Consider the following 72,089-nt stretch of genomic DNA (forward strand, 5'->3'; position numbering starts at 1 on the left):
CACTCACGTCTCTATTCTTCTGCCCCTTCCTCATCACGGCCCCCTCCCCCATTCCACCAAACAAGGGCCCAGCTTGTAACCATGGCAACCACCCCAGCGCAGTTCACTGTCTGTTTTCCCAGTGTGCACTTTAATTCAGAATCTCAGCATAACGTTTTGTTTAGCCTTGCACTGACAAGGAAAAGTAAAGTATATGTACTTTTAATAGAGAAATATTCAAGGTCCTGTCGATGCCTGGCAATATCTTACTTCCCTAACTACACACAATTCTGTGTCGTCTCATCAGTCATAGAGAGTGTGACTTCTACCCTTGGAAATTTCATGCATACCCTCATGCAGTGCTTAAGATGTCGGTGGTTGCTTTCTCTACAAGACAGTGATGAAGCAGTTTAAAAGTCCCCATTCATGGATTTCAGGTCAGGCCTTCCCATTGAGTCACTCTGAGACTCTATGGGAGCCTGTATGGAGGGCACAGCTAAGCCAGTCTGATCTCCACAGGATCACTACCACTGGAAGTAATTAACTAGGACATCCATAAATAGATAACCACCAAAAACCTCATCACCCCTAAACTCCCAGTATATACAAGGGGGGGGATTTCAGAAAGACACCTTGTTTTAATGAAGTCCATGTAGGGACATCCTCTTAAAGGGATAGATCACTCAAACGTCTAAATTCTGTCATCATTTACTCCCCCCCTCATGTAGTTCCAAACTCATATGGCTTTCTTTCTGCTGCAGAACATAAAATAAGATATTTTGAACGTTTCGGATTCTTCCGTTCATAATATGAAAATCAATCTCCACAACTTTCAAGATCCAAAAAGGATATAGTGTAAAGGTAGCAGCATGAAATGAATCCATATGCCTCGACTGGTATATTCATTGGTATATTTCATTATAGGAACTAATGGTAATGTTACTGTCACACCAGGGGTGTCCAATCTTGATCCTGAAGGGACACTGTCACTATCCTGCAGAGTTAAGCTTCAATCTAGGCTTGCTGCGATAGTTGGTGTTGCCGGTGTTACCGGTGTTTAGCCGCAACACCGGTTATATCACTTGCCCCCACTGCCGTTTTGATTGTACATTGTAATAAAAATCATTTAGTTCAGTTAGAGAACAGACACTACTAGGGATGCATCGATATCACTTTTTCCATAACGAGTCCAATACCGATACTTTCATTTCTGGTTCATTGCTTTTCGATACTGATAACTATTTTCAGTGCATTTGTAATTTTTTCATAATATATAGGGTAGAGAAACCATAAGAATATGAATCATATTAGTTTGCTTAAATTGCTTAGCAAATATATATTTACTTCAGTTATTTTCATGCTTAATTAAGACTGCTAAAATGTATTGTATGACTTTCTGTTACTTCAGTTCATTCTATTGCTCTATCATATTTTATCTTTCATTTACTAGCATAGCGCATATTTACAGCTGCTCTAAGGACTAAGGATTGGGTTAGCGGTTCAAATGTTTAGATACCAGTGATATATTACAATTCTCTATTCCAATTTTGATACTATAAAAACTACTAGCCTAGTTAATGTAAATTTAAAACATTATAAAAGACAAGTAAGCAGTCAGTAATAAAATAAACTGTGTTTTTAGGTTTTGCAGGTAGGTATAACAGATGTTTTTAGGTACAGAATTTGAATAAAGTAATCAAATGTGAAATAAGACTGCATATTCATCACTCTATAAATTAAATATAAATGGATCTTTATAAAGAGAAGTGAGTGAGTACTTTGTCCTTTGTTTGATTAACCTTAAAACAAAGCAGCAGGTTTATTAGACTTCATTTTTCTGCGTTTCTCTCCATCTTTCTCTCCGTTTCTCTGCATCCACTACACAGTGAATTTTTTTTTAGCAATTTGCACATGCCCTGTTGTCGGTGCGCACACAAAAATCTGTGCTGATGACGTAATTTAGGTCACATGAACTGTCCATGAGCCGTAGCGGAAAGCGGACAAGACAAGTATACTTTTGGCTTAAGCCACAGTTTTGTCCCTTTCACTATATTTGCCACATGCCTGTCAGACTTACCTTCTGTGTGTGAATATCCTTCAGCCGTGACCTTCCACTGAATAAGAACACCCAGCAGCGCCAGCACAGGCCAGACTCCCATGACCACCCACGTGAACCAACACACGGGGCGAGGTGGATCCACCTTCACCCTCTCATAGATGTACCGTGTCAAAGCGAAGAGCTCGACAAAATAATCCACAGTCACAGTCACCACAGCTGATCCGAAGACGGCGGTGGAGATGGTGGTGAAACAGCGCTGCCACTGCAAAGTGAGCACAGCAAACAGCATGCCCGAACCCAGCAGCACACCCAGGGGAAGCCACACTGTCCTCGGGTGGTAAAACTCCTCCAGAACCACCAGAGAGGCGAGGGCGACCAGTAAACCCAGGAGAAGTCCAACCATGAAAAGCCCCACGCTGCGGACCAGCATAGTGACCAAACCGCATAACGTGCCAATGCCCAGGCCGATGCCCACACTGGCCTCCACACTTAGTTGAGTATCCATGACCCTCTCCTTATAGCAGAGCATGAAGATGACGATGGAACCAAACATTAGACCCGTGAGGAACATTACGGCCTTGAAGCAGCGGTACCCTACGGGTGGAGAGGGGAGGATAGGGGAGGAGCAGGTGGGAAAGAAAGAGATAGTTTTGGAAGAGAACATAATATTATTATCAGATAATCAATAAGAATAGTAGTATATATTAGGGCTTGGAAATAAAACAATCTCAAAAGAAAACAGCATCGCAATAAAATATATGTTGATAACAATGATAATCTGTGGGCATTTTTCCTCAATATGGATAATTCAAACAGCCCATCACACAGCAGAAATCAATTTTCGGCTTGCACTTCCATTTCCTACCATAAAGTCTATGCTACAGGTTAAGAAAGCTCTGGAAAGCTAATTTGAGAAAGGCTGTAATCAAATGCACACTGGAACTGGGAAAGTCTTCACAACAAAATGATGATTATATCATATATAATATATATGCAATTAGTATATTACTATTGTATATTAAAAAGTGCTTTATGTAATTTACTGTAATATTAGTATTATTATCATTACATTTTTTAAGAAGTCATTTTTCATCCATGTTTTCAGTCATTTTGTGCAGAATCTTACTTTAATGCAATGCTTTGTTGAAAATTAATTGTTATACTTTCATTTGAATAGATTTTAAAAGATTAATTAAATTGTTCAAGTTTAACGAATTAATTTAATTATAAATAATTGTTGATGATACATTTGTATTAAATAATAAAACAAAACAAAAAAAGAACGCATTTCAAAGATTACATTAAAAGATAGCTTATTCTGTTGAGTTTGTACTTTCCTTCGCCCTTATTGGTATAAAATGAATATTGAGATGAATGATATGGGGGAAAAATTATGTTGAGAAATGTTTTTGGCCATATCGCCTATTTATTAAACGAGATACGAAACGAGACCGTTGTCTCTATTTTTAGAGATACAGTCAATTATTCCAGAAACAGGTCTACTTGAAATCCCAGGCATAAACATTTTATTCTGAAACATTTAAGAGGGATCACCAGAATTGCATTGAGTAAAGGTGTTTGATGCTCTGTGCTATTAATGTCCATCTCGTTGCTACAGTTACTGTAAAAAAAAGTAGCTTTTAAATCGACAGGAGCCTTTCAAAAAGCATTGTGCTTTTCACTGAGAGGTTATCTGCTTTCAAATGATGCAATTAAAAACTGGTGATAATGGCCCAAATTGGCAGCAGAAGGGCAAGAAGAATACATAAAATGTTTTAACATTTTAAGTCACATTGGGTCTGAATGCCACAGAGAGAAGAGAGTCTATATGCGGCTGTTCGTCACAGCTAAGATGTCCTCTCTCTCTCTCTCTCTCTCTCTCTCTCTCTCTCTCTCTCTCTCTCTCTCTCTCTCTCTCTCTCTCTCTCTCTCTCTCTCTCTCTCTCTCTCTCTCTCTCTCTCTCTCTCTCTCTCTCTCTCTCTCTCTCTCTGCAAGTAATGGGCAGTGAAAGCAAATTTCACAGTCAAGTGAAAGTGATAAAGCTTATCTAATAGAGAGGGACATAGATTTGTCACCCTTGTCTGGTTGTCACATTCAGATGGTTATTATGTGAATTAAATTTGGCTATAACAACCACAGCTGAAACGATGTTTGTGATAACGAGACAAAGACATACCCATGCATTCAGGTCATGCCAGAATCTGGGCTCGTTCTGAGTAATACTTCTTATGTAAATCTGCGTTTCTCCAAACCAGTCTGATCTACTGTCTGCAATCTTCTAAATATAATCAGTTAATTCATCCTTTGCAACCTACCGAAGAAGCAGTAGATGATGCCAAAGAGGCAACACATGGAGCAGACGACAGACGGGACCACCTCATAGCGCCGTTCAATGTCCTCATCACAGTTGAACAGACGGTCTGGACTCCCATCTTGAGAGGGTGGGGAGAACTTAAAGGCCAGGATCTGGGCAGTGGACGTCATGCTGTCAGTGTGTGTTAGAGAGTGTAACGTATCTTTACGGGAGCCGAGGAAACAGGGAAAGTGGGGTCATGTGGAAGGTAGAGGGTGCAGAGAAGGTTCCCATCCACAGCAATTTGCCTGTTCAAAGAGATAAGATATTAACTCATGAGAGTCAGAGACAGTTTGACTTTACCTGTCAAAATAAACAGGGCATAGCCAGATTAAATTTAAAAATTCTCTTTGTGACAACAACATCAGACAGTCCAATGCCAGACAGCTGTCTGAATCCATTCAACTCTTGCGTCAAGTCATATTTTCACTTCATTTAATCGTATATAGACTCTTTTCACTCATTAAAGGAGAACTCCGGCGCAAAATGAACCTTTGGTCTAATTACACATTGTTTCCTAGTCAACCGTTATCTGAGATTTGTTTTCATGATTATCGAATGTAAATAGTTTTATCTCTAAAAACAGTTTAGCCTATAAAGCTAGTATAACGCTAGTATATTGGGCATAGTGTAATGACAAATAAAAATCGCTTGTTAATACCACTAACAAGGCTGAAAATAGACCCACACTAACACGGTAGCATAATGAGGGTCCCTACCTTCAAACCGAAGCATTGAGAACTTTGTAAGTGTACAGACAGTTTAATAAGAAGATATTTTAAACATACAGTCAACTTCGCGTATACAGGCAGAATCCATCTTTGAAATACAGCCTTTACCAGTCGATCTACGAACGCCGATCCAAGTGCGCTGGTGAGATGTGAACGAGCTATAAGTTGTGATAAGGTGAGCGCGAACAGCAGGCTTGGATCGGCGTTCGTAGATCGACTGGTAAAGGCTGTATTTCAAAGATGGATTCTGCCTGTATACGCGAAGTTGACTGTATGTTTAAAATATCTTCTTATTAAACTGTCTGGACACTGACAAAGTTCTCAATGCTTCGGTTTGAAGGTAGGGACCCTCATTATGCTACCGTGCTAGTGTGGGGCTATTTTGAGCCTTGTTAGTGGTATTAACAAGCGATTTTTATTTGTCATTACACTATGCCCAATATACTAGCGTTATACTAGCTTTATAGGCTAAACTGTTTGTAGAGATAAAACTATTTACATTCGATAATCATGAAAACAAATCTCAGATAACGGTTGACTAGGTAACAATGTGTAATTAGACCAAAGGTTCATTTTGCGCCTGAGTTCTCCTTTAAAATATATAGTGGCATTGCCTGACATTTTAAAAACTGAAATTTGCTATGGATAAATAACATCTAGCGTCAACACACTGGGACCAAAGAGCCCTCAAAAGCTTATTCAAACTGCCTCAGTACACCTAATCAGCGAGAGAGAAAAAAAGTATTATAATTCTAATCTAAAACTAAAGAGTGCTTTATATTATTATCTCAGTGAATGTATGAGCTGCTTTAGTTGACAGCAATTTCATTTGCTAGTGTGTACTTCAAAGAAGTATGGTGAGTACTTGTTAATGCACAAGCCCAAAGGACAGAACAAAATATTCATGTTTTACAAAATATTAATTTAAGATTTTCCACAGAACTCCTTCTTCATTTTACATTAAACATCCTAACACAAAAGACTACATCTCTTTGTCAATGAGAGAGTTTGCTTGCTTTAAAAAAAAATTAAAAAGTCCATTACACCATTCATGGTCCATTGCTACAATATGGTTGAAGGGGGAAAACTGCCTCATTTAATTTAATGTAATGTAGGTTCCCTCTACGATTCAGAAGTTAGGCAATATACTATATCAATTTATTTTTCATAGGGTTTAGTGCCTTTTGGCATGGTAATTTAATTGCTGAAGTCTGAATCACAAAGCTAAATTTATATATGTTGGTTCCCTCTGCATTTCAGGCAACCTTTTTGATTCAGTCGTGCAAATATATTGCAATGCCAAACTGCAACAAACCCTACTGGAATGCAATGAATAAAAGTATACATTTTGAATGAATTTAATATTGTTACAGGAAAGCCTTCAAATAACCTCTCCAAAAAAACTCTCTCTCTCGTCGTGCTTTGACGGTGGCTTGAAATTACTTTTTCCAACTTAAAAATCTGTTGAATGCAGGAAAGACAAAAATTATTATGCCGCTACACATATCTTTGACTTAGGGGTATTCATTAGTCAAATTCAAACTAAAATCTCTCAGATATTTGACATACACTTAAACTTGCCCTTTGGCATTTACTTTAGATCTGTCAGAAACAAATATGCTTCATTAATGAACGTTGACATTATTTTCATCAGTGACTAAAAAGCTGAACTGAAAAGTCAGGCAGTGCTTTTTTAATACATTAATGTAAATGTAAAAGCACCATTTCCAGCAACAGTCCTGTTTATTTACATCCTGATGCATATTTCAGAACAGTATAGTTCTTCAACTGTGTGACAGAATGCTAGAGGTAACCTCATATCGGCAGATTTGGCAATGAAGCTAGAGATTATTATTGCAAGTCGTTTACTACACGCAAGATAACTTTTGAGTTATGAGAGATTCTCCAGTGAAAATGAATGTCGTTTAGTGCAAGAAATGCTATAGAAAACAAAGCCTTTATATAACTGGGATAACAATACCTCACTTCCTGTTTGTTGTCATAACAACAGAGTAATTCTGGGATGCTACAAGTTATACTTGGCTGAGATGAGGGAGAGCGACCTGCCACCATGGCAACAGCCTGAGAACCAATCAATGTTTAAGCCTGCCTTACAGTTTTCCCAGTGCTGGTGCTTAAGGAAACCCCTTCCCTTCTGCACCCAAGACGTGCAAATAACAACTTGGCCAACTTAGGAAGATATAGGAAGAAAAAGAGAGAAATCAAGATAAAGTGATCAGAAGACCAAAAACATAACCAGCTTAAGCTCTGTGATTGGGAACCAGCTGGTTTCTGCTGATCCAAACTGGTACTGTATGTGTGATGGCAATGTCACTTGATCTAACTCTGTTCTTTTGCTTTCGCAGAGTAAAAGAATTGTGGACAGAAGATTGGATGATTTTATTTGTTTTACCCATGTTGTTAATACATTTACAATTCAAATATTGAATTTTTTTTTTAATGTAAAATGATGTCTGTCAATATTATTGGCTTATGTTCAGATATTTTTATTTAACACAATACCGATAATGCTTCACAAATGAATTGTAGTCATGTTAAAAAAAAAATAGGCTACTTAAAAAGTAAACATTACTCAGTATTTTAAATGAGATAATATTAGCATTGAAATTATAGTGTTTTTATAAGCTTCACTTAAGAAAATTTTACAAAGTTTGAGCATAATTTACTTGAAACAAAGTAAACTTTACTTCCAAATTTCTAATTAAATTCACAAAGAATTGTGTGTAGCCTTTGCTTGAAAACACACTGTTTAATTTAATGGCTGGGTCAACCAGCCATTCACTAGCTTTGACCAACTAATGGCTAACCTGGACCAGTAACTTAATATCCAGCTTGGATCACCTAGAAACCAGCTACCAGTTCAAAACTATCAGCTTAAACTTTATTTTTCAGCAGGGAAAAAGAGAAACGGGGGGGGGGGGGGGGGGGATAGATATAGAAGATGAAAGAGAGCGAGAGAGAGAGAGAGATCATTTTATTAAGCCATGTTTGCCTTCATCCATGCATGGGTAAACTTGCAGCACAGTTCAGAAAGGCTTGTGTTACAACAAGGAAAAATAAATCGATCTGGACCAACACTCCACAACAACTCTCAGCACTCAGGCGAAAAATTCATCACTTGGATGGAGAGACAGAAAAGGATAACTTTACGTGAAATTTCACCACTGGAACAGCCTGAGAAAACCACTTTCAGGTATTACTCCATCTTCATGCAAAGAGCATTATTCAACACACACAGTCTCTGAAGAAAAGAAGCTGTCTTCAACCTCTTTCCAATCACTAAAAAAACTCAAATCTCTGTTGTTCTCTGTCTACTTTATGATGGTACCTTCGGTACGTCCCATTGCACTTCAGATCATGGGGAACGAGTCGTTGTCTGCCTCAGGTGTAGATGTCAGTCATGATGTAGAACAAAAGGCTCTATTGAGCTTGCGACTTCACATGAATATTTTACCAAAAGGCCCGCAGAGAGAATGTCAGCTCGACCTGTGTATATATTATGCACGCGGTATGTACTGTATGTGGCCTGCTCATTAGATGGAAAATGGCAGATCAATGTAAACAGCTGCACTGAACAATAACAGACAATATGATGGGCTTGAGTACAGCCTATAGAGACTGTCTCTGAAACTAGCTGCCTTGCTTGAGAGCACAAATAACGACTTGGGATAAAAACCAGAATGTGAAAAGCCCAGATCTATGCTACAAAAAGCAAATGTGTCAGCATCTAGGTTAACTGTAACAGCAGCCACTATGTAACTGGTAATCCTGAAAATGCATCATGCCACTATGCACATCGGGCAAGAATCAAAGATGACAGGATAAGGTAAATACCAATCCAGCTGGAAACAAAACCAATTGGTTATTACATGAGCTGAAAACAAAATGAGCTAAATCATAAGAACAATCCTTTATTTAAAACAGCTACTCTCTCACTAAAAGGGATAGTTCACCCAACAAAAAAAATGGCAATTCTGTAATTTACTCACCTTCATGTCACTCCAAAACTGTATGACTTTCTTTTTTCTGTGGAACATATGAGAAGATATTTTGGGAAATGTCTTGGAAGTCAATGGTCACCCAAACATTCTACAAAATATCTTGCGTTCCACAGAAGTAAGTAAGTCAAACCGGTCAAAAAAATTAATTTTGATTTAACTATGTGTCAATGAAAAAAAAGATGGCTCTTGGTGACATTATAAATATATATATATATATATAACATTGATCAGGGAACATAAACAGAAGCTCAACTGAACCTGCTTGATGCACGAGAACAAACCTCTTGAGGAAGCTCAAAAGCTAGCTACATAACATAAGAATGAACCTCATTGGATCTAGCAAAAGCTCAAACGTGCTGCGTAACACGAGAATGAACCTCATTGGTTCTTACAGAAGCTCAAACGTGCTGCGTAACACGAGAATGAACCTCATTGGTTCTTACAGAAGCTCAAACGTGCTGCATAACACGAGAATGAACCTCATTGGTTCTTACAGAAGCTCAAACGTGCTGCGTACCACAAGAATTAATCTCATTGGTTCTCGCACGTCAAGCGAACATGAACATCCGTTTCCCACAACTGATGTGTGAGTTGATGAATGTTTATATGTGAATAAAAGCTGTTTATCATACAAAGCGATTGTGTTTCTTCAGAAATTTTTAGACTAAGCCGCTCAATTCATATGGATTTGTTTTACAATCTCTTTATGAACTTTTTTGAAACGTCAAAGTGTCAGTTGCGTAGCTGTCAATGAAGGGACAGAAAGCTCTCAGAAGTCGAATGGGTTTGGAACGACATGAGGGCGAGTAATTAATGACAGAATTTAAATTTTTGGGTGAACCCAAGTGTATATCCCTTTAGTTTAAATATACACTTTTCTCAAACTTTGAAAATTCTGTTATCATTTACTCACCCCTCTTGTCTTTCCAAACTTTTATGAATTAATTTCCTCAGTGAAACACCAAATAATATATTTTTTAAGAATGTTTCAGCTGTTTTTGTCCATAATTATGAAAGTGAAAACTGAAAAAAGTATAATTAATCCATATCAATTGACTTGCATATTCCAAGTCTTCTGAAGCAAAATGACCACTTTGTAATGTATAATACCTTTTTGTTCCTTTTCTTTTTTTCTTCAGCAAAACAACATAAAGGCAAATGAATGATTTTCATTTTCAGGTAAACCTGTAGGACTCATATTTGCATGTGAAATGAATGCAGCGAAGAGCATTGTGGGTTTGCGGTCAGATTCAGTATACGTAGTTGACCCCTTCTGACTCTATAACAGCCTCTTTACAAAACATTAAGCTGTGACAGGATCACAAAATAATCTGTGCTAAAATGAGTTGGACTGAAATCACCAAGAATCTCGATAAAAATAAACATCAGACACTATTTCTTTAGACTGGAATCCATTGGAAGGATACTTTTATCATTAGATACTTTATGGTCTAACTGGAACAATAAAATCTTATAGACATAACTGGATCTATCCTTCTTCCTCCTTATTACTTCAAGATTACAAGTGGCCAAGTTGCTGAACGAGAAGCAGACATTGTTGATGTATTCAAGTGATACTGAATTAGTAATATCTGAAAGTTGTGTTGATTTTTGCATTATATGACCTCTTTTAAGTAATTTTAAGGTCACATATTCTGTACTGATTTTAGGGGAAAATCTACAGAATGAAAACAAAGAAATTAGCCAAAATATTTCATAAATCAAGGGGTGAGAAATGAGTAGAACTTCACGAATGAAGGTTGTTTAAACTTGTTCTGTGAGAGCACATTCTAGATATCGCTCACATACACATTTATTTCAATCCCACCATGACTGAAACACGTCCAAGAGCTGTAGAAAGAAGCCTCAATAATCCTTCCACACACACTAAAATCTGAATAAAACCACCCCATTCATTTGCTCCCTGCAGAGCACTTGCAGGTGTGGAAGGTGGCATCTGACAGGTAAAATGTACAGCTCCTGCTCCCTGAACAACCACTTACGTCTGGAACAGCAAGAGAGCAGATGCCAGCTGAGAGCTTTGGGCAATGGAGATAAAGTAGCATCCTACTAAAGTGTCCATTTCTTATCCCGCTGCAGTCACCATTGTGGAGGTCTCCCTAGCAATGGTTGCCAGGTTAAAGGGACAGACAGTTGTGTAGAGAAATGTGAGAGGCTGAATGGAGGGGTGGGTTGAGCGTGCAAGAGAATGAAAGAGAGGAAGGGTGACGGCGTGTGTCAGTGTGAGATAAAGAGAACGGACACGTATATTTGAGAGAGAAGGGTATGTGCGTTTGTGTGTGTGAAAGAGAGAGAAAAGGGAGTAAGAGTCTATGTGTGTGCGGTTGGACTGAGTGATTTAGCGGACAAGGCGATGGCCTGCTAAACCTCGTTAATCTTGTTGAGAGCTTCTGCTCTAAATTCCATTAGCACTGGACCGGCTTTCTCCTTCTGCTGACCTGAATGATGTTAGCAATGTGATGGGTGTTTGTATGCAATGTGTACATGGTCATGTGCAAACCAATGTGTGTGTCTTTCAGTCTGGCATTCTTCATTTTTGTCTACTGGCGGTAGGCTGACTCGGCTCTAAACAATGACTAACCCTACAGCGGCCCCACTGTGTGTTACCATTATGAGTCAGAGATGGATTCAAACACAGCAGCTAGTCAACTCTATGAACATCATGACTACCATATACATGCATTAAACAGACTGCACATATTCTGTGACATTGCTTAAAGGATCATTTACTCACCCTTATTTGTTCCAAACTCAAAAGACTTTCGTTCATTTTCGAAACACAAATACGATTTTTTTAATTAAACCTAAAAGAATTTGGTCCCTCCAATGAAAGTCCATTGCACCAAAACTGTGATGCCTCAAAAAGTTCATAAAGAGATCGAAGAAGAAATCCACTTGTATTGAGCTCCAAGTTTTCTGAAGAGAAAAGATTGCTTTATATGATAAGCAGCTTAGGCTTTAATTCACAATACAAACATTGATCAACACATACATAGAGCACAACAAATATGGTAAACAGAACCTCAATCGTGCTTTCTTGACGCCACGAACCAATGAGGTTTGTAACTCTGTTAACAATATTTGATGTTCTCAATAGGGTGATCAATGTTAATAATATGAATAAAAACCTAAATGAAATCTGGGTTTCACTTCATTTTGATGGTCCCTTTAACACATTCTGTTGGCAATAAGTAACGTTGCACATACATGTAACTCTCATTAAAGTGTCAGTAGACTATTTGTATTTGTATTTTGTATTTATTTGAACATGTAAATAAGAATAAATTAAAATCAATAAAAAAAACTAATAATAGAAAAACAAAACAAATGAACAACAAAGTAAAGAACTCCATACTTTCAAAAACTTAAAGACTTCTATTTACATGCACAAAAGGAGGTAGGAAGAAGTAAAACTTATATACTCCTACCCCTATATCATTACTACCATATTTAACGAGATAACTACAAAATAATAAATCTGCAGAGGTAATAAATCTATAATCAATGAGAAAATATATTCAAAAAGTTCTAATTACATACTAATAGTAGTACACAAACACGACAATATTTATACATACTACCAATATAGGCCTAGCACAGATTATTATTAGCACTGAGTTTCTCTATACCTCTGGAATATGGTTTCTTTGAACATCTTTTTAAAATGGAATAAGTTTGGACATTGCTTTAATTCATTATTTAGTTTGTTCCATAATTTAACACCACTAACAGATAAACAAAAGCTTTTCCTAGTAGTTCGAAAAGTACTATTAGTAGACTGGTAAGGTTAGGGTTAGAATGAGTTGACGTACTTGCAAAGTTACTTATTGTCAGGAGGAGCATCACGATAAAGAGTTAGCAAATATTAAGATTTAGGATTTACCGAAATCTGTTCATCGTATAAATTAATCATGTTTCTCCTTAAGACTTGGATAAAAAAAAAAACGCTTGTTTCACATGGATTTCTTTCTCATGTCTTTATGAAGTTTGAAGCATCAAAGTTTTGGTGAAATGGACTTTGAATGGAGGGAGAGAAATCTCTCAGATGTCACTAAACATATTTTCATTTGTGGTTTGGAATGACATGAGTGTAATGGGTGGTATAATTTTCATTTTTGTGTGAACTATCCCTTTAATGTTGCTTTTCTCTTTGTTTTTGGGGGGCACATGGTCACTATGAACTCTAAAGGCAAATTTACAGTACACTGCATCAACAGACACTTCGTCTGGTTTTTCGCCGCCTGCCTTCTGCCGATTGAACATGTTAGATCAGCGTTTGCCAGGTCATGGAATGTCTTAGCAGCGACGTACTGTAATCTGGTGATTATTTGCGTTGGTCTGCGTCTGTCGGTTCGTGAACTGGTTTGGAACACTAACGTGTGAATAATTATCAAAGTTAATTTTTTGGGTGAATTATTCCTTTAAGACTGCATTGCCTGTGTGTGTATGTGTGTGTGTGTGTGTGTGTGTCAAACTGATTATGAGCGTGTGATTATGAGTGCAATCATCATTAGCAACAATCACCACCTTAGAGCCAATGCAACTGACTTCAGATTATAACTGGCCTACTCAATTACACAAGTACACACCACCAGCCTTGCGCTGTTCGAAATGCTAGAGTGGAAGAGTGGAACACACCAATCCAAAATTTTCAACAACTTTTTTTTTTATATATATATATTATATATATATATATATACACACACACACATACTGTAGCTTTAACATGGGGCTTAATAGAGCACTCTATGCTCTTGGCACACAGTCAAGCTGGGAGGCCCCTTTTACTGACAGGACAGTTTTTTAGGTTTGTGATAAAAGCTAGGGACTTCAAAGAATACATTGCAAGAAAAGTCAAAAGAAAAAAAGACAAAAAGAAGCAGTGGTATTTCACACTTCTGCTCTGACAATTCATCATCATCTGTGGTTCATTATTTCCATTGTTTCATTAGGGGTCCCTTTTCCTCTGATTGCTCTTGATTGTGCTGTGGGTGGATCTGTAATCAATGGGCCTCGGGCACAATCGGTCGTTAGCATGTAAATCTGAGCAAACAAATGAAGTGAGTACATAACGTAATTATGCCGGAGCCGTGGCTTCACATTACATTTGTCTTAATACACATGTGGGGCAAGCATATTCTTATGCGCACACATATACAAACAAAACGAGCTTTCAAAGGGGCTGGGTGACCTCTGCCACTGACTTTGTGTCCAAATCAAATGCTTTGGTGATTTTCCCAGGCTGCTCTTCGGGATGATACAGAGCATCTATTGAGCTATTCTTGGCTTGGCTCTGAACAGAGTCTCTGACAGTCCACTGAAGCAGAAGTGGATAGAGTAAAGACAGGCCTGAGGGAAGAGAGTGTGCTATCCGCCATGTAAAAAATCTAGAAAATAGGAATAAATAGAAAAGAAAGCAGGAACTTTAGAAAAAAAAAAGAACAATATTTATTGAGAGATATGGAGGAAATACATCAAGTGCATCATTCTCCCTTGCAGCCCCCCAAAAAACCTTCAAAAAAATTATACTAAGCAGAAATAAAAAGGAAATCGCATGATAAGAACAGCCCTGTTTGTGTGTTAAAATCACGTTCTTTTTGCCAAATCCTGCTTATAAAAACCTCTGAGCTTCTGGGGCTTGTCACAGATGGGTATAATAAAAGAAATTAGAATTAGAAGAAATTAATGCGGGAAATGAAATTTAGAAATTAAAATTGCAGTGTTTGTTATAAATTATTTATCTGTGCACATCATTATTTTTCCAACACCATAAAGCCTACTATTTGATCCGCAAATTTGTAAGGCCTCTACATTATATCAACATGATCAAAACTTCCTTATCTTATATACTTTTTTAGCAAGTAAAAGGCCTTTTAGGATAATTCGAAAAAAACATCTCCCTTCAGGTCGTGGTCTTTACTGACTTTCATTGAACAACTATCGTAATATTTTGATGAACACTAACTGGACTGATGCGACTTAGGTTTCCATAATTATCCATAAATGTTTTACTGTTAAAAACAATTAATTGATTTACATTGCAAGCTATCCTCTTACTTTTTGGCCATATACTGTAAGTATCAGCAATTAGCTTAAAAAATCTGAATAAAAATTAAGTGTTTTTTCCTCTTTGAGCAAATCTCAAATCAATTTTCAAATTTCAAAAATATGTATATTATAAAGAAAAACATAACAGATAAACAAGTGTAATCACAATAATTTATTCATTGCAAAAATGTCAAAAGCGGCACCAAAAGAATTATATAATATCATTTATATTGCGTTTTTGGTGTATTTTATGTTTCTATTGTCAGTCACAGCCTTATAATGTGAAAACGCCCTTTCACCCAAAAATGAAAATTCTGTCATAATTTTCTCACCCTCATGTTGTTCCAACCCTGTATGAGTTTCTGTCTTCTGCTGAACACAAAAGAAGATATTTTGAAGAGTGTTGGTAACCAGATAGTTGATGGTAGTGGACCATTTTTTTTTTTTTTTCAAAATTTTTATTTTGGGGTGAACTATCGCTTTAATGCCACGATTTTAATATTCATAAATAAGGATTTGTACATGTACACCTGTACAGTTCACACGTAAATAATTTACGTTTTAGTGCTATCAATACATCAGTATTGTGCGTTTCAGTGTCTATGGGAACGTAAGTAAATGTACGCGTGGTAGAACCACACTTTACGTTAAAAAAATACATGCGAATACTCATGAAATCACGTTGGTCTAAAGGTTCAATAAACTTTTCCATTTAAAAAAAATTGCATTCTGAGATTATTTCATATGCCAGGTTTAACAGGGTTAAATTAATGTGCCATCATTATCTTTAAAGTAACTTCCTTTCCTGTCAATCAAATGAGATCGCAAACCACAATGATCAATTGCCGATGGACAAAATCAAATCATGCCCAATAATTGTTGTTTTTGAAGAAGCCCATACATCACAATCCATTTCATGCTGACTTTAATGATAAAATGCACCAGGAAGAGGAATTAGCCTCTTTTGTCACTATAGCCTTTATTACAACTGATTCAACCAACACCAAAGCCAAATCCAGCAACATCTTCAACATATAAATGCCCATTTCTCTTCTTTGAACGGATTCCTTGGAAACCTCTGGTGATTTCAGCTGGGGATGAGATACGAATATCTAAATAGGCTTTTCTCAGATTAAAGTGTTCTTCCTCAGCCAAGTCCAACATGACGACTACAAATCAACACCAGAGTCTACAAGCAAACATTAGCTTAACCGTCATCTGTTGCTTAAACCATCTGCTGACCCATTAAGAAGCTTTGAATTGGACTCCAACTGAAAAATGTTCAGATGCATAGTTTTCAGAAAAAATTATGCATCATAAATGCAGCTGAAGGGAATTTATGAAAGGCTGGATAAAATGATAAATTTACTCCAGTTCAAGCTCACTAGCTCATACAAAAATCTTTTTTGTCCTTTTTTTTCTCACTTGAGAGAACATTGTGAAGCCAAACTAAGATAGTCACTCATCTCTCACATCCACAGCAAATAACACAGGGTGTTGCACTAATTTAAACCATAAATCTCATAGCATGGCAGAGGATCAGTAGAAAGATGTATAATGTGCACTTGGGAATATTTTGCCTGCTCTTATATCATTACATGACTCGCCAAACATCTGCTCTAATGTATCATATGGAGTACTTGCTTATAGAGGCATTCAAAGCCTTTTAAAAGCCAAGGATGTATAAAAGATGAGTGATGTGCCTATGAGACAATTACAATCTGCCAGTATTCTTTCCCATGCACAAAGACATGTTGCTTGCAGAAGGTAGAAAAATGGATCGGAGACAAATACGACATAAGAATGGAAAGCGATGATCGGTGCAAGAACAGCTCGAACAAAAGAGACAGGGGATGTAATTACAGGACAAAATTTACAGACAAACTTCTGAACAGTATACACTCTATAAATAAAGGTTATTTATTGGCATTGATGGTTCCATGAAGAACCTATAACATCCATGGAACCTTTCCATTGCACTAAAGGTTTTTATCCTGGAAAAAGGGTTCTTTAGATGTTTAAAATGTTTTTTATCACTACGAAAAAAATGGTTATTTTAAGAACTGTTCACTGAAAGGTTCTTTGGAGAACCAAAAATGGGTGTTCTAATGGCATCGATGTGAAACACCCCCTTTTGGAACCTTTGTTTTGAAGAGTGTATCAAAAGTTAATTCTCTCCATCATGAAAGTCGTGGCAAATAGAGCATTTTTCTGAAAATGATTAGAAATGTTTTAGAATTTAATTCTTAGTCTTGTTGATTGAAATTGATTTTATGATTGGTTTAATTTATCCGGCTTCAAAACGTCTCAAGTGTTGTTTGCATGGAGAAACTATAACTGCTTTGCAGAACAACACTGAAATGGATTAATGGATTTATCATCGACTTTCTCTTGCTCTCCCACTCACCTTTGTACATGTCTTTTTCCGTTTCCCCCACTCTTCCCCTGCCATCATGGGTTCTTCTTTCCGCCGTACCAAAATCTATTCATTCTTTGCATCACTATCTCTCTTTTGAACTTCGTCTTACACTCTCCCTCAAATCAAATCCAAACATGTTTGGTGTGCTGCAGCCTGACTCAATTAGACATGGATCTCTGAGGGCCACTGCTGCTTCCTCCATCAATCCATTATTACATAATAGTCATCATTACGGAAAACAGCACTTGGCTTTCATACAACTTCACTCTCATCACACTTTACCCACCCCACCCATTATTTTAACCTCTCTTTTTGTGCATTGTTTCGCACAGCTGTGCTTTACATCTGAACATTTATTTTATATAATTGTATTGGGAATCCTTGAACAAATGAGGACATTTCTTGTTGTGACTCTACCTTTTTAAATAGTATTTTCCTTAAATAGTCACGCTTTCTTGTTTGTGGAGAGAAAAAAAGCGGTGTTTCCTTGTTCGCAAATGTTTCATAATAGATGGGTGGTTGGAAAATGGCCAGCCTTAGAATACATTAATTCTCTACGGCACGTTAGAGGTGTTCAGTAAATCAGTGCAGCTATAAAAGCTTTTAGAAAGTTTTAAAGAGTGTGTGTTTTTTCTTTTTTAAATAAAAGCTCTGTTTTCCATCAAAAATAGATAATGCTTATACCCTTTTTAATTATTTACGTGAAATCCCATTCTCCCCAAAACAGAAATCTGCCACACAAGTTACATAACACTCATTTACATTCACTGCAAAATAAAATGGTGAAGGACTTACTTTGAAACAATTTTCATTTAGAAATTGCTAGTAAATTTCACAAATTACAAAGAATCAACAAGAGGAGACTCAAACTGTATGGTGTCAAAAAAAAAAAATCATGACTGTTTTATCAGGCTGTTCTGGAGAGTCTAATCAGGTACAGGATCCAAGCTTGGTGTGGTAACCTCTCTATACATTTAAAAAACAGACTTTCACATTGTCCAGACTGCAATTAAAATAGTGGAGTTGAAAGACACACAGGATACTGGCTGATCCTTCATCCTACATCCTGAGTATGTGCTTCTGCCTTCAGGAAGAAGGTAGAGTGCCCATATGTCGACTCAACTGAACTGCTTTAAAAACTATTCTGTGTCTGCCTCCATTAGAATCTTAAATGGCAAGGGTAAAGGCCTATGTTTGTCTCTGGTTAGCACTGATTATTTAACATGTATTCGTATTTACTGTTGGTTATTGTTATTTATTGCTGGTTTTATGGTTTATGCAGCAATTATTTGTGCAATAATAGTGGCCTTTTTAGCTGTGCAATATGACCCATATGTTTTGCTCCCCTGTATGGACTGTTTATGTGAGACACATGTGACTTGCATATTTATTGTGTGATTTGAAAATGCAGCATGCACTCAGCCCAAGAAAAATTTCCCTAAGGGGACAATAAAGTATATCGTAGCGTAAGCATGATTAAGCATGACATTTTGCAGTAGAAATACTGAAATGGTATTTTCTTGTAAAACGTATACTTCAGTAATCTTCTTTGTTTTATTTGTTTTTTATTAGAGTGTAGAGATAGAAATCAACCTAATACCAGGGGATGCAAATTGTTTCAATACATGTGCTCTTATTTAAATATTTTCCCATCTAAATATTGTTGAAATAAGCAGAAATAGATTAGGACAGGGGGGAAAGGGTAAGAAGGCTTGAAGGTTTTCAACACTACACACCAAAGTGTCTAAAACAAAACCCTTTTCTGAAAGCCATTACAAAGAGCAGGATTCAGCTGCTGAAAATATAGACTAAAAGAGGTAGTAAATTATCAATATTGAGAATATTGTACTGAGTTCTTTATGACTTTCGAATTATGAATTGACACCTATTTTTGAATTAATTTACCAAATCTATAAACATCTAGGCTAGTCAAATCTATAAACTGAACACTTCAGACTTGTTTTAGGCCATTTGTGCGGCTACAATTACAGAATGTTACCTTATAGAATATATTCAATATTAAAGTTGTAGGCCTAACGTATTGTGAATTGTGTATCTAGAAATATTTTATTGGTAAAGTGTGGGTATAGAATCACTACAGTGACGCCATAACATAACAAAACAATAAGCGAGTTCTGTCGTGAGACACACGTGACTTGTTCCACAGCTATCGAACGTGATTAATCCCGCTTATTTTCTCGGCGGATACATTAATAAGTGTTTGTGAAAAACGTTTCTCCACAACAAAGCACCAAAGCAGAGCATATGATTGCAGCTTGTTGCTGCTCCCATGACACAGTACTCAGCTGTTATGTACACTATAGGAGAAAAAACAACACCATATGGGATAATGTATATACAGCGCGAGAAACAAAAGAACACACACAATGGACTGAACAATGGCTCAACGACAACGACTCCGCTGCCAATTTTTTTTTTATCGCGTGTAGATGAAAATGGCAGAAAACATCTTTGAGAAGATATTCTTAAAAGCATTTATCTTTTGCACTGCATTTTAACAACGTCTGTCCACCGTATTCAAACGCATTGTGGACAAAGGACTGGACAAACCCTCCAACATAGGCTTCAGTGTTTAGCATATACCAGCAATACTCTTGGAAAAAAAACTTGAAATATTATTATTTTTAACGATATATTAAGGTTCGCAAACTTGATTACAATAACAGCGCAAAATATGAATAACAAAGGACGTAGATGGGGAAAAATAACACAAAACTTACCGTTATTGTGACAGCTCGAGATCAGTGGGTTTAATTGCTTACACAAAGCGCTGATAACTCAGTTTTAGCATCCTTTGTGGCGAAGGTTTTTCCCATTCCGAAGCATTCAGAATCCGGGTTGTGATCTAGTAAGACAACTGGTGTGTCACGATGTTAAGCCTATAGCCTATGGAACTGGTTCACATAATTTGTTTAAACAAGTCCAGATGTTTTGAAACTGATTCGGGATCATGACAAACCTGCCTTTTTAGTATCCCTCCGGATTTCCTTTCTTTCTAGTGTATATAGCCTATCTGATGGCACTCAGTGTTTCAGTGTTTTCATTTTGATTCACATGCTCCGTGTCTTTTTGGAGTGTACCATTCGCTTAAGAGTGGGGGAGGTCGGAGCACAAAGGGGCCCTCAGTGAATTTAGCCAAAGTATTGTGCACCCCATTCAGTTTTATTATTATTTTTTTATGATCTATAGGCTACTATAAATTTGGGGTGTGTGAAATTGTATTGTAAACAATGTCACTGGCAATGCAAATGCAAACACATAACTTTATCGTAATGTAACGTTGTGACAACAAGCTGAAAAGGCTAAAAATTGCTATTCGCAGTTTGGGGTTGTCAACGTTGTCACAATGTTTCTCTTTTCTGTTGACAGTGTTGCAACTCCACTGATGTTCTTCCAACGTCACATCCTTAAGCGAGTAGTATCTCTGCCTTTACAATTTTAAATTAGCCTACTGTCTGTATCATCTAAAAAAAATAAAATCTAAGATCATTTTGCTAATGTTCCGATTAAGTTATAAAAATGTTATTTCTGAAAGTTCTCTAAACATTCAAAACGTCCATTTTTTTTTTTTTTTTTTTTTTTTAAGTGAACGAACATTCCATTGTATAATCTTGCAAACATTACGGGAACGTTACGACCATCCAAAAAAAAAAAAAAAAAAAAAATATCAGAAAAAAACTATGAACGATGAATAGACTAACGTTTTTGTCCGATTTTGAACATCTTTAAAGACCCTGACCGAACGTATTAGGCTAGCCTACTGGAAGAACCAAAGTTCTGCTGATCTCATTTGATCTGGCTAAAAACAGTCTGATGCTGTTTATAGATGTGTTAAATTTCCATGTCAGAGAAATGAGATTAGTAAATAAAGATGTAAACAATTTTGCACTTTCATACGATTTCAACTGAATTATTACACAGGCTGATTAATTTAGGCATTGCGATATGACCGGATTCACGAAACATTCTTTAAAAATAAAAATCTTCTTAATTGCTATTTTCTTATTGTTTTCTAACTTAAGAAACAGTTAAGAATATTTTGTATTCCCTTAAATTTATTCTAAAGATTGTTCTTATGTTTTTCTCACCATTGTTCTTAAGACAATTAAAAAAAAAATTTAAAGAAGGTTTTTTAAAAAAAAAAATTTGTGAATAACTTTCTTAAAGTTATAGGGATACTTGCCAACCTGTCATATCCCCAAAGGGTAAATAAAAAAAAAAATCAAGTTTTTAATGTTGTTTATATGTCTATGTGGTGTTTTTAATATGCTTTAAGACAACCCATGGGCAAATTCAAATTCATAAGTCAACACCATTGAGTATTTTCTCCTTAAAACTGAAGTGAAAAAAAGACAGTCTCAAAAACGCTGTTTGAAATCGTCTGTTTCTTACATCACAAACTACCTTGTAACCAATCACGTAAACTTGCAGGCGGGCGTTGGCATATGATTACTATGCTCTGAAGCAGTGGAATCTCAAGAGAAGCCAGGTTATCCCAGTATATTTTTCTGTTGATATGAAAAATCGGAATGGCTAGCAATACAGTGGGTGAATTATGATGTATATTTCAATTTTATGATGAACTAAATGCTTTTCTACACTGACGTTCTGATTTGTTCAAAGCGATTCTAATGATGTTGATTGTTAGAAGGCATAAAGGCAGCTGTTTGACTCTGAGAATGGTGAATGGGAACATAGTTTATGTAACATTAGCAACACATTATTAGCTGTTTGATAACATATCAAGCAAAAGGCTAATCATATTAATTACCCTTATGTTTCCGACGTTGTAGAGAGCGACACATAAAAGCATTAACATTCTGATACATCGACTTGTATTCGAGCCTTTATAATTCACTCTTCCACTTCTTCTTCTGAATCAGTTTCTGGTTCAAACACTAAATTAAACCAGTAAAGTTGACCGAGTGGACCAGGAATTCTGAGCTGGTGTGAGCGAGTGGAGGCGGGGCTAATTTGCATGTTAAGTCCTCTGCAAGGGTGTAGAGTTACATTCAAGCTATTAATGAATAAATGAATACATTTCAGGAAAAACGTTTAAATATGTAATTTTGGTGATCAAAGATGAGTTTTAAGGGATACAATTACAGGGGAACTTGAATTTATTGGAATTAAAATTATAAAAATTGCAACTTATAATAATATATTATAATAGCATATACTTATAACATTTTATACTATAACATTTTTGAGAACTTTTTTCAAGAACTATTCAAGAATTGCAATTAGGAACATTCTTACAAACTTCTTAGAATTTATCTAAAGAATTTTCTTAGCTTCTCTCTTAGGAAGATTTTCGTGACTTTCTCATAATACCAGTTACTGAAGTGAAATTGAGACCATTTTACCAAATGCACTTTTAAATGCCAAATGAGACATTTAAAATGATACCAAACATGAAAGGGGAAAAACAATAGATTCACAAGATACATCATATCTGATATATAGACATTCTTACTTTATATTCATATGTATATTATAGAACTTTCTGTGACTTGAATCAGGGGGAAGGGAAGGAAGGAGGGAGAGGGGGTGCATAGATAAGCAAAGGAGAGAAGTTTGGGCAAGGCTGTGTCCTACACTCTTTTTCCTTGATCTTCTCTAGTGAGTTTTATTGCAGGGTATTTGAGGTATTTTTTCTTAGCAGGAAAACCAAGTCTTAATGTGGATACTTTTAAACTGTAACATATTTATATGTTTAGCATGTGCAAAAGAGGTGTAAGTTGGCCCCTACCAGGAGTAAAAAGCGCAGAAAATTAGTCAATTACAGACTGATCTTGAATCTACCGTTTCTGTCAAAAATTCTAGAAAACGCAGGATCCTCACAACTTTGTTCCTTTTTAGAAATAAATGGTATCTGTGAGGATTTCCAGTCAGAAATTAGACCGTATCACAGTACTAAGACTGTGGCTTAGACTCATTAGTTACAAATGATTTGTTCTTATCATCCGATTGTGGTTGTATAGTGTTACTGGATCTTAGTCCTGCATTTGATACTATCGACCACAACATTCTTTTGAGTAGACTCGGAAATTATGCTGGCATAAGTTGAAATGCATTGGGATGGTTTAAATCATTATCTGACCATTATCAGTTTGTAGCACTAAATGAAGAGATGTCATATAGATCACACGTTATGTAAGGAGTACCGCAAGGCTCAGTACTGACCGTTGCTTTTCACCCTGTACATGCTACCATAAGGAGTTATTATTAGGAAGCATGGCATTACGACGAAACTTACCAATTCACAAAATTAACGGAATGCATAGCTGTTAAAAAAAAAATTGGATGACTAGTAATTTCCTACTACTTAATTCTGAAAAAAAAACGGAGTTTCTAATTATTGGACCAAATACCCCTACTTTCAATAACATAGAGCAGTGGTTCCCAACCACATTCCTGGAGCACTTTGCATGTCTCCTCAAACAAACACACATGATTCAGGTCATCAGCTCATTAGTAGTGACTCAAAGATCTGAAATGGGTGTGTCAGTCAAAGGAGACATGCAAAATGTGCAGTGTTGAGGGGCCTCCAAGAACGTGGTTGGGAACCATTGACCTAGAATACTGTCTAACACTTGATGGATGTTCTGTCAAGTCTTCGTTATCAGTCAGGAGGGTGTGCTCTTTGATGCCAATCTTTCATTTGAAAGCCACGTTTCTAGCATCTGTAAAAATAATTTTTCTATCTTAAAAATATCTAAACTACGACATATACTATCAATGACAAATGCGGAACAGTTAGTTCATGCGTTCGTGACCTCAAGGCTAGATTATTGTAATGCTCTACTGGGTGGTTGCCCTTAATGCATAATAAACAAACTCCAGCGGGTCCAAAACGCAGTAGCCTTAGCTTCAGATGTCAAGCCCACGGACGGTTGGCTGAACGTCTGATGCATATGGCACACTTTTCTGGAAACACTTCAGGAGTTTCAAAGTCGCTATCTGATTGGTTGAATTCTACAGGATGTCAGGGAGACGTGAGTGTCGCATTCTTTATCAATCCACCTGGAAACAAATGCGTGACACCAAAACCCCTCGTGGAAGAAGAAAGCCGCTGTGTTTACAACTGTGACAATGAACGCTTATCAGGTTCAACTAAACGCTGGATTTTCAAAAGTATGTGAAGTTCGCGGCTCCATTGTTGCAGTAAACTTGCACAACGTTCTTGAATGAATAATTTATTAGATGCACGCCGGTCTGTTATTGTAGGGACATCGACATTATATTGTCACGCCCCTAAACATGACGCGGCACAAAACGAACTGTGATTGGTTGCGTTACATCAAACGTCCTCTCCTGCGACGGCAGAAGTGTCACAACACACACACAAGAGACGTGAGATCCAAGAGCAGTATTTAATAAGGGGTAATCCGTACTCACAACAGTCCAGGCAAGGGTCAACAATCCAATAAGGCAATCCAGAAACAAACAAGAAACAGGCAGATACATGAACGGAAGTGTGGGGACATAAAACAAGGACTCCGTCAAAAACACTGAGACTGACAGGGTATATATACACAAGTGCTAAACGAGGTGACGAGAAACAGCTGAACACAATGAACACTCAGTGACAGTGTTCATTGACAGTGACAGTGACAGTGTTCCTCAGTGACAGTGACAGTGTTCCCCCCCCCCCCCCCCCCCTCCTGAACACAAGAGTTCAGGAGGGAGGTGGAACTGTGGAGGATCAGGGGGAGGGATGTGCAGGGGAACAGGAACAGTGATAAATAGCTTCGCCGGCGGCCAGGGTGAAGACGACAGGCGGCGAAGACCCTTCGGGCGGCCAGGGCGGAGACGACCCCTCGGGCGGCCAGGGCGGAGACTTTCCCTCGGGCGGCCAGGGCGGAGCAGACAGTCCATCGGACGGCCAGGGCAGATCCGGCTGTGCAGGCGGCCGGAACGGGGCAGGTCCTTCGGGCGTCCACGGCGGTGAAGACGCCTCGGGCGGCCACGGCGGAGACGACCAGGGCGACCACGGCACAGGAACAGAACCCGGCTCAGGAACAGCAACAGACACCGGCTCAGGAGCAGCAACAGACACTGACCCGGCGGCGGCCATCCTGTCTGGGGACACTGGAACAGGCTCAGGAACAGACACTGGCTCCGGCACAGGAACAGACACTGGCTCCGGCTCAGGAACAGACACTGGCTCCGGCTCAGGAACAGACACTGGCTCCGGCTCAGGAACAGACACTGGCTCCGGCTCAGGAACAGACACTGGCTCCGGCTCAGGAACAGACACTGGCTCCGGCTCAGGAACAGACACTGGCTCCGGCTCAGGAGCAGACACTGGCTCCGGCTCAGGAACAGACACTGGCTCCGGCACAGGAATAGACACTGGCTCCGGCTCAGGAACAGACACTGGCTCCGGCTCAGGAACAGACACTGGCTCCGGCTCAGGAACAGACACTGGCTCCGGCTCAGGAACAGACACTGGCTCCGGCTCAGGAACAGACACTGGCTCCGGCTCAGGAACAGACACTGGCTCCGGCTCAGGAACAGACACTGGCTCCGGCTCAGGAACAGACACTGGCTCCGGCTCAGGAGCAGACACTGGCTCCGGCTCAGGAACAGACACTGGCTCCGGCACAGGAATAGACACTGGCTCCGGCTCAGGAACAGACACTGGCTCCGGCTCAGGAACAGACACTGGCTCCGGCTCAGGAACAGACACTGGCTCCGGCTCAGGAACAGACACTGGCTCCGGCTCAGGAACAGACACTGGCTCCGGCTCAGGAACAGACACTGGCTCCGGCTCAGGAGCAGACACTGGCTCTGGATCGGCCGAAGTTATGTGAACAGTTTCTGGATCGGCAGAAGTGACGTGAACAGTCTCTGGATCGGCAGACCTCCTAAACCTCCTCCAAGCATGTAACACTGCCAATGAATAAAACAGGAACACTACCTTCTTGACCGTGGCAGGGCAGATGATGGCTGGTTCTGGGATGGTCTCTGGGACAACAGCGGACTGCACTTGGACGGCTTCTGAAACCACCGCACGCTGTATAGGAACAGCCTCCGAAACCGCCGCACGCTGCACAGGGACGGCCTCCAAAATGACCGCACGCTGCACAGGGACGGCCTCTGAAATGACCGCATGCTGCATCGGGACGACCACCGGGGCATTGGGGAGATGAGAAGCCCTTCTCCTCCTCCTTCCTCGATGGCGAGCTCCAGCCTCAGTACCAGACGGGACCAGCGGCGAGCACTCTAGACCGGACGAGACCCGCGGCGAAGATCTTGTGCTGGGCCAGTCCTGCGGCTCCGGATCAGGAAAATCGCCAGGCGGAGGATAGTGTCGTGGGACTTGTCGACCACCTCCTCCCCTGCAACCTCCTCGAGTTCCGGAGAACTTCGCCAGACGAGTCCCCCGAAACGACTCACCATTTCGGATGGAAGATCTCGCTGGAGCCTTAGCCGCTGCTGCTTCCTCAGATAGCTGGGCCCATAAGGAAAAACACTGATGTTCAGTCTGCGCTTCCTCCCCGACCTGCAAACCTCCTTTCTGCAGTCCCCTTCCTTTCCCATACACGGGGGAAGGGTTACGGAATCCCGAACTGCTGGATCTGTACATTCTGACGGAGTCCTTCTGTCACAACACACACAAGAAACAAACAAGAAACAGGCAGATACATGAACGGAAGTGTGGGGACATAAAACAAGGACTCTGTCAAAAACACTGAGACTGACAGGGTATATACACAAGTGCTAAACGAGGTGACGAGAAACAGCTGAACACAATGAACACTCAGTGACAGACAGGATCATGGGGAATGTAACAGAGGCTGCGTCCGAAACCGCATACTTCCCTACTATATAGTATGGGAAAAAGAGTAGGCGAGCGAAAAGTATGTACGAATCATAAAAGAGTAGGCGAGAAATACCTGGGTGACGTACTAATTATCGCGAGATTCGGACGTACGTATACCTTTAGTGCGTTCGAATATGCCTACTTTCCTACTATATAGTAGGCGAAAACAGTACGTGAAAGGAGTAGTATGTCCGAAACATCAGTATTCATAAAAGAGTAGGCGAGAAGTTCCCGGATGGCTTACTGCTTCTGCACAGATTTTCGAGTGCTCAACCGATGGATACTGTGGATACTCATCTATCCCAGGAGGCCACGCGAGAGGATACGTCATTATCAACAATCGCGGAGATCAGCGACGCGGGGGTTTTCAAATGTGAGTAAACACGGTCCCTTGTGTTAAAATTGCATGTGTTGAACTACTGTACAGTAAACTGTTGAATTGTTGAAGGTGTAAAGACATTAGACAGTATAGTATAGTTGTGATTTTGTTGTTAAAACACGTTTTATTATGTATCGCCATCAGGGGAGCTCCAGTAAGGATCGACACTTAAATTACGTCTCTAAAGTGGATTTACATAAACCACACATCTTAAAGACGCTTATTTTAAATGTCTATTTACATCTGACAGGAAAATCTTCAATAAGTATTGCAGAAGTGCACATCACAACATATAATAGACATCTGAGTGATGTATGTGTGCTATTATGTAGAACAAATCTATAACTAAACATACGTTATCTATTTTATTTGTCCATAGTACTGTTGATAAACTGAGGAACATTTATGTTGGATAAAAAGTTTAAACAACCTCAACATGTAAATGTAGTGTTGAGCTCATAAATCACAGAGGTTATGTGAATCTTGTCAGGATGTTACAGGGACAGAAGAACATGTGTGTGTGCGTGTGTGTGTGTCAAGTGGAGAGTGGCTCATGATGCTGATGAATGCAGCCATTAAAGGCTTTGAGTGAGTATACTACAGAAATGAAGAACAACAACTATTTAAATATTAAGTTGTAGTTTATTTTAATTATTGTAATTTCAAACAATGCTATTACAGCACTTTTCTGATTCTTGATTTATGTGGATTTGCTGCACAGCTTTTGTGGCGGAGTAGGACCTGCAAGGAAAGATGATGGCGGCATTTGTGAAAAGCGTTTTTGTCTTCTAAATAATACTGAAATCAAATGACATTGTGCTGTTAAAATGACTGCTTTTGTGTTATGTTTGTGCATTTTTGTAGGATCTGAAATGTCAGCAGACTGCTGTGAGCACTGAGGATGAAGAGCCCAGAGCTGAATCCTGGAAATGGTGCCATGGATGAGTCCCTCCATCACTCCACCTGCCCTTATTTCCTCTGGATTGGATTGGGAAGCACAACACATCACGCAACAACCTCCGGCACGAAGGAACGGCTCACCTCTGGCGGTCAGCTGATTCATCAGAATAAAGCCGCTGAATGGGAACCGCTGTGTTGAGATGGCAGTAGGATGGGGTTCAGCGCCTGTAGCCTACATACATGATTGATTGTAGTTTGAATAAAGCTTTGTTTCATGTGTTGACTTGAATATGCATTTGTTTATTGTGTGATGACTTTCATTCATTCTTTTACTAATTTATTAATATTTCTCATTGTTGTCAGTAAAAAATATATATTTATTTAATTAATTAATTGTTTAATTAATTGTTTGAATGAAAATGTAGATATGTTCACTATATACACATCTAGAGTGTATTCATGCATAGCTATGTCATATGACATACATTATTGTTTGTTTTATTGAATTATATCATTTTCAGTAAAAAGTAATATAATTAAGTATTGGTCAGCATTTATCGTTGGTATTATTGTATGTTTTGGGTGGGATAGCAATGCAATACATTCTGGGGTAATATTATTTTTTAATATTAATGATACGGGTATAAAAGCAACAGTTTTCTCCAAAGGTGAATCTTCACACAGCTGCCCAACGTCTCCTTTGTGCAGACATTACAAACGCTGAGGAAAACCGTTCTAGGTAGGGCTGTCGAATTACTGATGTAATGAGGTGTGTATATATATATATACTGTATATATTATGTATGCAATATATATATATATATATATATATATATATATATATATATATATATATCATATTATGACATCAAACCCATGATATATATAACCCATATATCATGGGTTTGCATATAACATGAGATGTTATACAGAGGAAAAAAGAACCTACAAGGTTGAATATCTTAATATATATATTTTCTTAAATAATTCATTAATACATTTAAAAAAATCTTTTTTTGTTATTTATAGGCCTGAGGGATGAAACGAGAGTTAAATTCAACAAGAAAAAGCAGTAAGCCCCTTTTGCCTGTGGATGAAAATGTTTGGATATAAAATAAAGAAATGAACAACATATTCAAGGGATGACGATTTGGGGGTTTCTTAATAAAAAATATATATCGGTATAAGGTTTACTGTGGGTCACATTAGTAGGATTTAAAATATAACAACTTAAATCAACCCTAAATGTATTCACAAAATAAATGGGCAGCTGTTTCTTCAACAATACCACAAAATGAGCAAGTTTCACCAATATCAAGATATTTACAGATAGATGAATTAAATATTTGAAGTTGTTGAGCTTATGATAACGCGTCGTAGGTCACATGATAACGTCAACATGGCGGATGATGTCCGGATCGCATTCATACTCAACGAGATTTGGCTATAAAGTACCTACTCTTTTAGCGCTCGTTAAGTAAGTACTTTTTGAAATTAAGTACCTACTCATTGAGTATGCGGTTTCGGACGCAGCCACAGTGTGGGACACCGTGCGGGAAGAGGACCTCTAGTGGTTACCCAGGAAACACAAACCAGACACTGTGACAAGAAGGTCTGGCTACGGCGAAACTAAAATCGCAGCAGCTGGAGTCTTTACAAGAACCAGGAAGTATGACCATATTAGCCCGGTTCTGTCAACACTGCGCTCCCTATTAAACATTGGATACATTTTAAAATCTTGCTAATTACTTACAAAGAACTAAACGGTTTAGCTGCCCCTGCCCGGACTTGAGCGAGCTCTTAATGCATTATAGTCCTTCACGTCTATTGCGATCATAAAATTCTGGCCAGTTGATACCTAGAATATCAAAATTAACTGCAGGCGGTACATCCTTTTCCTATTTAGCACCTAAACTAATACTTGTCTTTTTGCTGTAAAAATCTTTTTATAAAGTAAACATAAGAATAACATTTATATTGTTAGTAAATATTTCAAGACAATAATTTATTGGACTGAAGCAACTTGAACCATACATAATTTTTCAGAAAAAAATCATGTTAAAATGTGTGTAGCTATCAAATGAAATACAGAGAGTAACATTTATTGGTACATCTCTCAATCATAATTGTATTGCACTGCATTGTATGTTTTGCTCCTAGCAATGAAAACTCCAGAGCTTTGATCATAAAACTAGCATTTAAATGTCATATAAGACATATTACTGGGAGATATAGAGTGACAATTGATATTTATATACATTTTATCTAAGTCTGCCATGCTGTTATAAAGATTTCATTGATTTACATTACAAGGTATCAGAATTTCATCATACTTTTTGTCCGTATAATTATCAGCAATTGCGCCAAATTGCACATTTCTACTCTGAATAAAACTGAGGTGTTTTTTCCTCCTCAAGTATCCTTTTCCCCTCCATATTTTCACATATTGTATAGCAAATAAGCAAAAAAGAGCCTGATCTTCACAAACCATAAAGCACAAATGCAAACTCTCTCTTTCTCTCTCTCTCTTTGGATTTTTTAATCTAATTTTAAGGGTTCAATAAACTGTTCCATTTACAAAACATAAAGCACAAATGCAATCTCTCTCTCTTTAGATTTTCCCCCACATTTTGTTTTTACATTTCTGACTATTATTTCAGACTTTACAGGCCTAATGTATTAATGAATTATAACCTTGTATTCCATTTTACTGGATTACACTGGATTTTTAAATTACAGTGGATATGTTTAATATCAAGATAACAATAGGTTATATAGCCTATGTTATTACCTTGCTTGCACTTTAACAAATGAGTGTGGTCCTGGCTTTTCTACTTTGATGCAAAGTTGTAAACAGAGGACGTTGCAATAATTATATTAATAATATTATTATTAATGTTTTATTAATAATATCATTAATAAAACATTAATAATAATTCGTAAAAAGCAGAGCGGGGTATTAACGTTACCAAAATGTGACAGCGGCACTTTATTGAACGGAACTTTATACCATGGAAAGAATAAAAGTTGTGACTATTGCTTTACTGATTTTATGTGTTTTATTATAACAAGAATATAACCACTTTTCTTATTTAGGAAATATGTGTCACAGTAAAGTTTTGACTCTCGGTTCTCCCTGGCGCTGTCTAGTGCTGAAACAGGACACGCTTCAGGAACATCGAATGTGGCTCTAAATAGGCATAGACCAATGGTCATTAATGAGATGTAAAGAAACCTTTACATACAAATACTGTTTCTCTTCATCTGTTGTTGGTGCAATGTAGGCTATAATAGCACACACAGGTCAGGGTTTCAGAATCGGGGTTTCAACAGGCTGAACAACGAGACATTGCAGCACTACTGCCCTCCTGCGTAACAGCTGCATCAGCACAATAGCTTTCTGACTTTCTCGAGAAATTTCGCTCGTTTTTAATACTGTTTTCCTGCCAACTCAATGTCTTAACAGTCGCTAAAGCGCCCCTTTTAAACGAGGTACACTAGCTTTTCGATTTGGGCAAAACCAGACAAATTTACCATCAAAACAGGCATCAAGGCAACAATATTAACAAATAACAGTCTACATGCGAAAGTGGTTGAATTTGAAAATCCAAATGTAAACACAATATAAGCAAAATAAATAACTTAAATTATATTAATAAAATAAAAATAAATAAACAAATAAATAAAATAAAGTAATAGTACAAATAAATGAACAAATCTGCACAAGGGGCATAGAAAGCTACAGGGCAGTCAATTCATTGAAAAAATTGTAGGCTAATCTTTCTTGAGCACACCAAATTTAACTTGTTTATAGCTAAAGGGTTTTCATGGTTACATGGACGTTAATGCAGGACATTTTGCTGTACAACTGAGACCAGAACAGCTTTAAATAGTTACAGTAAATACAATTAAAAAGTGCTCAGTTGTTTCAGTGTCATTCTCACAATTTAGGCAAACCAATTTGGTGTTGAAATACCACTTCAAAACGTCATCAGATGAATAAATATCTCTGAACAGATACACGTGCCCCCTCTGTTGGTGTACATTGAAACTTCTGTGGGAAGTAGGTTGATGTTGTTTCAAACCTGTATGAGTTTCTTTCTTCTGCTGAACACATGAAAAGAAGATATTCTAAAGAATGTTGGTAACTAGACAGTTGACAGTAGCCTTTGACTTCCATAGTATTTTTTTTTTTTTTTCTACTATGTAACTCAATGCTACCGTCAACTGCTGGTTACCAACATTCTTTAGAATATCTTCTTTTGTGTTCAGCAGAAGAAAGAAACTCAAACAGGTTTGGAATGACATGAGGGTGAGAAAATTATGACAAAATTTCATTTTTGGGTGAACTATCCCTTTAGATGTGTCAATTTATATTAGAATATATTTCTTTAATGGCACTTTATGACATGCTTCATCATGCTTTATTTTGTATATTTCCACATTTGTAAATTTAATTTAGATTAGACCATACATATATTGATATTGTTTATACTGTAAATGTGTTTTAAAGAGAAGAAGAAATGCATGAGAAAATGTACATGAATGACTGAAAAACTCACTTGAATGATTCAATCAAGGGTTGTCAGACAGCCGTTGATGCTTGTATAACTCTATACACCTCCAGAAAATGTTCAAAGAGGGCAGTATTATGTTTTACAGGCTCACAGCATCACTGTTGTCTGAAACTACACTAAAAAGTTATAAATATTTGATGTAATGACTTTCAACAAGCAGAAAGCAATCTCAACAATCAGATATTCATGTTTACTTTAGATTGTTGACTAAGTGAGCTGGAATATTTGTCTTTTGTTGCCATTGTTGTGCATGCAACCGATCGATCACTATTGGTTTTCGAAATAGCAATTATATCACTTACTTCCTTAGAGGCTGTGCTTTTGAGGTCTTGCCACAAACTCTCAAATTCCCTGGACTGCCTAATTCTGGTGCTCCAATAAATCTTTGATCAATGAACCCCCAAGAACCACAAATAAATCAGAATAAATCAGCTGAAATGTGATGGAGATTTTGTGGAGAAACTTTGGAGTTTATGGAGTTCTTTTCATGCCAATCCACAAATTAGGCTGACCCATGTACAACCACAAACACTTATTTTCCTTTTTTCTTCCCCTTTTCTTCCTTTTTAATGTATTTAAAGCACATGCAACTGATTTAAATAGATTATTGAAGCAGTTTTTATGATTGTTTATAGCATAGTTTAAAGTAGTAGCCTATCAATTTTCAGTAATTCAGGTGGTCAATACAACTTTCTACAGAAAGAAACTTGTAACAAAGACCTGGCCTCAAGTATAAATATCTAGGTTATATATTTTACTGTAAAACCACTGCAAGCAGGAACAATAACCCTAAAATATTGTGTTATGGCCTCGTTGGTGTGTGACATAAAAATGGTTTACTGTCCCTTTAAGACTGCGCTATTGTCATTGGTCAATGAGCTACTGTATATCGTGTGCGCTTGTGCAGGTTCATTCTATTCCAGGGGCGAGTGTTATTATAAGGCCTAGAATTTAATGCATCTGCATTGAATGCAATAATACTCTGTAGAATTAGATATCGTAACAAATGTTCATTTGACGCGTTACTTGCAAACAACCCAATCCGGATAAAAATGGCTGAATTACCGATGGGGAAAGTGGTCACCGCAGGGAAAATAGCAAGCAATGTACAGAAAAAAATTACCAGGGCTCAGGAAAAGGTAAGACATTTTAATCATCAGATACATATTTAAATACATCATATCTCTCAACGCTGATATCAGTGTTTTATAGCCTACCTTTCAGCACCATGAAACATTTAAGGCCGTCAGTGTTTCGTCCTCTAACGTGATGTATTAAACGTGCAATGTGTTAGAGTCGAGGCTCATCCATCACTAGCAAAAAGCCTACTAAAGTACGCATTTGCCTGGTAGCCATATATATTTGCTAATATTTTAATACATTTATGGATTTTACTTTGTTGAAGGCGCAATTCTCGCTGTTTATGTCATTGCAGTGGGGCTGCTATATGGAAACAAATAGAAAGCTGCGCCTGTTACATTTGTGGATTCGCTTGAATACCACGAAGATCAGCTCTATGTGTGTTTTAAGCTCAAATCAACCCATTTATCGCCTCTGAACCTTTGCATAGGTGTTTTCGTCCAATAGATGAGCGCGACGGCGATGTCCGATTCGTAAACGAATCGTTCTTTGAATAGAATCTCTTCATTGAATCGGTTCACAAAATAAGTCCGAACGATTCGTGCACGAAGTGGATTGAAGCGGATCTCGAGTCATCAGCACACCGAGAACGATCACTTTCAAACATGTCAGATTTTTAACGAGCCGAAAACTATATGGTATGTTTAGGATTGAATGCCTATTAGTTTCTATTAGCTGAATCATCGCTAGGGCTACTAACTGAACGAATAACAATAAAATCCTCATTAATACAACTCCATTGGGAGAAACGTAATAAACAGCGATATGTGCCTACATATGGCTTTATTGAAATGTTTTAGAACATTTTTACGCAGGGATGACAGGAGCCATGATGACGCACGCAATTACGTTTTTTAAACGGTTCTTCGAACGAACTGTTCGAAAGAACCGATTTGCAGAAATGAGTCAGACTTTTCATTACTACAGTAAACGAGCAGCTGCATCACGCACTGCTGCCCATCGCCCTGGCTTCATCACTGTGATACCTGCGTCCTGACATTTGACAACTCTGTGTAAAATGCTCCAACAGATTTTTAAGACTATTCAAACTCAAATAAAAAAAAAGGCCATCTGGCTTTTCTTGCTATTGATTATATCCTATATAAATGATGTTTGGGTTCTTCGCACCAGCCTTTCTTCTTAGAGACAAGGAAATTAGAGATTTGTGTAAATTTTGGCTGATAAACAAAATTTTCCAGTCAGCCACCATTTTTGAGCAATAGATATGACACTGACAATGTATTTATAATATATAGACAGACAGCATTTATTAAATGAAGTACGTGGTAAAAGTACTTCATCTTTCCAATGAGAGCAGAGTAGGCTCTCGGAAAGAAGGGAATTGGAGAGACCGGATCCTTTATCAAACCATTTCGAGATAATTCAAGATAATGCAGTTTGTTTGTTTTTTAACCTAGTTCTACTCAATGCAAATATGGTATATTTGTATAGAGGTTCTGTTTTGTCATTACACACTGAAGACAACAGTTTCTTAATTTGATTTAAAAAAACAAGCAGTACACAATAAGTGTTTTTCACAATATAAGAAAATGGTCAATAATACATGCAATCATCTTCTCTCAGGTTCTCCAAAAGCTTGGCAAGGCAGATGAGACTAAAGATCTGGCATTTGAAGAGGGTGTGATTAATTTTAACAAACAGCTGGTGAGTGTTTTTCTAATCGTGGTTTTAATTTTTTTTTTTAATTTCTTTATTCTAAAGCAGTATAAGGGGATTCTTTGGTATTATGCCTTTGGTCTATGACTGTGTCTCACTCTAGTGTCATGTGCTCACATAGGTGGAAGGTACCAAACTGCAGAAAGACCTTCGGGCCTATTTGACTGCAGTAAAAAGTGAGATTACCAATTGATAAAATTACACACTTAAAATGAACATAAATTGGATATGTGGTTTTCTTACCCTTGCTGATCCCTTTCTCATGGTTTCCCCCAGCCATGCATGAATCTTCTAGACGTCTGTACGAGTGCCTGGATGACATGTATGAGAATGATTGGTATGGAAGAAAGGATGTGGACTCCATCTGTGAGGTTATTGTTTTATTCTTTTAAGTCCTTTTTTTTAATAAAAATGTATTTACACATTTATAGTAATTCAGGTCATTCATGTCAGGAACTGTGCTGTGAGCAAAGTATACATTTAGACAAAAATCTTTGGAAAGAATAATGCATGTTCTTCTGTTTTTTTATTTTTTAAATCAGATATTTAGGTTAAAAATGAGTAATATTTCTTGGAAAAAGGACTAAAATATTTAAGACTCATCCTGCACAATCCAAAAAAGGAAAATGCCCTTTATCCCCCAATACATCTTCAATTGATTGTCGATAGCAAGTAGCAACTCTTTGCCTAATGACTATTTTAAAAATGGATGTCCTACCTGAACTTTATTTTTCAAAAGAAAATAAGACAGAAAATTGCACTTACTAGGCCATTTCATGAGATCTTTAATGTAAAGAGTAAACCTAATGATGGAGAATGAAATTAAATTCCTTTAACACTTTCATTGAGGGCAGATATGGTGAATGGTATCATGGTACATTTCTTCTTTCCATTTCGTTGCTTTAATATCACACCCGTCATTTCACCATGCTTGCAATACAGAAATGAATGTGTCTTCTTTTCCCAGAAAAGCATTTTTTTAATGCTTTTGATAAATCTCTCATGCTCCTTAAGGATGCAATTATTTGGTTAAAAATGCAGTTAAAGTAGTAGTATTGGGAAATATTATTACAATTTAAAATAACTGTGTGCAATTTGAATATATTATAAAATATAAATGTAAATAAAATAAATAAATAAATAAATAAATAAAAGGAATTTTCAGCAGCCATTCCTCCAGTCTTCAGTGTCACATGACCCTTCAGAAATCATTCTAATATGCTGATTTGTTGCTCAGGTACCATTTCTTATTATTATAAATGTTATAAACAGTTGTACTTGTTTTTAATTTTTCTTTTTTTACTGTCTGTTCGAATCAATTTAATGCATCCTTGCTGAATAAAAAATTTAATTTCTCTTAAAAAAAGTTACCCCGAACATTTGTGTAGTGTAGGTGCATCCATTGTAAATATCTTGCATGTCTACCATTTTTATTTGATTACTTTCTATTTGATTGCTTTCTTTGAAAAGAATATTAGGAGTAAGGAATCAGATGCGGGAGGTAATTCACTTTAAATTAGGTTTAGACCCATCTACATCTCCATTGTTTAGTCTCTAGTTTATAAACATGTAAATAGTTTTTCAGCACAGTAACTGCAAGAAACCACACAAATAGTGATACTAGATTTAGCTTAACTAGTTTTATAACTGATCCAGCTGCTCTGTAGTTGTCTCTATAGATAGTGCTTGTCTGTGCTGATGTGGGGGTGTTCAACTAAATGTATTTAAGATGGTTTTGAACCATTCTGATCTTTTGTGTCTATTGTTGTGTGTATAATAGGATTCAGACCTCCTTTGGACAGACTTCCATCAGAAACTTGTGGATCATGCGCTTATATCCATGGACACCTACCTGGGCCAGTTTCCTGACATCAGAGTATAAGATCCCATGATGATGCTGTGGTTTAGCTAGCATACCATGCTGTGAATTTCCATTTAATATCTGTAAAATTCTTTCTAGGCCCGTATTGCGAAGCGTGACAGGAAGCTGGTGGACTTTGACAGTGCACGGCACACCTTTGCTGGGGTAAACAAAGGCAAGAAAGGAAAGGAGGGGATTAAGATCACCAAGGTATAGTCATTCATTTTTCAAGAATGTTTCAATGGCAAAAAAAATCCAAGGCATTTATTTTTGATTGTTCTCACTTGTTTTGTATATAGCCGGCTTCCTTGCTGGAGAGGGCCGCCCCGGGTTGGGCTCAGGGGATCCTGTCCGCCCATAACGTAGCTCAAACCAGCCTCTCCAGGAGTCAGGTGACACACTATAACTAATGCTACTACATTCTGAGCTGTGAAAAGAGCTAGCCGGTATTTTGATTCCCTCTCCTTCATTCAAGAGGACAATATCGTCTTGCCAGGCCAACACAAATAAGAATCTTGTTCTCGCCTAGTTAGATAAAGGTAAAATGAAATGAAATTCCATGCACATTTAGGCCAAATAAATGACAAATCAAACAGGGTAGGTGAGGCATCATGTTTGATTTAGATGTATTCAGGTCAATCTATTTCAATTAAGAAAGCCTTGTGGGTGAATAAGATTATTGAACTATATGTCATGCTTTGATGTAATATTATGTGTTTATAGGCAGAGGAAGAGCTGGACAGGGCACAGAAGGTGTTTGAAGAAATTAATATAGATTTGCAGGAGGAACTGCCATCTCTGTGGAACAGGTGTGGATTTATTACTGTTTTACTCTCACGGATCTTCTCTGGGTTTTCTGTCACACACATTTGACTACTGGCATTTACTGTCCACATTGCAGCTTAAGCCGCGGTCACGCTAGACTTTGAGCACACAAAATGTCTATGGACACTTCAACTGTCGTGATATGAGGTCACACTCTGGTGTACATCAAATAATAAATCCTGACGTGTTTCCCATTTTTTGTGCCATTTGCATCAGACATTAGCCAACGGTCCATGGGCATGACGTCTGAGACTAGGAAGAACCTGTCTGATCGTCATGGAAAACAACCTATATCAGGACTGCGTTTCACAAAAGCATCGTTAGCCTAAGTAGAACAATTGCCACCAATGGGCTCTACGATCAACTTCGGTTTACGATGCTTTTGGGAAACACAGCCCAGATCATTTTCTTTATTTGAAATTTATTGGCAGATAAATGTAAAATCGAGGAAACCCCAATAATAGACTGGCGTTCAACAACGCATTCAAATAATTGCACAAATGTGCAAATATTGCAATAAGTGGAGTACGTGTCTGTTTTTTTAATGAGTGAGTTTAATTACTAATAGTTAGAGCCTCAAAATAAATTCTGAACATCTTTCACAGATTCAGTGCTATGAACCTTTTTGACATGTTGGATAATACAGTACCTGTACACCTTGCTTCACGGAAATGATGTAGAAGCCTGACGATCTGATTGGCTCTTGCCATTTTTGTGTGCAATATGCACCAGATTGGTTGTAAATGGCCCATGGGTGTACCATCTTAGACTAAGATATGTTGTCATCTTATGGGGGCCTGAAATTGTGTCTGCTCTCTTCCAGTCGTGTTGGCTTTTATGTGAATACATTCCAGAGTGTGGCTGGTCTGGAGGAGAAGTTTCACAGAGAAATGGGAAAAGTAAGGAATCCAGTGCAACACCATTCAATGACAGATCATTATGGTTATGTTTTGTATATAACTTGGTTAACATTTTAATATATTTAATATATAAAATGTAATTTATTCCTGTGATGATTAAGCTGAATTTTCGCCATTATTACTCCAGTCAATGTCACTTGATTCTTCAGAAATCATTCTAATATGCTGATTTGCTGCTCAAGAAACATTTCTTATTATTATCAATGTTGAAACTGCTTAGTATTTTTGTGGAAACTGACACATTTTCTTCAGTATTCTTTGAAAGTTCTCTCTCTCTCTCTCTCTCTCTCTCTCTCTCTCTCTCTCTCTCTCTCTCTCTCTCTCTCTCTCTCTCTCTCTCTCTCTCTCTCTCTCTCTCTCTATATGTATATATATATATATATATATATACTGTATATATATATATATATATATATATATATATAGTAAAAAAGTAATAGTGATAGTAAAATATGAAGAAAAAACTTCTGCATCTTTTTTTCTAACAGATCAATCAGAATCTGAATGATACACTGGATAAATTAGAAAATCAAGATATGTCCAGGTCAGTCAAATTTATATAATGCAATATACATAAAGTTTCATTGAGAAGCACTAAACTGTATTTACAGTACTTTCTTTTTTTACACTTGATGGTTCATTTTTGTCCATTTTGCATCAAAACGGTCTCTAAACTGTGCATATGCAATAATTAGTATTGGTATAATTGCACTCTATACCGTGTATATACAATTAAATTAATGAACAAACCACAACACCACTCTCAGAAAAACAGGTAGCCAAGGGGTGAGGACATCAACAGCCCAGAAGAGGTAACAGCGGTAGCCCTACAGTGCTGTGCGTTTGAGGGTTTGTGTGTGTGTATGTGTGTGTGTCTCTGCATTCCGTCTTTCTTAAGCTTTTTGCGTGCCTTCAAGTGTAGCCATTTCCAGCAACAGTTTTGCATTTTGCAACTATGTGTTTCAGATGATGCCTTCACAGTACGTTTGAGTTCACTGCATGAGCAGAATGATTTTGCACAGGAAGCAACTGCGTCTCAGTCTGCATGAATAAATGTTGCAATTGATACTATTGATTCCAGTGTAGTTACACTATGTCAGTTCTGGCGTGGAAGTATCCCAGATAGACTTTTGGCCACACAGGTCACCTAGGGCTTGTAGTGTGAAGCCCTGGTTCTTGGATGGAGCCGATTGAAAGATGACCTCATGATAGCCATGTGACTGTATTTAGATCATTCTCTGAACTTTTAGCTCCAGTGAAAGAACACAAGATGCCAATCACACTTTGAGCCCAGGAGGACCGCCAGCCATTCCCAAATCTCCGTCTAAGGTACTTTATGCATTTAGAAATCACCATGGTTTTTGTATTTGCAGTGTACGATAATTCTGCTGACACCTGTAAACAATATTGCAGTGATTTCTCATCTCTCTTTTTGTTAGCTTCAGTGACACTGGTCAAACATATTTCTTATTTATGTGCGTTTCCAGCTAAAGCCAGCTGTCCCCCCGCCTCCTAAAGCTACTCCATCAAAGGATCTGAAGCAGGAGAGCATTATTAATCTATTTGGTGAGGCTGCCACTCCGAACATCAGTGTCACTTCGCCAACACAGGTCAGCAGTAATTTCTTCTTTTGTAATCCTCGTCTCCAGGCTAATACTGCTACTTATGATGGTATCATGTGAAGACTAGCTGTCAATTCATGAGTTGGAATTTGAATTGCAGGATGTTGAATTTGAGTTGGAATGACAGGGATTACTAAACTTAAATTCAATACATGTTGATGGTATAAAGAAAATGGGCAACAGCAGGTCACTTATCAGGTGTTCTTTTAAAAAGTTTCCAGCTTGTAGCTTGCTTGATGTGGGGCTCCACTTTGAAGACTTTAGGGTAAATTGGAAATGTTCATCCACCATGGTTGACCTTGATAAAATGAAAGTTATTTTACAACGCAAAGATGCACTAGTCCTCAGCATCTAAGAGACATGCCAGTGGAAAACAAGAAACTTTATTATTATCACATGATTAACCTATAACTGAAATCTCAATATTACAATAAATCAAGGTTGACACAAGTCTCAGTTAAGCACACGTGCTCAGAAAGGGCACAAGTAAACCAATATACTTCAAAAAGGTATCTTCATTATAACTGATAAATAAAATAATGTCTACTTGCCTACTTGCACTGGACACTTCACAACTACCTGCTAATGCACTTGCATTTGCTTAAAGTAGCCATGTTGACTAGATTGGGTGAACAAGGGCAAAACGCACAAGAGACAGTACCTTCAATGCCCTCATAACAAATGTTTTGGAGTAAAGAGTATATTGTACATAATAATTATTAAAAAATGTAGGCCAAGTCAAGTAGAGAGTTGCTAATATCTTTGATATTCAGTCAAACTACAAAGTAGCCAAGAATCTACTTAATTACAGTAACTAATTACATTTACTCAAATACTTTACACCCTTTACACCACTGCAGTATGATGCCCCAGCCACAGCTAATCTGCTGGATATGGATCTGGACTCGCTTCAGGCCGCCACCACCCCAGCCGCACAGGTCTGACAGAATTAAAAGAACTTGAGCTAGTAGATTTAGCGTATAACAGTGTTGTAGTACTCGAGTCCAGAAAAGACCGGACTCAGATTTAAAGATAATATTTTCTGACTAGTCGAGACCAGCTTATTTAAGTCCGAGTCCAGACCAAGTCCAAAAGCTCCAAAAAATATGGTCTTATCCAGACTTAAGTACTATAACACGGCTTATAGTATATTTTATGCATTACAATGTCTGTAACAATGTAAGTATATGTCTGCAATGGAACTTCAGTGTAAATGCCTCTTAAATGGACAAATCTGTTTTGTCCAGTCATTAATTTTGCTTTATCTGTGTGTGTGTGTGTGTGTGTGTGTGTGTGTGCGCGCGCGCATTTTGACAGAATTGGGATCCATGGGAGGTGAGTGTGCTTTTGATTGTTTACTCAAAGTTGTAGTGTATACCAGCATGTATAACCTTTCCTTTTAATTCAGACAGATTCTTAAAGGGTTAGTTCACCCCAAAATTAAAATTCTGTCAGTAATTACTCACCCTCATTTTGTCCCAACCCCGTAAGACTTTCGTTCATCTTCGGAACACAAATTAAGAGATTTTACTACGTGAAATCTCACGGCCCACAGAGAAGGAAATGAATAGTTGAATAAAGTCGTTATTTTTGTTTGTTTTTTGCGCACAAAAAGTATTCTCGTCGCTTGATAAACTTAAGATTGAGCCACTGTAGTCACTCGGACTATTTTAACGATGTCTTTAACTTTTATGTGCCGGCCAGTTTCGATCCCTTTTGAAGCCTATGGAGGAGTGAGACAGCTTTCAGATTTAAAGTAACAACAGGTCGTTTTTTGCTCTCGGGCTCCCCCTACAGTTGGGAAACAGTATTGTCCTCTACTACTGTCGTAAACTGTCATCCTACATGCACGTGCATTTGTTGACAACCATGATAGCCCTGAACACTGTAGGAGGAGGTCACATGCAGGTGTTCTCGCGTGTGTGAAATGTCTTCATCCCAGGTACAGTGGCATATATTTCAGCATGTCATATGAATATAATTTCATGTGTTTTATTTTTTTTATAACGACAAATGATCGCGTTTACAAGCCAGCGTCATTATAGCCTAGTCTATTGGTTACCGTTTTACTGAATCTATATGATACTTCAATGCAATGTTTGAGTGGTTGATAATAACCATATATCGTCAATATTATAATATCAAGCTACCATAAATGAATCTGCAAATTTTACAAATCGATTTGCATTATAGCTTGAGGCAAGACAAATAAACAAATATCACAGACATGTTAGGTATCCTAAAATATGATTTTATTAATAATCTTCCTCCTTTCTTTGTACATGTTGAGTAGACTACACTTTTTAGGTCAAACATTTGCTATTGGCATTTCATCGATTGCAAAGTTCAAATCAGAACGAGAATACTATCGCGATAGCTAACCATCAAAAACTAGAATATCGTTTACTAGCTACCAGATTGATAATTCGCTACTACTCTAGCGAATTAGAGAGGTTAGAGAGAGGCATTCTTTTTTCGATGGGGGGTTTGATGCTCCCTGCACACGCAAGGTCTCTCGCTCGCTTTCTCTCTCTGGCGTCCGCGCGCGTTGCAGCACAGTCTCTGTCTCGCGTGCGCGCTCGCTCTAGATTCCGGGAGATTTGAACTAATTTGCGGTATAACTTGTCGATCACGAGTGGCTCAACAGGTAGAGATCTATAGATAAACTCATCTTTCAGGCATTTGACCGACCGGGTTGACAATTTAGCGTGAGAAACCGGGGGTGTGGCGTGTGAGCGTGTGAAACCAATCAAAAGCGGGTGTCTCTCGGCCAATGCGTGAGAGTTGGCAGCTCTGCAATGTTGATCCTCGTTCTGCCTTTAACGCGATCACTTTCTCTTTTTCTCTTTTTGCTTTGCTCCGATAAAACCTTTGCTTTCTTGTTTTTCTGTGCTGCTTCGGCCATGACTATAACATTTGGCTCGCAAGTCCGATTTTAAGGAAGTGGGGGTGGTGGTGGAAGTGACGTATATGCCGTAAAGCAGTCGAATTTTGTAGTTCTCTTTGTTCGCCGGTTACTACCCGAAACCCGAAGTTTAAAAGTACGATTAAAAACGCTACAGACCCCGTCAGGCTATGGCAGACGTGTCATTCAACCTATTGTAAGTCGATGTACCATCACAAGAGACTTGGAAATATATTATGAAGGCTGAAAAGTTACCTGTTGTTACTTTAATCAAAAATATCTTAATTTGTGTTCCGAAGATGAACGAAAGTCTTACGGGGTTGGAACAACATGAGGGTGAGTAATTACTGACAGAATTTTCATTTTGGGGTGAACTATCCCTTTAGCAGCTTATTTAGCTATTTCTGAAAGCCATATCATTTAGTATATTTAATGGTAAGGGAAATTAATCTGCCTTTGTCAAACAGTTGCGAAACAGCTATTCCATTAAATTTCCTTTCACTCTTAAGCTTTCTTAAGTCTGTCTGTCCTGCTTTAACTGTCCATGATATTAATGTTGCACGTCCCACATCATAGTGTGTTCGGCTGAAGAAATGTGTGTTTTACACTCTCTCTGGCTCCTCATTCTTTCTCCACTCTGGTCATGCTTTACCCGGCTCCCACATGCCCCCTTCCCACCATTCCCCTCACTGCCCTACTTACCCAACCCCCTGCCACATGTAGCATACAGAGAAGGAAGCCGAGGTACCTCAGACATGGGACGATGATGGTCCTCAGACTGTGCACTCTGGCTGGGGTGATGATGGTACCCAGGCTACCTGGGATGATGATGATGGTAGCCAACCTGTGCATGCTCCGGCCACATTCCCCACCTGGAATGATGATGAAGGCTCTCAGCCTGTGCAGGGGAATGACATTGATTCTACCCAGCAGGCCGAGGGGTGGGACGAGGATGGGGCTCAGGTACAAATCTCATAGAGCTAGCTGACAGGAGCTGAGCTGCGCTGTACTGAGGTCCTGCTGCTGTAGGCATCACTGGATGGGAGCAAGAAGATGCTTAGCATGGCAACTGGGAGAATGCTGGTAGCAGCGCTAGTAGTAGTAGTAGTAGTAGTAGTAACTGCTTCAACTGGGCTTGATATGTTATGAGAATAGCTGTGTAATTGGCATCTTTTTGTTCTCTCTTTCAATTCTCGGCTCTCTCTTGGTATTTCTACCTTTCATTCTTCTATATATTGGCCCTCTTCTTCTTTATCTCCTGGTCTTTCCTTTTTGCAGGCCACAGAACAGGCAGTTGTTACAGAACAGGCAGTTGTTACAGAAGAGGCAGTAGCCGAAACTGTAAGTGATGTAAGTGAATAAAATAAAGCACAGCATATGGATTGCAAAATAGTCAAAAGAAAATCTGATAATAAAACCCAAAGCAAGAGACTAAAGGACAAACAGGAATACTATAGGTGACCCAAAATTTGCGGCAGCATACACTACTGTTCAAAGGTTCGCAATTTTATTCGTAAACAAAAATGTATACTTTTATTCAGCAGTGATACATTAAACTGATCAAAAGTGACAGTAAAGACATTTATAATGTTGCAAAATATTTCTGTTTCAAATAACTGCTGTTCTTTTGAACTTTCTATCCATCAAATAATCCTGAAATAAATCATGGTTTCCACCTAAATTTTAAGCAGCAAGACTGTTTTAAACATTGATAATAATAAGAAATGTTTCTTGAGCACCAATTGAGCTTATTAGAATGATTTCCGAAGAATAAATGACAGGGATAAATTGCATTTTAAAGTGTATTTAAATGGAGAACAGTTATTTCAAATTGTAATTTCACAATATTAATGTTTTTGATGAAATAAATGCAGCCTTGGTGAGCCTTCTTTCAAAAATATAAAAAAATCTTTCTGTCAGAGACAGAAAAAAGTGCTCCAACACTTTGGGTGACCCGAGTTCGAGTCCCAGCTCGAGGTCCTTTCCCAGTCCAATTCCCCTTTCTTGTCTCCCATGATTTCCTGTCTGTCCTTCTACTGTCCTATCTAAATTAAAAAAAGCCTGTAAGTATAAAAAAAAAAAAAAAAAAAAAAATTCTTTCCGACCCCAATCTTTTGAACAGTAGTGCATGCTGATAATCAGGTGAGGGCTCCCTCTGGTGGACCGAAGGAGTAGCTGCAGACTCCACCATCTGACCTAAAGACATAAAATGGTACATTAGGGACTCTTAAGCGTGTCAGGCACTAAGTTGAGCACCTTTCTTGTTTGATGGTAATAATTCATATAATGCGATGAAAACTATACATATATGTCTTTGCTTCCAGACTGCAACAGCAGCCACAGAGAGCACAGAGAATGTAGAGATGCCAGAAGCCTTCCTGTTCAAAGTGAGTACAAAATTATGTTTTAATTTAACTAACAATGGTTTGTTAATCAGCATTTTAAGCAGAAGAAGTGAGACATGTATTTGTGTGAATGTAGGTGAAAGCAATGCATGACTACAATGCCAATGACTCGGATGAGTTGGAGATGAAGGCAGGAGATGTGGTGCTGGTAGTGAACTTTGAAAGTCCAGATGAGCAGGTTCGTATAGTTGTTTATTTTGTGATCTCAGTGGTGTTAGTTATGATCACCTAACTGACTTTGTGCGCTTACAGGATGAAGGGTGGTTGATGGGAGTCAAAGAGTCTGACTGGATTCTGCATAAAGATCTTGGGAAAAAGGGAGTCTTTCCTGAAAACTTCACCCAGAGGATGTGAGCGCCTGTGATTAGCTTGATCTGTGACACTGTTTCCCCCTTCTATATTACTCCTTTTTGCTTCCTTTGAAAATGCAGACAAGAAAAACTACCAACAAATGCACCGCCACTTGCAATCTGCTGGTTATGTTTGTGGAAGTTGTTGACAGGTTAGTCAGTGCGTTGTTTTGGGTGTCCTCACTCATATTTGTCATGCTTTAAGTATAAGAAGATTGGATCAACCTTTGACAAAATAAGTGATAGTATTTTTTCTAGCCTTTTCTAATAGAGGGAGTAACATACCCAAAGTAAGTCCTTGCTGTAAATGTTTTTAGACTAGCCACTCTTAACCATTGTCCCGTTTTGAGTGAAAAAGTTTTAAGTCGTATCTCATGAGCTCACAAACTGGTGAGCAAAACATATAGTCTCTAAAGTCTGATACTGAGGACTATTTGAGCTGCATGATATATAATTATGTCACAGGTGGAAACAAACAGTATTTCTTTTCAAATGGTGAATACCCAGCTAACAATGATGTGTTCTAAGAATGTTTTGTTAATGTTCCCATATATATTATATAAACAAAAACTTTTATATTAGATGTGATTAATCGATCTGACAGCACTTATATATATATATATATATATACATATATATATACATGTACACACACACACACACACACACACACACACACACACATATATATATATATATACATATATATATATACATGTACACACACACACACACACACACACACACACACATATATATATATATATATAGAGGGAATGCATTAACGTCACTTCCCCACCGGAACACGCCCCCCTCAGCGGGACTGAGTGGCAGAAGAGCTGCTGCGTGACTGGAGTTAATAGGGGAAACTGCGTTAACGCGAGTAAAACAAACTATTATCAGTTTAAACTAAAAGTTGGACTCGATATAGTGTTCCTTACAACTTATCAAAGATCCAGTGATCCATGGATATTGACATGCAGCCAGGAATCGTGTTTCCTGACATTTATATGTGCCTGATTTCGACGCCGGGGAAATAAATGAAGACAATTTGCCTGTAAACGTTTTATATAAATACAATATAGATAGGTCTAAATCCGAGTGATCACTTACATTAATGTTATACTGTATATCATCATATCGTCCAGCCCTAAAACTTGTATAGTTTTTTGTCAGTGTTTATTTAAAAACATCCAATTATGCAGAATATAGTCTGTTCTGTAGCTTTTTGCAGTCTGTAAAAATATACAGTACCTCAGATTTCTGGTCAAATCTAGTTGTACAGTCAATCGCAAAGCTCTTTCCCGTTTTAGATGTGTTTTGTGTGATTTTCACGGCGTTCACGCTGAAAACAAATGCTGCCGCTCAGTCTTTTTGCCACTTGTGGGCGTGACCGCATTCACTCCGACCGACGGTGACGTCATGCGCATACCCTCTATATACACATATAATAATATATAATATATATATATATATATATATATATATATATATATATATATATATATATATATATATATATATATATATATTATAACCATTTTTTCTTGGTTATGCCAACATTAAGGGAACATTCTGGGAACATTTCATAACATTAAAAAAAAGTAACAAGTATAACATTTAAAAACATTAGATGAATGTCCAACTGAAACGTTTCCGGTAAAAACGCCCCATGAATGATGTAAAAATAAAGTTTTTGTGCTAATGTTTTAGAACATTATTAAATATCAGATAACTTTGAACAAAACATTCTGTTAACGTAAATGGAAGAATGTTTGTTCATAACTTTGAGAGAACTTTCCAGAATGTTAGCCAAAGTTCTGAGAACGTTCCCTGTTAACTGGGTAATTGTTTCCATTTCTTTACGGGAATGGAGTTTGACTGCTCTGTCAAAGATCTACCAGCACCATTTCTGCATGTTTAAATCAGGAACAAACTAAAAAGTACAAATAAATCAGACTAAAATAGTTAAAGGAGTATTATTTCCATCTAATTAAGAAACAAAAACCATATGCACTCGTTCCATATGCAGTTCATGTTGACACTAACAAGGCTGACGTATTTAACCCCAGACTCTTGCTCAGGTTGTATGTTAATGAACCTGTGTGCTGTTTCTGACCCTTAGCTTTACTGTACACGCGATATATCACTGTCCACAGATGTTTTTGATAAAGCCATTTCCGATATTAATATTTGATTAATACTTCACTGTGCAAACGCAGTCATACACATGATTTGTCTCGGTCATTTAGTGAAATTGCGGTTTATATTCCGTGAAGGAGAATTTCTTAACATGTAATGCAATAAGCTCTGCACAGATTTTTAATTCTTTATTAATTGTATTCATAGACGTGTCGGACATTTTGGCAAAGTGTGGATATTATTAATGCTCACTTGTGTGAGTTTTAATAAAGTGCAACATGCAAAAGTGACTCAGAATATGCATAATATGACTTCAGTCCACTTACACTGTATTTATAGTTTTATTTTTGTACATTGTGTGACAAATGCGAGTTAAAATTATTCTATGTGCCATGATCACTGGCTTATAACTGGGGTCTTTCTCAGTGTTGTAAACTCTGGTCTTTTCATGTCTGATCAGAATTGACCATCCACCCCATATAGCAACAAGAGCAGAACAGGTTTAGTGCATCTGAGGTTATAAACTTTGATAAGGACCGAACTTAAGTTGGTATGGCAGAGATATTGATTCTCCAGTCATCTGTTGCGCTGAATAAGAACTTGTTTGCTCTTTGTTTGGTTTGTTTGTTACTCCTGATCTCTCTCTCTAATTGGACGTGTCATGTGACCCAAGCTTTCGGGGGAGTTCTTGCCACGCTTCACCAGTTTTGAAGCAAGTGTGTGTTTGCTTTTTGTACCCTGTACTAAGAAATCAATGTGATCTGTATAGAGACTGATTACTGAGTTATTCAAGCTGCCAATGCATCTTTAATGACCTCTCGCTCAAGCTCTTAATTAAATCGAAAGTCCCCAGAATGAGTGGACAAACACTTCCTCCTCCTGTATTTGAGCGCAGTTACGATATTTGCTAGCGTTGTTGCATTTGTAGCCGTGAACATTGTGTAGTTTTGTTGGGTTTCGTCACTGAAGATACAAATTCTCTGAACATATCTATATCTGTAATTAGTGTGAATGTGAAAGAGGCATGCTTAAATCCATGAGCAGTGTGTCTGTGTGTAGTGACTTGATGTTTTCTTGCTGAGGTGGCCTGGGAAACCAGGGTCACTTTACGCCACTGTAAGCCATGAGTGTATCATTCTACAGTCCTGTATCCTGCTGACTCACCCTATGCTAATAAACATGGATTTAATCCTGTAACTTTTCCACTGTTGTGTCCCCAAGCTGTTCACATTCAAATACACTATGCTGCAAAAAAACTAACCTCCTATTTCTACCTTACATGCTTTAGTATGTCAACACATCAAAATAATAGCACTTCTGTAAGGCTTAAAATGTACTTTAAAGTACAACTTTTATTATTTCCATTATTGTTAAGTGCACTTTTTAAAAGTGTACTTCACTTTGTTAATAAACATAGTGAGTGTACTTGTTTCAAGAACACTTAAAGGGCCTTTTATTTTATTAATAGTATATTAAGTACAGTTTTTTTAAAAGTATACTTTTAAGATTTGAAGGACACTACAAATGCACATTCAATACAATTCTTTCTCACAAGGGTATGTTTAACAGTGGATTTACAGTGGCAAGCATAATCACTCGTTTTCTCCCGAGGTCATATCAGCTTCCCAAACAAAGCTGTTGCAATAATCCATTGTTATTTTAAGTCAATAGGAAGATAATGATTAAAAGAAGTAATGCTGATGAAAAACTGCATGTTGCATAACTGAGTCAAAGGCCATCATATGAGGAGGAAGCGGTAAGACAAGAGGAGAAAGCTAACATTGTAAACAGTGGCGGGCCAAATAGCATTTTAAGGAAAGACGGAGAAGGAAAGAAAGTCAGAAACAATGGTAAGGACTGATAGATGTAAGAAACTGTGTACATGTAAAGAGAAACCTTTGGACCCGGAAAGAGGAATGGAAAGAATAGACGTGGATTGCAGTCCCTCATTATGGCTGAATATTGCCCTTGCTCTGCAAGTAAGTATTTTTTTTTTAATTATATTTCTTTTACAAGTTGATAAAATCATATAACACTAGAGTAGAATTAAAGCATACACTTTTATTCCTGCCTGGATGAACAAAATATGTTTTAAACCTGAAGTCATCCTTGAGTTCTTTTGGCAATTCGAGAACCTACTGTCATATTTGATAAATGCTGACATTTTAAAGTCATGACCTACTACATAAATGTAAAGTTCTCAAAGCAAACTTAGTGAACATAGCAAAAAAAAAAGAAAAAAAAAAAGAGTAAAAGTCTGTTTTCCCCCCCTCTGTCTCCATGCAGCATGTGTTGGTGTTGTCCTCTCTGTGTGCATTGGTTGTGAGTGCACTAATTCAGGACGTAGACAAGGAAAGAATAGTGGCCTATGTGCTCTTTTACTCCGGTATAGCTACACTACTGCAGAGCTGGATTGGATCACGGTATGTGGTTACATTTACCCATGTTGCTTTCCATTTAAGTTTATCAAGTTGTACTAAAGTACAAAACAATCTATAGGATTAAGTCCAAGGTTTCCTCTGTTCTCAGTTTGCCATTGATCCAGGCTCCATCTTTGGACTTTCTGATCCCTGCCCTAGTGCTGCTTTCTGCTCAGTCAGGTCAGAATGGTTCTGGCCAGAATTAAAATGATGTCAAAGACAATCTAATAATCTACCCAATTAAACACACTAACTTCCCCCAATTAAAGCTACAGAAATTATATTTTGTTTGTATATAGCACACTTGTACATTCAAATTCACACATATATATATATATATATATATATATATATATATATAGCCATTACTCCAGTTTTCGTTGTCACGTGATCCTTCAGAAATCATTCTAATATGGTGATTTGATACTCAGTTACTATCAATGTTGGAAATAGTTGTGCTGCAGAATATGTTTTTGGAACCTGTGATACTTTTTTCAGGATGCATTGATGAATAAAAAGTCAAAAAGAACAGCAATTATTTAAAATGGAATCTTTTCTTACAATATAAGTCTTTGCCATCACTTTTTATCAATTTAACACATCCTCGCTAAATAAAAGTATTAATTTATGAAAAAAGATAGAAAAAAAATGACTGACCCCAAACTTTTGAACAGTAGTGTATATTGTTACACAATATTTCTATTTTTAAATAAAGGCTGTTCTTTTGAACTTTTTATTAATCAAAAAATCCAGAAAAAATCATAGGTTATAAAAAATATATATATTAAGTAGCACAACTGTTTCCAACATTGATAATAAATCAGCATTTTAGAATGAGGATCATGCGACACTGAAGGCTGGAGTAATGGCTGATGGAAATTCAGCTTTGCTATAACAGGAATAAATTATATTTTGAAGTATATTCAAATAGAAAACCATTATTTTAAATTGTGATAATATACAATGTACTAATAATTGTAATAATATTCACAATTTTACAGTTTTTTCTGTATTTTTGATCAAATAAATGCAGCCTTGGTGAGCATAGGAGACTTCTTTCAAAAACATTAAAAATAGTAATGTTTCCATACTATATTATACTATCGTACTATATTACCGGTCAAAAGTTTGGAAACATTACTATTTGGAATATACTATATATATTTACATATCTTTATTTTACGATCTGTGTACTGTTGTAGTAGTTGCTGTTGTTTCTGTGCACTGTAAACTTCTTCTGTCACCACGACAAATTCCTTGTGTGTGTAAATATACTTGGCAATACATCTATATACACTTTGATTCTGATTCTGAAATCTGATTGTAATGGTATTGTGTGGTAGGGACTCCTGTGGCCTGCAGGGGTCAGTGTATTGAAGCAGAGGAGCCTGTGGCCCCAGCACACCCAATAAGAGAGGTAGAGCACAGTGCTGTCCGTGGTGCTGAACATTCAGACCACCCCTCCATTGTCACACTGTTCTGCAGTAGTGCATAGTAACTTCAGCTTCCACTTACCAAAAAGATTTTTATTTATTTTATTTATTTCATCTTGATCATTTCATATCATCTCGATTTGTGTGTGTTTGTTGGTGCTTGTCCACGTGTGTGTGTGTGTGTGTGTGTAGTTGAGAGGCATGACTCTGGTTACAGGTATTGTGCAGTTCGCCGTGGGTTTGACTGGTCTGAGTGGGTTTGCATTGGGACGTTGTGGACCATTAGTTCTGGCCCCTGTCCTTTGCATTTTGGGATTTTCCATCTACAGGGAGGCAGCGCTGCTTTGTTCTGACCACTGGGGCATGGCTACACTGTAAGGACACACTTTTCTGAAGTCTTTCATATTGTGTACTCGGGTGACTATATTATGTACTTACATAAAAAAAGAAAAAATGTTCAGTACAATATACTGATTGTGTTCATGTTGTATTGCAAAACACATTTGCTGCTATTGAGGTGGTTATGGTAAGGTTAGGGACAGGTTTAGTGGTATAGGTAGGTTTAAGGTTTAAGGGTGGGTTAAGGTGTAAGGGAAGGTTCAACAGGGTAATTATGGATGTAATTACAGAAATAAATTACAGTTGTAATTACATGCAGGTAATTTTTAAATGTAAATACTATGTAAAAACATGTATGTACACAATAAGTGTACATTTAATTTAAATGTTAGAACATATATGTAGTCAAAGACACTTAATATAAAGTGAGTCCATTAAACTTGTATTTTGTTTGTACTGCAATCTGTCTAGGAAAGAAATAGCAGTGTATAATGTTATTAATTTGTAGTCATTTTTTATTGAGTAATTGAACAATATAGAGATACCCTGTATGTGAAAATAATTCAAGGTTAAATCAGAATAGTTGCAAGAATAAGTGTTTCTTTTTATGAACTCAATGTGCAACATGGATACACAGAGCTCTCTAAATACAAATATCTTTCTTTCTTTTTTTTAGGGCAGTTATTCTTCTAGTGATCCTCTCTCAGTATCTGCACTCCTTTCTGCGGCTGTCTGTGTTCTCGATCTCCAGGAGACTCTCTGTGAGTTACATCAAGGGATGTTGCTCAAATTCAGAATGACTTAAAGGTGCAGTAAGCAATTTTCTGAGAAACACTGTTGATATTTGAAATCAACCCAAACAAACACACCCCTCGCTTCATCGCTCCGGCCCCAAAATTCATGAACACGCAATGCAAGAGTGGATGTCTCTTTATCATAGCTGATTTGAAGCAAAATAATGCTTATCAAAAACAAAGTGAAGAAGGTGAACGAACGACAAGGAAGAACAAAAAATGAACATACAGTACACAAGAGTATATACAAGCAAGAGTTTGTTGTTAGTCGCCTGCAGCACACCAGCTCCAGACCAAAAAATGACACTCAAAACTCTCCTGTACAGTTAACATTACAACTACAGTGATATTCTTCCAGTGATATTACTTTGACCTTTTCTCTTTTGTAATGTCTCTCAGCCATCTCTCTTTCTACAGTCTTTCTACAAATCTCCCTCTTGCTCACTCTCTCCTCCCCCATCATGAATGACACGCCCCCTACTGCTTATTGGCTCCCTCTTTCTCCTCCCCCACCATGGCTAGACACACCCTCTCACTGCTGATTGGCTCACTCTCTCTCCTCCCCCATCATGAGTAGACACACCCCCTACTGCTGATTCGATCAACTTTCGACGTTTTTTCCCAGAAATCGCTTACTGCACCTTAAAGGCTGGAATGCACTACAAGACTTTTCAAATCTGAACAGATTTTAAAACACTAGGCATCATACACCTGGTGGCTTTGTAAAATGGTTACAGAGAAAAACTGGGCATACACTAAACGATTGAGGATCACACACTACCAGACTTTCAAGTCGCTCTGAAATCAACAAACGGATGCAGAAACACCATTCTAAAGTTGGTTCAAAATATCATACATGTTTGATATACAGTACTGTGTCTGGATGGATTCATAGTCTGTGCCCATCATACACTTTGCAATTTTCTGGGAAATGAAACCTGGCTCTGACTTTCGGCAACTAGCATCGACCTGTCCAGACTATAAATCGGAGGGAAAGTCAGGGCAAAAGTCGTGTAGTGTATTCCAGCCTTTGAGAGCCATTTCTGCAAGTGTTTCTTCACTTTTAAAGTTGTGTGACTTTCCACAAAAGAGAAGTTTACTGTCTCTTCCAAAACCAGTGTAACACAGACACCTTCACTCATGATATATGGGATTTCCTGTTGCACTGGTTGTCAAGCTCTTTTACCGCTTTTAACCTGCAGTATATTAGATTGATGTTTTGCCTGTAAGAAGATTATGTCATTGATCTGGGCAAAGTTTCCCACCAAAGAGGTGCGTTGTGTTACAGTGATCTTTGGCTAAAATGTTCTTAATTTAATATGGGACTGAATGTTGTCAAAGGTTATGGGAAACAGTTCTAGGCTTTTTATGAGTGATCGTAAGCTCGTATTGGAATCTTGCTTTTGGGAAATTCTTATTGGTTATTATTCTGTGCTGTGTCTGACTGTCTAGTTATTATTCTCATCCGAGTCTGTGCAAATCTATTAATGTGGGGATGTTTGTGCGCAGCCACACCTAAAAATGTATGAATTTGATGTATTTATTAATGTTAATTTATAAATATAAATGCTAATATTTATTAGAAATAAACACGAACTTAAGATCGGAATATATTTATGGAATATATATAATATAAAACAGATTTACACTACACTAAAAGTTTGCGGTCAATGCGATTTTTTAAGGAAATTCATACTTTTGTTCAACAAGGACGCAATAAATTGATCAAAATGAACGTAAAGACATGTTATAAAATATTTCTATTTCAAATCAGTTCTGTTCTTTTAAACTTGTCATCAAAGAATCTAGAATAAAAATGTATAACAGTTTCCAAAAAATAAATAAAAAATTAGGCAGCATAAACATTTCAACTTTTCAAGAAACATTCATTTGTAAGAAATGTTTCTTGAGCACCAAATCAGCATATTAAGCATAATTCTTACCAAGGATCATGTGACACTGAAGATTGAAGTAATAATGCTGAAAATTCAGCTTTTCCATCACAGGAATAAATTACATTTAAAAATATATTCAAATATTTTAAATTAAATTTAAATTGTAATTTGGTGAGCAGCATAAAGAGACTTATTTAAAAAATATTTAAAAAATTGACTGACTCCAATCTTTTGAACTGTAGAGTACATTGCATTCGATATAAAATGAAACTATGTGGCATCTGCAAATAAATGACCTTTTTCAGAACTTCACTACAGATATTTTTACAATTAATTTTAACCATTTTTATTTATGTAAATCAATGACATTCATGCACTAATGTGTCTAAATACTGTTGAGGTTATTGTATGAGCGTTCCTTATTATGAACAAATACAGTATATTGTTCCTGCTCTTTGTGTTCGTCCTGTGTAGGTACTTCTATCTGTGATGGTGAGCTGGGCCGTTTGTGCCGCACTGGTGCGGTGGGGTCACGTCCATCTTACCTCTGTGACCCAGATGCTCTCAACAATCAGAAACACCACCTTCATTCAGTCCACCAACAGTCCACATTCATCTGAATTTGTCTTTCCTAATGACTCTGTACCCTGGCTGGACTTTCCTCTTCCTGGTAATATGAATATTTTTTTAGTTGCCTTGAAGGTATTAACAGTGAACCAGTAATAAACTTTGTCATGAGTTCCAAATTTTCCTTCTTCTTCAGATTTTCTTTGTTTCTTGTATACTTTCAGCCTCAGCACTCCCTCTGCTGTCTGGAAAGAGCATTGCCGCAGGAGTGGCTGGAGGCCTGTCTGCAAGCATTAGCTCTCCAGCTGTGTACGTGATGGCAGCTCGGCTCCTGAAGGCTCCTGTGCCCCCAGCACATGCCTGTAACAGGGGCCTGTGTGTGGATGGCATGGGAAGTGTGATCGCTGGCCTGATGGGGGCGCCACTAGGACTGTGCAGCAGTGTGTCTAATGCATGTGTTATTGGGCTCAGCCAGGTAAGAGTCTATTGATGCATGTCACATCGGTATTGTGATTGCTACTTCTGCCTAAAATTATTAACTCTTTTGCTGTTTATTACAACATCTCTTAATTATCCTTATGATGTCTTTTTCTCTCACAGTCTGGGTCCCGGAGCACAGTGCAGCTCGCCGGGGTGATGTTGTTAATTCTGGGTGTGTCTCCTCAATTAGCGCAGATGCTCTGCTCTGTCCCTCTTGCCATACATGGTGATTATTCATTTACAGTTTACTCAATTAAATGGTAAATGTTGCTGGTAACAATCAGGGGTGCGTTTCCCAAAAGCATCGTTAGCCAACTCTGGATGCAAGTTCCGTCGTTATAAGCAGTTCAACGAGTCTGTGTTTCCCGAAAACATAGTTCTAACGAACATTCGCAAACAGCATCGCAAAGTTGAGTGGTTGGAACGACAGATCTCGACCTGCGGTTAGAAGAATAGTTTCTTGTTTGCATGGCATGTGGACTCAATGAATCCTTATCTTGAGCCAAATAAGCAAGCTGACATTCATTACAATCTATATCTTATATTTAGAATACATACAAATGTCATTTAAGTCTTTAAGTTTGTCAAGAGATTTAAAGCGTCGTTTTTGAAGAGTGCGCATGTGCGAACGTGCTCTACTAAGAACGAGCCTATGATTGAATCTGGAAATAAAGCAAAATAACTGAGAAAAATTTGAAATAGACCTCAGATGCCATATCCGTATTTTATAGCAAAACATCTAGCATTAATTCGATCTCAAACAGATTAATTAAAAGTAGTTATTACTCCACCACCTGCGTGACATCATTAAGTTGTTTCAGTCTTAAAGTGCCTCTATTATGCTTTTTCAGATATTACCTTTCATGTAGTGTGTAATCTAGCTGGTTGTGAATGTAAAAGGTCTGCAGAGTTTCAAAGATCAAAGCGAACGATAAATGGAGTTATTCTCTCCCAAAAGAAAGAACCGGTTCTGAACTGCCTGAAACGAGTCGTCAATAATTCCATGAACCAACATAGGTTTGTAAGAAATTTGCACAATGCCAGCTTATGGACTTCTTTGGCTGCCCATGAACAACGTCTACTTTGACCCTCAAACACTGTAGTTGTAGCTGAGGCCTGGAAGAGTTTGGTTGGTGTTGTCGACGACATGTCGAGAAGAGCTGAAATTCAGGGCGTTTTGTGTCCGACACACGCTGTAAGCAGTAGACCAATCACAACAGACTGGGCCATCTGGCCAATCAGAGCAGAGTAGGCTCTCGGAAAGGAGGGGTTTAGAGAGACTGAATCTTTTATCGAACCGTTTCAGACACTGTGAGAAAAGAGCTGATGCTACATTGTATATTATGAGAAAATTAAAGTGTTTTTTGACCTTGGATGCATGTAAACCTTTTGTAGGAGACCTCCAAAACAAAATTATGTACCTTTAAAAAAAGGATAGTAGTGGACTTTAATAGCTGTCTGACACTGTATGGCTTTAAAAGCGTGGGCTGAATGTTTGCTTGTGCTCGTGTTCTCTCAGGTGCTGTGCTCAGTGTGACCTACGCACTTGCTGTAGCAACAGGCATAACTTATTTACAACATGCTGACGTGGATTCAGGACGCAACATTTTCAACATCGGCTTCACAATGTTCATGTCATTAGCACTGCCACGCTGGTTCAGACTTCACTACAGTTTTATACAAACAGGTGCTAAAATCACAAGAGTGTATTTTCTCCTACTGTGTGTAGTGTATTTGTTGATTTGGACATTTAATTGAAAGAATTTTCATCTTTATGTTTAGGTGTGGCCAGTGTTGACATTCTTCTTCAGTCTCTTTTAACCTTACCAGTTTTCTTTGTGGGGGTTTTGGCTTTTCTTCTAGAGCACACTGTTTCAGGTAAAACAATAGAGAAATGCACTATTCAAAAGTTTGAGGTTGGTACAATTTTTGGAAGTCTCTTAAGGCTGCATTTATTTGATCAAAAACACAGTAATATTATGAAATATTATTACAATTTAAAATGCATTTTATTCCTGTCATGGCAAAGCTGAATTTTCAGTCTTCAGTGTCACATGATCCTTCAGAAATCATTCTAATACGCTGATTTGGTTCTCAAGATACATTCAATTTGATGCATAAAAGTATACATTTCTTTCAAAACGGTAGTGTGCATATTCAGCACAAAAAAAGAAATCTTTGATTTAATGTATGTGATTTTTTTGTCATTCAGGGACTTTGTCTGAGAGGGGTTTGGCTAGACATGACGGCACAAAGAAGATTCTGTCTCTCGCTGATCAGCAGCAGGGATTCAGCCCAAGTCCAGACGCCATGTACGACCCGCCTCGGCCTGTGATGAAAGTGCTGGAGCTGACCGGCTTCCGGACCGTCCTCTTCTGTGCCTGCAGAAGCCCAACTGTTGAAGAGGTGCTGGTGACGGTACCAGAGATGTCTAGCTTATTACCTGACAAGGATGCCCGTGTTGGCAGTGGCTGAATTCTTGCAGCTCAGTCCATATTTTATTTTAATTTTCAAATTGTATTTAACTTGTCTCTTTCTGGTTTGCTTTTTATAAATTGTATTATGTTAATGACTGGTACAGTCTTCTATGACTCAAAGGCCCCCCACTGTCCAACACAATTTTTGATTAATTTATTTATTTAGTCATTTTTATTAAGTTAGATTGTTTTAACTTAATAATAATAATATATTAATTTGACATTCCCTGATTGAGAACCACTGTATTAAAGGGTTTGTTCACACAACAATAAATTCTCTCATTACTCACCCTCATGTCGTTCCAAACCCGTGAGACTTTTGTTCATCTTCAGAACACAAATTAAGATATTTTTAATGAAATCTGAGCAATTTCTCTTCCTCCATTGAGAGCTATGCAACTACCACTTTGACGTGTAAAAAAATTCATAAAGAGAACGTAAAACGAATCCATATGAATTTGAGCGGTTTAGTCCAAATTTTCTGAAGAGACTCGATCACTTAAAATGATGAACATATTTCATTTAGGCTTTAATTTATAATTAAGATCAAAGTGGCAGTTGCATACTGTAGCTGTCAATGGAGAGTACAGAACTGGCTCAGATTTTTATTAAAATTATCTTTGTGTTCCGAAGATGAATGGAATTCTTGACATGAGGGCGAGTAAATAATGACCAAATTTTCATTTTTGGGTGAACTAACCCTTTAATACACTATACATTTTAACGTGAACTTCTGAGAGCAGAGCAATTTTGTCAAGAGACAAAAAAAAAGACAAAGGCTGATATTTCCGTAATCTTTAATTCTGAAAAATAGATCTTTAAATAGTTTTACAAATATTATATAATTTCTGACATCTTTAAGTAAAATGTAAATAATGCCACAAAACAGATAAATACAGTAAGTTGTATGGGAAATACAATGAGTATTACTGCATAAAGCACACATAAGGACTACATAAACTGGCATAAACTCCAATAACATTGCTACACATTGCACATTAATTTCTTTGAATGAAGCCTTCATAAAAGTACTCAAAACCCTTATGTATGCTAGATGGAGAAATACATTGTACAATGTGACCATTAAATACTTGATTAAGTTGGGAAAGACACCTCTACCTTTACAGTGCGAAACATGTAACTGACCATATGAATGAACGCAAAACTGTAATTATGCACCTGCAAGTATTTTCCTGATGTTTTAAAGGCCTAGTTTTAACCCAGTTGTAAAGTGGGTGTGTTTCTGTGTACCTTCCAGCCTCGTTTCTTTTCTAACACAACTTCCTCCTCCGTCTCAAACCTTATCAGGCCGCGTTGGTCTGATCTGATCGCCTGTGGTTGAGTCACTGCATACCTGAGTAAAGAAAATTCATCTATAGTTTCCTCACTTCAATGGCTACAACTATGTGTTTAGTGAATGTGTATGTGAGTATAAGAGAGAAAGAGACTGAATAAGAGATTCTGAATAGATGTGTGTGCGTCTTGGTATATTTGTGATAATGTTCCAGTGTAGGCAGTATAGTAAACCCATTGAAAAGTGTTAAATATGGGTTTTTAAGATCAATTTTGTCACGTCCATGTCCGCTTCCTCAAATGAGCGTCGACCCACAGAATAGCTGCATCCTTCTAGTTTTTCCAGGTTTCTAGTCTATTCAGGGTCATAAATGATTGGGTTCTTCACTTCTTTCTCTTTTAGATCCTTTCAAAAACTTCATCTAGTGACATTCTCATTCCTCGTGCTTGTTTCATCTATCATTGTCCATCATGCTCCAAGGATGGAAGTGTGTTGGATCCAGCACATGAGTCCCAACCCAGTGCAGCAGTGAGGAATACCAGTGTATCCCCACAGCCTGATGTCCAACTGGCCCTCCCCAGTTATAAAGTACCCTGAGTGGACCAAAAGCCCAGTGAGCTAGCCAGTGCTGGTCCACGGCCGCATAGCAGGAGGAGACGACACTATTGACCACCACCGTGCCATGGCGGGTGAGCGGAGCGAAAACGCCCTTGTCCTCCTGTATTTGGATCCTAGTGACCCGGGACAGATGTCCCTGCTGTCCTGCTCCTCGTGTGGAAACCACACACTGACCCGGCAGCACGTCACTAGCAAATACAGATTTCAGCTCTGCACTCACTACAGGCCCTGAGCAGTTCCCTTCCGATACAAACAGGAGGTGGGCCGCCGTCAAGCTCAGTTTAGCACCCGAGTCCGTCTCGATGGTGTAGAACTGCTTCTCTGCGGAAGGATCGCGGTCCAAGAAGGCGATGACTTCGCTGTAGATGAGCATCCCACTGCCGTCGCTTTCTGATGAAGCGAGTACTTTCTCTCCAGGCTGTAAGCGGTCCATGGTCACCACGCTTCCGTCCTCAATGGTGACAAGAGCCGATGCGGGAAAACAACCGCCGGTTTTAGCAGCCACAGAGTTCTCTGAAATGCACATAGAGAGAATATAATGGTTGAAATGAGCGATAAAATTGCGGTTTTCTCTAGTGCGTCTCCTATGTGCACAGTAGCCTAAGACAATTCCAAAGGTCATGTGTTTATTAAAGATTGAGTTTGGGTTGTTTAAATGGCACAATGCCTTCTTCAGATTAATCTTCAATCTTTAAGACGCACACACCCAAGCACAAACACATTCCCGCTCTCATTGTAAACCCATAAAAATCCAATCAAACTGAAAGTTGCAGTGGCAAAATAACCTGGCGTGTGCAAGCAAACATTTCAAGCGCCATCCTTCAAGCTAATTCGTTTTTGCTTTTTTCCCGGTCAGTGGGTAAAAATGCAATAAAAGCTAATAAATAACCATCTCGGCTCTCTATGACTCCTGTCCGAAACAAGTGACTGGGGTCTGGAGCTACGCAATGCACTACAAAAACCAGAGTCTCAAGTCTCGGTGGAGTCCTACACAAATATTTGGGAAGGGTAAGTACCAAGGCCAGGTGATAAGACAGGCTGAGATAAGAGATCTGAGAAAGGGGACAACAGAGTTGCCGTCTGGAAAACAAAGGAGTTGGTTAATCATCTCACAGCACTTTGGCAGCCAGGCCAACTTCTTAAGGCATATTCTCTATCTTTCTTATATACACACATACATATTTTCCCTTATGCACTTCATAAATATATATTTATGAAGTGCATAAGGGAAAATATGTATGTGAACAGATTGTTTTGTTTATCTTTGAGCTTAGCTTCATCTTGCTTTATGTAAGAATGTGATTTTTCAGGCACTTACTTCAGTGTAAACATAAGAAAGAACTGTACATGAAATATAGGATGTATCTTTTCTGGTAAACTGCATATTTCTTATGTTTATACTGAGGTCAGTGCCTGAAATCTGGCAGTAACTGTCGAAGAAGCCAGCTGAAGAACACACCTATAGGACTTTGATAAAGCATAAGCAGACAAAAGGTCTTGCTTGTGTTTGCATGCTCTATCAGACAGATAACAGAAGTGCATCACAAATGTCCACACACAGGTCCCATTCCTCTCTAGCAGTGTTGAAATAATACAGACAAAAAAAAAAAAAAAAAAAAAAACTGACATTTTAGGCCATAAATCTGGGTCATAGCCAGACCCACAATGAATCTACAGAATTTACATTCTGTGGAATTCCGTAACAAATATTACATTAATGAAAAACAAGTTAAAAGGAAAACATGTACAATAATAAATATTATGAAGGAAGGATTATGCTGTTTTTTTGGCACAGATGTATTGTGTGCAATTTTGTATGTGTAAGTGTTGTAAGGATGAGTGTTAAATGAAAATGTACTTTCTTAGATTCTAAACTTGAAACAGATTATTTCAACCCATCTTCAATTAGAGCACAAAGCCTGATCTGCTGCGCAAAAGGTCTTTTTTCACCATGCAAAAAAAAAAAAGATAATGCAGGTCAAAAGAGAAACCTGCCAGAAGAGACAATAAAATACTAAATGGGTGCACTTTTACTTTCCTGGTTGTCTGGACAATAATTTGGTCTCTGGTGACTCACTCAGGTAGAGGCAGGTGTTTAAGGTTTAATGATGTGGTCTGTTACCTGTACCTTCATCCCAGGTCTACCACTTATCTCACCCAAGTTAATGAGAACTGACCAACTTAACCACAAAAGGACACACCTGATTTAACTGCACACTGAACGCATATGAACCTTTCAGTCAGGAGTCTCTTTACAGTTAAAACACCATATCAGACTGGACGCTTTTCTACTATCAGTCATAAACCTGATTAAAAATTCAGATCATATTCCAAGTTTAACCTATTAGATGTGTGTAGATGTTGCTTATTAATGAAAACTACTCATGTTAAATGAGGTCCACGGCTGAATGTGAAGTCATATTATTCTACACTCTTGAAAATAAAGGTTCCAAAAGGGGGTTTTCACCGCAATGCCATAGAAGAACCATTATCGGTTCCCCAAAGAACCTTTCAGTGAAGAGTTCTTAAAATAACTGTTTTGTTTCTTCAATAAAAGAACCCTTTTCCTCTATAAAGGACCTTTTGTGCATTGGAAAGTTTCCATGGATGTTAAAGGAATAGTTCAAAATGAAAATACTGTCATCATTTACTCACCCTTAATTTCTTTCAAACCTGTATGAATTTCTGTCTTCTGCTGAACACAAAATCAGATATTTTGAAGAATGTCGGTAACCAAACAGTTGATGGACCCCATTGACTTCCATAGTATTTTTTTTCATACTATGGAAGTCAATGGGCTCCATCAACTGTCTGGTTACCGACATTCTTCAAAATATCCTCATTTGTGTTCAGCAGAAGAAAGAAGTTCATACAGTTTTGAAACAACTTGAGGGTGAGTAAATTATGACAGAATTTTCATTTGTGTGAACTATTTTAAAGGTTCTTCATGGAACCATCAATGCCAATAAAGAACTGAGTGTATAGTACATTGGATTTACATATTTTACATATGGTTAAGAGGCATATAGTTGTAATGTAAATAAACAGAGTGATTTCCATAGTCTCAGCCCTACCTGACTTGACGCTGCAGTGGATGTGAGCTTTGGACTCATAGTAGACCCAGTCAAACCCGGCCTCCACCGCTAGACGTGCCAACATGCCATATTTACTACGGTCGCGATCTGAGGTGGTGATATCGACAGCTCTTCCTTCATAATGCAGTGACTCTTCAAAGTGATTGCCGTCTTCATCCCAACCCTCGGTCACCCTGAGCTTCACCCCGGGCCACATGTTCATCACAGAGATAGCCAGAGAGTTCAGCTTATCTTTACAACGCTGTGAACGCAACAAGGAAAGAGGTTTAGACCTGGGTTACACAAGTGGAAGATGATGGCGTGGAGTTTTGCAAGAAATACGCAAACAAGACAAGTTATAACTCCAAAGGGCAAAACAGACTGAATGACAAAAAACATACATCACAGGGCAAAGACAAAAGAGAGGAAGAATTGATACAAATGAGTGCTGTAAAAACAGAGCACATTATTCAGAGCTCTGCAAATGATGCTGTAAATGGTCATGGATCACCTTTAAAGCAAGGTGAAGTGTACGGATAAAAGACCACAAATATCACGTGAAATAAATCAACAGGCTTATCTCTAAATCGTATTTACATAAAGATGCATTTGATCCTTTTTAAGTCACTTTTTAGATACTATCATGAGTATATGTTTACGCTGTTTTGTGTCTTCCATGCAAAACTTTATTTCCACTGTATTCTTTCCAGCAATTAATAGGTTTGCTTTCCTAAATAAATAAGCATTTGTGCATATATATATATATATATATATATATTGACTAATATCTGTAGTCCTACTTTTTCCACATTAACATGTCAGACAATATGCCACAGTTTTTGTTTTTAACCCAGGCACCTCTATTTTATGCCTGAAGAATTTGTTTTCAAAAGCGCCCACGCAAAGCATTACATAATGACAAATGATTGAATCACGAGGAGAAGAACTGAGTGATGCTTCAAACCGCAAATACTGACTTATTTTTACCACACCACAGGTATTTTTCAGCGACCAAGGTACAAAATGTGTCCAAAATGTTGAGTGATTCACTTTTACTCGTTTAACCAAGCCACATTCACCACCATTTATAATACACAAGACAAATTTGCTTTTAACAGCAAATTCAAATTTCAGCATGGAAACAAGTGTTCATTGCCAAAGCACAGATATAGCCTACTGTAACTATAACCACAATTTCAGGCAATATCTGTTGCATGATTTGGAGCGGAAATAAGAGTCATAAGTTCAAATCCATGAGTCATTTATGATTTATTTATAAATTGCTTAAATAAACCACACACTAAATGGAAAGTTGACATATTTTGAAACTGTCTAATAAGTCAACTTATATATAATTTTCGTTTTAATTTTATAATTTTAAAATTATATAACTTATATATAATTTTCGTCACAACTTTTTTTGACAGGTCCAAGATTTTCCTTGGATGGGAAAACTTGTATGTTTCAAGGAGAATCTTCGTAAGTTCAACACAGAACTGTTCTTTAGTCGTTTAGTAAACACTCTATTTAAAGACACAAATATGCTAAGAATCTCCAATAACATAAACAAGCGAATCAAGACGTTTGTTTTAAAAGCATACGACTCTTTTCTGAACCCGAGAACCATCAAAGAAGCGATTCTAAGAGACAAACCGCTGTCAGCAATCAATTCCTCTGAAAGCTGTGAAGATCGATAAGAGCGCGTCGGTGGGACTGAGCAAAGGGCACACCGCTAAACAACAGGTTTAAAGTGCTTGCAATCGAATCAAAACCATAGTGTGTGTGTTTCTAATGGGCAGATAATTGAATTCATTCCAGTTGCATTATCCAAGTGTCGCTCACCTGCGTCATGTGTCGATCCGCACCTGTGTTCTCCTCATCTTTGAAGATGATGTCGGGGTTGTAGTTCGGTGTGAGATCTTTAAAGCGCTCGGAGATCCTGGTGATTTTGCCATCGTGTCTCCCACTGGCTCCCAGTGTCTTTTCAGCTACATTTGGAATAAACTGCTTATAATTAAGGGGTGTCAGTTTCTTTGGAGGCCGCCTTTTCCCATGTCCCCTCCCCGGCCCACAGCCCTCGTTAACAGGTGCGAAAATCAGGGCGCAGCCGACGAGGAGCCCAAACACCACGGGGAGACGCATTCCACCCCAACCCGCCGGGCACTCCGACACGGAGTGGGACGGTGGCACAGCTCGCCGTTCAATGAGAAACTACCCCCCGCAAGATCCTTATTCCCCCCCACGGGGTAAAATATGGGGAGGACAAAACCTCTACTTCTTTATCACCCTTATCCTCGCCATCGTCCGTGCGTAAAAGTCGCTTTGCGCAGAGGCTGTCATGGAGAGACGCCGGAGAAAAGATCCAGTGATACCAAGTGTTAAGTGCCCATCGAATGCGAAACGTAGGTCTCTCGAGAAAATCACCGAAATGAGAGTGAGCAGGCAAGTCCATTTATTTATCTAACAGATTCTAAGAGAGAGATACAGGGCGACTCCGACGCACACTGGGAGAGCTGTCAGAGAGACTGCTGCGGCTGCTGTCTTTGAATGAGCACGTCCTTTGGCGCACGTCAAGTGATCTGAGTTGCCCGGCGCACTGAGACCGCACCCTGCCAGTTTTTTGCCCCTCTCTATCCCTGCCTGCCACTCCTCCCCATGGGTCACATTGGGTGCGTCGTATACCCACCGGCTCCCTTTAACACTTCACAGCGCCTGGCTGGGCAAACACAAGTCTCGGGGAAGAACTGTGGACTCAGACTCTCCCATTCATAGATCCACAAATAGAGAACGAGCCTGGCTGCTCCTCAAACAAACGGGAGCAACTGTTGCCCTCCCTTACCTGATACGCTTAAGGAAACACAGTAGACTAATCTGGCGCAATCGTCTGAATGATTTATCATTCATTGATCAGAACAGATCCGTTTGTTTAAACCGTTCAGTTTTGGTGACAGGTGTAACGATGCTGCTTATGAGTCAAAGCGGATTTTTTTTTCTGATCGATTAAATTATTCTAAATTAGATCAATTAAAAGTCGAAGTGGTGTTTAAAGTAATATGGTCTAGACTGTAAATAAGAGAAAAATGCTGACATTCTTAAAAAATAAAAATGTTTGCATAAATAGTTTGGCAATGCAGTGGCTTAAACATAAGCCACAAATCAGTTGTGTTTTAAAATTATCATTAATATTTTAAAACACTTATTTGTACAACCGAGCAAATGTGGTGTAACAAACATGATGGAAGCCATTTTGTTATCATGTGACCCCTTTAGCCCCTCATGATGTAAGATCATTAAAAAACAATTATATTTTACTTATTAAATGTAATAACTCTCTCCATATGTATTAATTTGTGATATTTATATGTGTGTGTATTCGTTTATATTTACCATCACAATTAAAAAATAAGGATATTTTCATAGTTTTTTACTCAACTCTAAAAGGGTATAACAATCATTAAATCTAAATTTGTGTTAAAAAAACATATATATATATATAAACTTTAAACATATATATGAGCCTGACCTGGACAGAAAGAACATATTTTAAACTGGATTTTTAAAAGATTTCTCATTTGTTTGGGCATCCTTTTTTACCCTGACGCTGATGTTTTTTTTTTTTTTTTTTTGTGTTTTTTTTGCTTATTACAGTCTCCAGGTTACATGCACATCAGTTGCTCAATGGTTCTTATTTGTATCAGATATTATGATACAGAGCTCCAGTGTGTGCTGGCCTGTGCTGAGGTAATGGGTAGTGGTGGGACCTGCATGAGGGGTTCACTGTTCAAATTGAAGATGAAGCTGGTAAAGTCAGTAGCATATAGCTTGGAAGATTGTTACACAGGAGCAGCTCTATTCTACAGCACTGAGAGAAGACGCTCCACTTACACAAGTGATGACTGTGTGGATATAGCCAGCGGTCAGCACCTTAAGAACAGATATATCCACTACACTCAAACTCTGTTCAATTTCTCTTTAAATGAGGCAAAGGAAACAGACCCAAGTCTTCCAAATTAGCTCTGCAAATATTTGCCGGAAAGGGGCTAGTGGTTTTGTGCCCATTTCAAAAGCAAATTTAACAGACGTGGTGTTTGGTGTTGATTTATTTTTTAATTATTTATGTCTGTAAATATCAAAGTATTTTAGGTTTGGGTTTTGGTGTGTCCTCATTTGGAACAGGGAGTTAAAGAGAGTAATTGAGCGGGTGAGGAAAACACTACTGTCACTCTTTCAATCAAACTGCCACCTTGACCACTTGGTACAGGTCAGTGTGAAACCATGTGGCCATCTTACCCATCCCTCATTCCTACCATCATGGCGTAGTATATGTTTCTCAAACTATTCATTCAATAGTTTGTGCTTTCCCTTCTTCCTTCATTCTCTCTCCTCCTCTATTCCTTTCCTGCCAGTCGTTTTAAAGCCTTATTTATGTCAAACTACCTGTTACCTTAACTGGACCAATAAACAAGCTTGATGGATGGCCAGTCCATCACAGAGCTAACACACATAGACATACACACATTAACAGACACATCTTTTTGGATTGTGGGGGAAACAGGAGTATCTGGAGGAAACCCATGCCAACATGATGGAGAACATGCAAATTCCACACAGAAAAGCCTCCTGGAGTCCCAGGCTGTGTGGAACATTGTTACCCACTGAGTCACCCGGCTACCCTGTAACGGATTAATCTAAATATATATTCTTAATATGAAATAATCACTTCAGTTACAGTCACTAAAGTATTGAAGAACTTTTGCAAAACTCTTCCCTAAACTAGGTAACATAGTTCCACTATCACACCTTTCACAGATAGATGGTTTTATCTACTGATGCACAAGTCCTCATGAGATCCAGGTACGCTTAAGCAGTACCAGCATGCATAAATGGAATGCAATGGATAAACTTGTTTTCAAATTTTTGCATCTTGACTCTGGAGATCACAGAGACACAATTACAGAGCGTGTGGATCCCACGGAGCGTGTCCTCTTCCCTTTGATGGACGTAAATAAAGACATGGCTCCTAGCAGGCCTGCTTATTGAACTTGGCTGTTGACAATGCCTCAGAAGTGGTCAGATCCAGTCAGAAATCCCTTCTGCCCTCAAGAAAAGAGCCCACGTCCTTAAAGGCAGCACATCAGCGGCTGTTCCCCGTCAACCGGGCGATGGCAGTGGTTCAGACGCCAGCCCAGGCTCTTTTAGCAAGAGTCCATTGATGTAGCAGAGTTATTAATTTGTCCTGTGAAATAAGAGGACACCCGGGCCAAAACAGAGGGAGATGGGTGCCTTTCAAATAATGCCAGGCAGGGAGCCTTTCATCTACTGTCAGTGGGGTGAGTGAACTGGGTCTGCTGGGTTCTCACATGGGCACCAGGGCTACCCACGGAACTAACCAACAAAGGGTGTGCAGGAGGGACAGGGAGAGCGAATGCTGAAGGGGAGGAGGAGAAAGAGAGAGAGCGAGAGAGAGAACATGGGCAACTTGGTGTTTCTCCACTATTAACTGGTAAACAACTCTGTTTTTAGTTGTTTTCGTCCTTCGGAATGGCGTTCTTGTGGATTGTGGTGGGATTCGGTGTTCTGTGAGCCGCTCTTTCACTCCCCTCAAGGTAATGGCAGCTTTTTTTCCCTCACCACTTCCTGCTGTCCATAACAACCTCAGGGGAAAGAGGGACAGCGCCCTTGAACTGCATGATAAATCTCATAGGGTCTTAACAGCCTCCATACTCCACTCATTCTTCCTTCGGTGGAAGCTGAAGGCGATTTCCCATGTAATCATTCCCAGAAAAAAAATGTGCAAAAATTGTACCTTTAGGGGTAAAACACTTGGGCGTTACACTTAAAGGGACAACTTTGTACCTTATCTATCCCTAAAACAGGGGTATCCAATCCTGCTGCAAGGGCAATATCCTTCAGGTCCAAAAGCTTAGGTCCAATCCTAATTAAACACCTGAACCAACTAAAGAAGGTCCTCAGGAATTATAGAAACTTACAGTCAGTTGTGTGGGGCAGATTGAGCTAAACTCTGCAGGAAAAGGACTGGACACCCCTGCCATAAAAGGCTCATATTAGTACCTTAAAGTGGTAATATGTACACTTACTAACATACTAACTTGTACCTTTTAGGGTTAAATAAGGTACAAAGATGTCCATTTGAGGGTACTGCCCTAGTGACAAGCTGTTGTACCCCTGAAGGGACATTTTTTGCACATTTCTTTTCTCTGAGGGAGAAAGGTGTGTTCCATTTTGAAGACTTCTTCATTGGTCTATGCCATATTGTAGCATAAGATGTGCTGACTGTGTGTTCACACTGAAAAACATCAATATTGAGACAAAGGTACACTAGATGACATGGTGTGGAGTTTATGTGCACAGTGCAGTACATCATTTGGGACGCAACTTCAGTTAAGGGCACCTGAATCCCAACTTCACTAAGCACTCATGACGACTGAAGACTCTGGAGGCCTCTATTTTGATTGGACCAGAGACAGGAGATGTCACAGAATTCTTCCATGCATGCAAGGAGCTGTGCAGCGTCAATGTCCGATTACTCCATTCCTCCACATGCAGTGAAGCACGAGGAGTGGTTGGGGCAGTCACAGCTGGAGCAAGCAGGGAAAAAATAATACCAGAGATGTATAAAAGCAGAGGCTAAAAGCAGACTGAGCTTAGCCGCCTGCTAAAAAAACAAAGCACTGCCCAGGGGACAGGCACAGGGTCGGGCAGTGTGGACCGGACTCGCCACAGCCGCGTCTCCACACGTTAGTGCTCCTGCCAAATGGCTGTAATTGAGGCCTAAAGTCAAGAGCCCTGAATAACTCAATGCATCAATAGCAGCCTGTGGGACCTCCCCCCTCTATGTTTCTCTTTACCTTCATAGCCAACCTGAAACCGCTTTCTTTCTTTTTTTTATGGTTGAGCTTAAACCTCACTCACCTCCATGGCTGTTGTGACCTTTACTCTTGGCTAAATATATTGTAAGATGATGAGATGAAAGGTGGGTTTCAGTGTTTCTGTATCTAGAATAACCTCTGTTGAAGCTTTCTTTCAACTGTGGGATTAAAGAATTTTTGTTATCAACTAATGCAGCACGTTTTTAAATCTAATTAAAATGTATTGCTTGTCAACCAGAATTCAGGTAAAGATGTCGCTCTGATTGTGGCCTATTCTAAAAGAACTCAGAAAAGTCAAATCTGATAACAATAAATATTGATAACGATAAAGATGGCAATTATGTGAGGATGATGCCCAGTTCTGTGTGCGTAAGTGATGGCTGTAGAGTAGGGGTGGAACGGTACATGTATTCGTATTGAACCGAAACGGTACGGGCGTCACGGTTCGGTGCACGAATTTGCACGCAGAATACACGGTACAAAAAAAAAAAAAAACTCTTAAATAGCGATAAATTTCGCTCTATTCGCTTTTGGTGTGACTGTTAACGCAGCAATGAACAGGCTGCGATCAAGATTGCAATGCAGGAGTGTGTGTGTCTGTGTGCGCGCGCGAGAGAGA

The 72,089-nt window shown here is 38.2% G+C and overlaps 4 protein-coding genes across 8 annotated transcripts; 2 read left to right on the forward strand and 2 right to left on the reverse strand.

Moving 5' to 3' along the window:
• Positions 1-1,832: 1,832 nt before the first annotated feature.
• tmem198a (transmembrane protein 198a) lies at positions 1,833-20,728 on the reverse strand. Its single transcript, XM_056243684.1, has 3 exons — positions 20,375-20,728; positions 4,355-4,640; positions 1,833-2,632 (listed from the first exon to the last, which is right to left on the reverse strand). The coding sequence occupies exons 2-3, from the start codon at positions 4,521-4,523 to the stop codon at positions 1,944-1,946; spliced, it is 858 nt and encodes a 285-aa protein (XP_056099659.1). The 5' UTR covers positions 4,524-4,640; positions 20,375-20,728; the 3' UTR covers positions 1,833-1,943.
• A 13,483-nt stretch (positions 20,729-34,211) lies between these two features.
• On the forward strand, positions 34,212-47,618 carry LOC130078160 (myc box-dependent-interacting protein 1). 5 transcript variants are annotated; one of them, XM_056243678.1, is made up of 20 exons: positions 34,212-34,481; positions 36,067-36,147; positions 36,281-36,335; positions 36,436-36,530; positions 37,940-38,035; positions 38,120-38,230; positions 38,320-38,412; positions 38,744-38,829; positions 39,669-39,744; positions 40,254-40,309; positions 40,533-40,577; positions 41,016-41,094; positions 41,253-41,375; positions 42,248-42,325; positions 42,705-42,722; positions 45,016-45,255; positions 45,571-45,646; positions 46,630-46,679; positions 46,774-46,875; positions 46,950-47,618. In XM_056243678.1, exons 1-20 carry the CDS (start codon positions 34,395-34,397, stop codon positions 47,049-47,051), a joined length of 1,749 nt encoding a protein of 582 aa, XP_056099653.1. In that variant the 5' UTR covers positions 34,212-34,394; the 3' UTR covers positions 47,052-47,618. The 5 variants fall into 5 exon arrangements, with proteins under 5 accessions (XP_056099653.1, XP_056099651.1, XP_056099652.1 ...); XM_056243676.1 differs by having other exon boundaries at positions 34,213-34,481; positions 45,571-45,642; positions 46,617-46,679; XM_056243677.1 differs by having other exon boundaries at positions 34,213-34,481; positions 45,571-45,633; positions 46,617-46,679.
• Positions 47,619-50,782: 3,164 nt separating this feature from the next.
• Positions 50,783-59,889, forward strand: slc23a3 (solute carrier family 23 member 3). Its single transcript, XM_056243668.1, has 12 exons — positions 50,783-51,168; positions 51,476-51,612; positions 51,719-51,789; positions 52,953-53,026; positions 53,235-53,416; positions 54,058-54,142; positions 56,545-56,740; positions 56,862-57,112; positions 57,238-57,343; positions 58,637-58,804; positions 58,900-58,995; positions 59,330-59,889. The coding sequence occupies exons 1-12, from the start codon at positions 51,037-51,039 to the stop codon at positions 59,590-59,592; spliced, it is 1,761 nt and encodes a 586-aa protein (XP_056099643.1). The 5' UTR covers positions 50,783-51,036; the 3' UTR covers positions 59,593-59,889.
• A 485-nt stretch (positions 59,890-60,374) lies between these two features.
• On the reverse strand, positions 60,375-67,365 carry ihha (Indian hedgehog signaling molecule a). Its single transcript, XM_056243670.1, has 3 exons — positions 66,423-67,365; positions 64,581-64,842; positions 60,375-62,019 (listed from the first exon to the last, which is right to left on the reverse strand). The coding sequence occupies exons 1-3, from the start codon at positions 66,720-66,722 to the stop codon at positions 61,340-61,342; spliced, it is 1,242 nt and encodes a 413-aa protein (XP_056099645.1). The 5' UTR covers positions 66,723-67,365; the 3' UTR covers positions 60,375-61,339.
• Positions 67,366-72,089: the final 4,724 nt, after the last annotated feature.

This window comes from Rhinichthys klamathensis, unplaced genomic scaffold, assembly GCF_029890125.1.
Source record: "Rhinichthys klamathensis goyatoka isolate OS25496 unplaced genomic scaffold, OSU_Roscu_1.1 h1tg000825l_1, whole genome shotgun sequence".
In the NCBI taxonomy this organism is placed as follows: domain Eukaryota; kingdom Metazoa; phylum Chordata; class Actinopteri; order Cypriniformes; family Leuciscidae; genus Rhinichthys; species Rhinichthys klamathensis.

Excerpts from the sequence above, each read along its gene's own strand:
- ihha (XM_056243670.1), bottom strand. The coding sequence starts at position 66,722 with ATGCGTCTCCCCGTGGTGTTTGGGCTCCTCGTCGGCTGCGCCCTGATT. Across the intron at positions 64,843-66,422 it reads CGGATCGACACATGACGCAG|CGTTGTAAAGATAAGCTGAA; the intron begins GTGAGCGACACT and ends TTGCGTTCACAG. Across the intron at positions 62,020-64,580 it reads CCACTGCAGCGTCAAGTCAG|AGAACTCTGTGGCTGCTAAA; the intron begins GTAGGGCTGAGA and ends TGTGCATTTCAG.
- tmem198a (XM_056243684.1), bottom strand. The coding sequence starts at position 4,523 with ATGACGTCCACTGCCCAGATCCTGGCCTTTAAGTTCTCCCCACCCTCT. Across the intron at positions 2,633-4,354 it reads CATCATCTACTGCTTCTTCG|GGTACCGCTGCTTCAAGGCC; the intron begins GTAGGTTGCAAA and ends CTCCACCCGTAG.
- slc23a3 (XM_056243668.1), top strand. The coding sequence starts at position 51,037 with ATGGTAAGGACTGATAGATGTAAGAAACTGTGTACATGTAAAGAGAAA. Across the intron at positions 51,169-51,475 it reads ATATTGCCCTTGCTCTGCAA|CATGTGTTGGTGTTGTCCTC; the intron begins GTAAGTATTTTT and ends GTCTCCATGCAG. Across the intron at positions 54,143-56,544 it reads CGATCTCCAGGAGACTCTCT|GTACTTCTATCTGTGATGGT; the intron begins GTGAGTTACATC and ends CGTCCTGTGTAG.
- LOC130078160 (XM_056243676.1), top strand. The coding sequence starts at position 34,395 with ATGGCTGAATTACCGATGGGGAAAGTGGTCACCGCAGGGAAAATAGCA. Across the intron at positions 40,310-40,532 it reads GAAAATCAAGATATGTCCAG|AAAAACAGGTAGCCAAGGGG; the intron begins GTCAGTCAAATT and ends CACCACTCTCAG. Across the intron at positions 41,095-41,252 it reads TTCCCAAATCTCCGTCTAAG|CTAAAGCCAGCTGTCCCCCC; the intron begins GTACTTTATGCA and ends GTGCGTTTCCAG.